Genomic DNA, 72,089 nt, shown 5'->3' on the forward strand with positions numbered 1-72,089 from the left:
AGGCAAATTCCAAGAATCAATAACAATGGTAGCACCAATAAGAGAAAGAGAATGACAAGAAAGGTTGCAGCATTGAGGAAGGATAAGGGCAAATGGTGAGAAAAAGATTCTTCAAAGTTATATTCTTGTGTCGAATAGCATTTCGCTATATACAGTGGCCTTCATTCAACAGTTCCTGAGACTTGATTTGGACCATTACAGCTCCTTGGACCAAACCGCATCTCTAAAAAGAAAGAGTAAAAAGTATGTGCTTCAGAGCCAACAGTTCTCATACTAATAAGAAAAATGGTGACAAGTTATAGATTTTGTCCTGCAGCAGTTTTGAGATGCTGAAAATGATCCATTTAGTAAGACGCTGAAATGAAGAAAGGACAAATCTCAAGTGCAAGTGCCAGACTACTGCTGGCCTGGCAGTGCAAACTCTGCCCTAAAATCATGAGTTTGTATAAAACCTTAATTGGTCTCAAAGGTTTTTTTTGCACATCATAGGGACTGAGTGATAATATTTTGATGAACATTTCCTTTGCCACACAGTATTTAGATCTTCCATCGAGACTATAATAACCTGTATTGTTGTGGTATCCCTAGGGTCAAACTCTGTTTAGATATCACTCTATCCCTGAATGAAAAACAGACGCCTGGAACAGCATAATGTGAGCTGAATTTTAAACAAACTCAAGTTTGTACAGCTTGAACACTGATACATACAAATTAATATCTTGCTGGCCACTCTCCTATTATGGTGCACATGGGTACTCAAGACTGATTTTGATTTTTTTTTTAGCACAGCTGGTTTGGAGGGTGAGGGGATAGTGAAACCAATGTGGGTTTCAAACCAATGAAGAGGATGGGAGGCAGGAGAGGAGTCAAGGGGAGGGAGGGAGGAAGGAGGTAAGGGGGGAAAGTAAGGGAGTGCTGAGAAAGTAGAGCTTGGTGTGGGTAGGGGGAATAAGAAATGGAAGAGCAAGTATTTGAGGAAAGAGAAGGACAGTGTGGGGAGAACATAAGAATGTGGTAAGGTCTTGTGGATGAGATATGCAATCGGGGGTCTTACTGTAAAAAGGAAATTGAAGTGAAATAGAAATAAAACAAACAATTAAGGAAAACTGTTGCCAGAAGGATGTTGTGGGGAACGAAGATTGTCAGCTAGTGGATGGGTTGGAATAGAAATGCAGCCAGCAAGAGGGTGGAAGGGGTTGAAATTTTACTCAAAGTGTGCTGAAGTCTTGTTCACTTGGGCAGGTTGGGGAGGGATGTGGTGGTCAGCGTTTTGCTCACTGTGGGAGAGGGGCACTGGAGACCAATGAGCTGCTCAGTGGGTGCAACATAGTTTTGGGCTCATGTTTAGCTGGTGGCTTGAAGTGGGGCTTTCAAGCTGAAAACTTGCTTAAGGAAGGGTTCTTGAGGGCCAATACCATCATTAGCTAGATGGGTATGCTGAGGCTACAATCTTGCCTCAGCAGAAAGGAGAAGTTAAGGTTAACAGCTGAAATTTTGCTAACTTGGAGAATGGGCTGAGAACCAAAATCATGCTAAAGGTGAAGTGGGTGTATGGTGGGGGAATCTCAGGGACATTTTCATCGTAACTACACTGAAGAAGGGAGCCAAGTCTAATTGCACTAATGGCAGAGGACTCTCCCTGCTGTCTGTCTAGGGAGAATTAACGCAAAGCTTCTTCTTAATCGCCTTTTCCCAGTGGCTGAAGAGCTCCTTCCAAAGTTGTAGTGCATTTTTCACCCTCTGAGAGGCACTACAATCACAATCTTAACTGTGCACCAAGACAAATGCAAGAACAGCACCAACCGCTGTACATGACCTTTTCCAACTTCAAGAAAGCCTCTAACCTTGTCAACTGTGAAGGTTTATGGAGTATCTTCCACAAATTTGGCTGCCCTCAGAAGTTTGTCACCATCCTCCGCCTACTCCACAATGACATGCAAGCTGTGATCCTCACAACAGAACAATCGCAAACCCTATCCCAATGAAGTCTTGGGTCAAGTAAGGTGATTTCATTGCTCCAACCCTCTTCTCCATTTTCCTCACTGTGCTGTACCTCAAGAAAATTACCCACAGGCATGGAGACAATTTACAGAACAGACAGAAAATTGTTCAATTGCCTTCAATCCAAAATCAATCCAAAACCAAAATCACTCCTCAGTCGTAGAGCTCCAGTGTCCAGATGACCTGTCTGTGTACATTCACTCAGAAACTGAGCTCCAGGTCATTGTCAATTCATTCTCCAAAGAGAAAATAGGCCTTTCATTAAACGCCAGGAAAATCACCTCACACAGCACAACACCTTCTCCAGCTGATTAAGATCAATGGTGAGATCTTGGAAAATGTGAACCATTTCTCATATCTTGATAGGCTCCTCTTGACAAAGGCAGACATAGGAGATAAGTTTCATCACCATCTCCAATATGCCTTCTCAGCTTTTGGTCAACTGAAGGAAAGAGTATTTGAGGACCAGGATCTCAAAACCAAGACTAACATCATGGTTTATCGAGCAGCAGTGATCCCCAAGCTCCAACTGCTTCAGAGACTTGGACACCTACAGTAGGTACCTCAAAGCACTGGAGAAGTACCATCAGTGGTGCTTTCACAAGATCCTTCAAATCAGGTGGCAACAAAGATGGCTCAATAGCAATGTCCTCACATAAGCCAACATTCCTAACATCAAGGTGATAATTTTTCAAAACCCTATTCTTATGCTGACACCATATTCCCTTAGCAACAGCTTTACTTGGAAGTCAATCACAGAAGGAGACTCCCAGGAGGATAGCAGATATGTTTTAATGATGTCCTGAAAGGATCCCTGAAGAAGTCAAACATACCCACTGACTTATAGCAGTCCTTGGCCTGTGACCACCCAAAATAGAGAGGGTTAATTCAAGAAGGCAACTAACATCGAGAGACTTTGTTAGGAACATGCAGGGGCAAGATCAAGGCATCATAGAGAGAGTATAAACTTCAAAACAATTCATCCACCCAACCCTTCCAGCACCACCTGCCCAGCAGCGCTGATTCTGCAGATCATACATTGGACTTACCAACCATCTTAGAACCCATCGAAGCAAAGTTGGAGCAAGTCATCCTCAATCCCGTGGGACTTCCCATGATGAAGGGGGGGGGTTGGAGGGTGCAAAATATTGCTCGTGGAGAAGAGGAGGGTTTAGCCTTTCTTAGTGGGAGATGGACAGTATCCAAACCAAGTGGTCATCGTACAAGCTGCATTTCCGATAGGGCTTCAGCAGGTAACATTAGGATTAACTCTATTGTAATCAATTGTTTATGTGATGCTATGTTTACAGTGCTAGTTGCAATGCTATCATTATCTTTAGAATACTTGCTGTTATTAGTGTATTAAATTTTTCTTGATATTTTGATCAGTCTCAAGGCAGCCCAATGGTAACAATGCTTGACAGTAACGACATTTGACTCTGGGTTGAAATTGTTCTCATGTCACAATTTATTTTGTGGTGATATTAGTGAAGGTAATGGCAGTGGTGATGGTGAAGGTGGTGATGGCATTGATGGTGATGTGGATATTGTGGTGGTTGATAATGATAGTTTTTTTGGGTGAGAAAACTGAACTGATTAAATACACCAATAAGTAGGACAACAGTGGAGTTATACTAATTATATTCACAGAGATATCCTAGAGAGGAAATGCCCCAATTATAACGCACAGCTCAATTTGGCTTGCCACTTTTCACTAAGAACGAAGGAGGGAGCAGCAGGAAGGCAAGGTATGGGGTTGAACTTTGGGTGGAATTCAGATATTTTCTTTGCTCATATAAAGTATCATTAAAAACCTGAGTTATTATCTCTGTACACTAAGACTTATCAACAAGGATATTAAATAAACTGCATTTGAAAAGAATGGATCTTCGTGTCCTGTTTCATTTTCAAAAATTCTGCAAAGTCCACTGATAAATAAGACTTTCCGATCCTAAATGTCATATTTAGTTAAAATGGATGGCATATGGGTTTAAATTGGTTGAATTGAGGAGGGAGAACACAGAACAAAAAGAATGATATAGAAAGCAGGATTGAATTTATGTCTTCTTTTTAACTCTGTTATCGTCTGGCAACTTACAACATATAAAGGAGGTCTTGAACTTCCTAATAGTGATATTATATGAAACAAGTCTTCCGTTACATATTTCTCACTCTAACACAAGTCCATCTACTGGAACCTACAGGAAGATGGGCCTGGATTTCACGTTGGCGTGCACACCAAGTCAGTGGGAGTGGAAGCAGATGTGGAATCCGCTCCTGGTCGTGGTTACATTGCAAGCATGATTTCATGTTGGATGGCCAGTTAAAGTTCACCCAGTGTGAAACACATCTTCCCAATGGCTGGTGAAGGGCTGGGCGGGGGCGGGGGTGGGAGCCTGTCAGGCACCAGGTCCAATGGCAACTTGGCGGGTGCCTTAAAACCGGCAGAGTCAGCTCCTGAAGGCTGCCAGGGGAGAATCTTTGGAGTCTGTCCAGGAAACCATTTCATTCGAACAATGGCCTCACCAGATGCTGTAGACGTCACGTGGGAGAGCAAGTCGGGTGGGTACTGTCCCCCCACAATCTCCCTTCCCATTTTTCAGACGTGTGCCTCGTGGTCCTTGTGGAGGAGGTCGGTGTCAGGCGGTGAACTCTAATACCCAGAGATGGCAGGAGGAGGCAGCAGCAAAGGTCAGTGGACACAATGTTGTGCGGTGCACATGGGTGCAGTGCCGCAAAAGTTTCAACAATCTGCTAGGCTCAGCAAGGGTGAGTATCAAGCTGGCATGGATCATTGTGGAGAAGAGTTAAGGGCTGGCTATCCCCCAGTGGAGCTCAGGGGTGTTAGAGTCTGAGTGCCAACTGTCACAGATACCGGCCCCAGCCAAGGGGGGTCAGCCCTGGCCGCTTGGCCTGAGTGCCTTGAGGGTTGAGGCCCATGACTCAGATGTGCCCTTCAAGGTGTCCCAGAGGGTGGGGGGGGGGTGGGTGTTTGCCAGGCTGCAATGGTGCTGCAGGTAGTGATTGGACTACCTTGTACCTCTGTCACTTAAGGAGAAGAGAAGCCATAACAGCAATGAAAGAACTAAGACAGGCAGAGGCCCCCTCAAACCTCCTCATTCTGCCAAGGTACAAGATGGATGCCTTGGAGCTGAAGAGCGGCCATATACCTCGGGCAGCCGGCCGTGGAGAACCAGGGGCCTCTGACAAAGGTAAGAGTGCAGTGCACAGAGGTGACAGTGTCAGATTGTGCAGGCATTCTTGTGTAGTCTCATCATTAATGGAAGCTTCAAACCTGGAGACCTCATTGATCAATGAAAGATGATAGCACCATGATGCAGATCTTCATTGTCTCACCAGGGCACTTGGCACCTGGCTTCCGCACACACAGTTGGAGCTGATCTCAGACCCAATCAAACGGCAGATGGAGGTCACAGTCTCCCTGGAGAGGCGGAGCCTCCTTCAGCATTGCACCTCAGACATGTGAGGTAGCTGCATCGCTGCCTATAAACACTGGCAGCAGGAAAGTAGCATCTTTACGGCCCCTTACATTTTGGACAACCTGCTGGCCCTGCAGCCCTTGTGCCTGCACTTCTCTTTCCATAGGTTGTTCCCCCGGAAGCTGCAAAAGGACACCTGGCCCCCTTCCTCTTCTGCCCTTCTCTCCCTCCTCATAGATGGTGCCACCAGCAGAGACCAGAATCCCCATTATCAGGGGTACAGAAGGCTGTCTGGTGCCTGGAAGGGTCCACACAGTCAAAATTCTCCAGGGGCCTTGGAGATACCAATGGGTCCTGAAATGAAGCCTGGAAATGCTAAGAATGAAACTCAGAACAGAGATGAAATTGTCAAGCTCAAATAGGCAACCAGCAGTAAACTATCTACTAAACTCCTCAATGCTGCTGACCCTTTTTATCCCACCCTTGGATGAGTTTTCATTAAAAGTGGGCTGCCCGCCTGCCCATTTTTCCCATGCAACAAGTGCAAAATCGCATTGGCAACGTAAAATCATCAATTGCATTTTTAATGGCCTTAAATGCCGCTTTAATTGTTGACGGCTGCTGCTCAGACACCCGCGTGTGCCCGGCGACCTGAATGTTGCTCGTGTGCACTCGCTCAATGTCACCTTGTGTTATTTCACGTCTGTTCGGATCGGTCATTCCCCCGCCTGCGAGGTGTAAAATCCTGGCCGCGGTCTTTGCTATCAGCATATCGGTTGTTGCTTGTTAATGATTGGCAACAATTTTTAGACTTGTTAATGAACTAAATTTAATAATTCAGTACAGTAACCTGAAAATTTGCTTGCAGGTGTATCAGCCTTCTTTTCAATGTTTATGAGAATTACTCAGAATCATACACTGAAACTTCTAAAATGTCACCAGTGCCTTACTACATCGCTCACGCTTATGTTTGCCTCTTGAGTCACAGCTCCTGTTAATCATTTGCTGTTGAAACTCTAAATTGGACAGGTATGAAATAAAAGTTCTTCAATTTGTCCTTTTTTTTAACCGTTCTAAAATGAACTGGGGCAGATGATCGCTTCCCTGCATAAAGTCAGTTAATCAGCTTATCACAGCCTTCATTACAACTGAGAGCTGTCCGACAGCCCTGCTTAGGAGAGTGCTGCCGAAGGCTATATGGAGAACGGACGCATTCTACATGCTAATTAGTCACTATGATGCGTGGCTCAGTACTTTCAAGTTGCTGAAAGACATGACCCAGGACACATTGGAACTTCACTCCGGATATTTTGTCATGTTGATGTGCATCATAGGTTAAGTGGGCTGGATACAGAGGGAGGTCAGGTGGTGTTACAGGGATTAAGTGTCACAATCTTTATTTAGCACCAACAAGCATAACACATATTCCCATGTAAAGCTGCAACCCTGCAGGGTCTACTTCATACTATTATAATTGGACATTCTGAGCCAAATTTCATTCAGCCAGGTTGTAATCAACCTCACAAAAATAACCCAGAAGGAAGAAATGATTCGGACCAGTAGTCTTATTTCCCATTTTTTACTGGTGTTCCATTTTCAGGCATACAAGGCCGTTTCAGACTAGTATTTTTATTTCCCACTTTTTACTGTTTTTTCGTTCTCGCACTAAATATTAACGTAACAAGAGGTCTAAAAGAACCATATTCCTCAGTTACATTTTTGCACCTAGTGTGTATCCATACATCAACTACCTTGCTAATTAATGATGAATGATTAAGGGCAAACAATAAATGTGTTTCAATATTTGTTTGGTTAATGCATTGCTATTAGTCTGTGTTGCATTATGAAAACATACCGATTGTATTTGGGAGCAGACTGAGTGATATGCTGGTGTAGACACTGGGAGATTGCCTGGACATCTAAGCAATGCAACTGAGGCCTAATTTTAAAATAATTTACTGAAAATTGGCAGATACTCCTATCACTGAAAGTTGGATGAGCTACTATGGAGAAAAAACTAGTGCAATGTATCTCAGCCAACTTTTTTTGATCAATCATGCATCCTATGGCAGGGAGCTTGAAGTGACCAGGTCCCTCTCACCGCTTCATCTTCCTGAACCACTTTGACTTTAGGAGACATCAAAAAGGCAACTAAAAGTATTGTCAGTCCACCGTTCCAGTTTCCCGCCTCTACGTGCAGTCATTGGGTTCTGTCAGGCATGTTTGCTTTTCAAACAACTTTTACAAACACAGAATATATATAAAATGTTAGCGGATTTTGTAAGGGTTGCCAACATTTTGATGCCATATGTAGCCAAGATGGAGTCAATGAATGAACATCAGTTGCTGTGGGTGCACTGGTGGGAAAAGAGCCAGGTCCAGATTGTACATGTGTAGTCACCCATATCACATTATGTGACATTAACCTTAATGTGCCCACATCCTTTGTAATGTATCCATAACTGATTATAAACAGCTCTTAATCCAGCACCCATTCTAAGTGAAGTAAGTATGCAAAGTAATGGCTGGGCTGGTGCTAACAATGAACCCAACAGAAAATCAATTAGAGTCACCTGCGAAACGCTGCTAATAAAAACCACAACCTGTCTTTATATAGTGCCTATAACATTCCAAAATGCTGCAAAGAAACATTACAAAACAAAATTTGACACCAAACTACTTTAGGAATTAAGGGCAGATAGCTTAAAGCTTGGTTGAAGATGTAGGTTTTTGGTGGTGAGTTAAAGAAGGAAGGAGAGGAATAAAGGTGGTGAGGTTTAGGGAAGGAATTCTGGAGCTCAGAGGCTTGACAGCTGAAGGCATATGCAGTTCCACCCAGCTGAGAGCTGTTGCAGGGTGCGGCAAATTGTGTTAAAAGCTGCTGGTAGGCCGAGAAGAATGAGATGGGAAAATTTATCTTTGTCACAACCACATAAGATGTCATTTGTAATTTGATAAGAGCCTTTCTGATACTGTGGCAGGGGTGGAAACCCGAATGGAGGGATTCAGACATGGAGTTCAGGAAAGACATCACAGATTTGGGAAGCAAGGGCTTTGGAGAAGAAAGGAAAGTTGGAGATTTGATGGTAGCTTGCAAAGATGGTAGGGTCAAGGGTTGGTTATTTGAAAAGATGAGTGGTGCTGGCAGATTTGAACCAGAGAGCGACCCGAGGAAAGGATTATTAACAAAATCAGCTAGCATTGAAGTTCAGGAAAGGAGGTTGGGTGATGAGCAGTTCAGTGGGAATATGATGGAGGGAGCAGGAGATGGGTCACATGGGGAAGATAAGCTCAGAGAGGGCATGAGGGGAGATAGGCAACAAACTACAGAATGATGAGAGCTCAGGGCTAGGACAAGGGGAACATTACAGTTAGTGTGTCTCGTGGGCTACAAAATGGAGCAACATGACAGAGGCAGCTGGACGGATCATTTGAGTCTTAGGCTGGGATTTTCCGGCCCCGCAGTGGTTGGCTCCCCCATGGCATGCGTGGCCAGCCATTCTAATGTCCATTAACTTCAGCGGGACCAGAAGATCCCACCAGCGGGAGCAGTTGGAAAATCCCGCCCTGAGTGTCAAAGAAGTCCATGAGATTGTCGCATTTGGTTGTTGCAGGTGAGAGTGGATGAGATAGGGGAAAGGAGTTTAATAAGATGACTTTAAGTAGAGAAAAGAAGCTGGGGTTATCTTTACATTTCAGGTTGAGCCTGGAATAGTGAACAACTTTGGCAGATGAGAGCAGGACCTGATAGTGCATTATGTAGTCTAGCCAGGCCTAGTGGTGAATGGTTAAACCAGTTGCCCATCGTATTTGTTAAAGTCTGTGACCCTGGGACTTAAGGAAGCAGTGATGAGGGCTGTAGTAGAGAGAACGACTAAGATGAGAGAGAGAAATAGTTTTATTCAGGTCGAGGGCATTGAGGTGGAGGCAAGGGTATAGTTGAGCTGACTGGCAGATGTTGAAGTACTTTGAAGTATTGTCGAAGGCTAGGCAGCTGGGAATTTAAAAGCACTGTTATAAAAGAACTGGGAGAGAGATTTTTTTCCTCATCACGAACACAGAAGGAAGCAAAGTTGGGAGAGAGCAAGTGGCTGTGGGTGGAGTACGATACAAAGATGTGATCAGAATGGCTTTACCTGAGATAGACTTGATGAAAATAGCAAGGCTACATGAGATGGCATGGTCAAGGAGGTAGTCATGAATGTGGGTTGGAGAGCTTATATGGAGGGAGAGATTAAGAGTAGGCAGGAGGGAAATGAACTCAGAGAACATGATGAATTGCAATGAATTTGAAATCACCAAAGATGTGAAGTGAAGATGAAGATACCTCGGTGAGAAAATCGATATGGTACTTGAGTGGGCGGTAGACAGTGAGGATTTTGAATGAGAGGGATGTAACAAGGTGAGTTACTCAAAGGAGCAGAAAGTTCCAGAGGAAATGGAGACCGACCCAGGTGTTATTTGGTGAATAGCACCATACTGCCACTGTGATTGTCTTGGCAAGTCAAGTGGCCAAGTTTCCCTCAAGGCCATGTTCAATCTGATTCATTGATGGTAGAAAGTGAAATAAAAGACTGGCATGCCCTACCACAATTAAAAACATTTAGCAACACCTAGGTCCATGTTAGGATACAGGCAGCAGAGTTTTGGATGAACTCACCTTTATAATGGGTGCTCGGAAACAAAGTGTTAACATCAGAAGCATGCATGATGCTGATGTAATAATGATGCCAAGTCACATGACTGGGAAGTAAGAGAGATCTGGAAGGATGAGAAGCTCAAACCTTGTGCAGGGGTCCAAATGTGTAAATACTTGCTGTAAATAAAGAGTAATGATTTTGAGAAACTACAGACTCGAGCAACATACTCTTGGAGAATAAACAATCCCCAAAATCCTCGTCTGGCCAGGAGAGTATTGGAATAGTCTTGTCTAGAGATACAAAGGTGTGGATGAGGGTTTCAAAAGCAGATGAATTGAGGAAAGGGCAGCGCTGGACAATATTATAGAAATTGAAGTGGACAGTTTTAGTGAGGGGAAGGATAAGGGGTGGAAATTCGGCTCAGTCAATCAGGGCACCTGTGAACAGTTTGGTTTGGCCTCATACAATGACCTGGGAAAGGAATCACTATCGTATTTTAAGAATCTAATTATTGAAAGGAATTGTGATGAATTTTAATAACCTTTTTCTTTCTTCCTGTGTTGGTTTCCTTCAATCATTTCAATTCAACAGTGAGTACTGACAACTGCATCAGGGGAACTGGTTGGGTCAGTTACTGAATCCAACATTGTGAAGGGGATATGTTAATATCAGTGGATATATCCAAGTGTGGGGAAAGCATCAGTAACCAATTGGATGTGTTTGTTAATCTATTTAAAAATAAAATTTCATTTCAGATTTCACTTAGCTCAATAGCTGTTGTCTTTGTTAATGCCAACACTTATTGTCTTAGTGAAGGTTATTCTAAAAACATAACAGAAAGAGACAAGTAAACTGAATAATATTGCATCTCCCCGTGACTGATTTTTAAAGATCCACTGATGATGACATTCACTCTTTTATCGTGTAGGCTGTTTCATAACATTTTGGTTAGATCCCAATGATGGATCTGGTAGGAATGGACTCCGCATCTGCGGACAGTAAGTTTTGTACTGTTACAGTGTAAAGTGGCATTCAATCACATGTTAATGTGCTAGTCGTGGCAACATTAGCATCAGAAAATGCTTCGTAATTTGTCCTGGAAAGACCTTTATGCAATAAGAGCCACTTGTTTATATGCTAAGTAGTTAGAGAGAGGTAAAAAGGAAGACAGATTCATTATGACTCATATTTAAATTGCATGTGAACGGATAGAGTACAGACAATGGTCTCATTTATGAGAATTTGATTTTAACCAAGCCGGAGTTGAAATAAAAATAGGAAGCAATAAAAGCTCAGAGTAATGAGGTGCACAAGCAAAGACAATATAGTTAGCCCGTTTGAGCTTCTTATGATGCATGCAAATACTGATTAAAAAGAAGTAAGTGAGGCACAAATATGCCAATATTATGGATGCTTACAAATCCTCAGTGGGATGTGTGGTAGGATTTCATAAATAAAGATGCAGCAAACGACATTTGTAGCATAATCAGAGGTAGTAATTAGTATTATATATTCATCATCCATTTGAATATGAGTTACTAAATTGCATTACTTTTATCACACCATGAACTTGAAGTTAGTTTTCTGAGCAGGATAATTCACTTAGTGCGAAGTGCCTGGAATATCATCCAGCTTTCAGCATGATTGATGAGTACGTGGGTATAAAAATGCAGCACTGTAGAAAAAAAGTACCAGCAGATTTCATAAAGAAGACATTGAGTGGTGTCTATTACAGTCAGTTTACTAGCTCAAATGATAATGGGTTGCAAAGGTCGCTAGCGGGCATTCGCTTAATGTGTGCAAAAAACAACAAGTGCGCAAAATGCCTCCCCAGTTGGTGGCTCACAGTGAGTGGTACTGCCAGCAGGGACCACTGGTTATAGTAATCTTGCAATCACAGCCTCTGGCTTTCCATCCAGCTAGCAGGCCGCTGACCTCCATATTTTCCAATCACGATTTCCCAAAACAGGTCGAGGTTGCTTGATTGGAATATCAGCCCTGTCAAGCCAATCCAAGAGACAGAAAGGTTAATATTTTGAGGGGCTGTAGAAGATATCATTGTAAAATCACGCCCAAAGCTTTGAACTTTTATCACCTTATTTTGGACACTTCCTGTCTTACACTTCCAGCCTTTTCTGTTTCTGTTTCAGACTTCCAATATCCAAAGATTTCTTTATTTCCCTGCTGAACAAGAATATCAATTTTCTGAAGATCGGAACAAATTTCATTCCTTATGAATTCTATATAAATTATAAATTTAAACAAAGGAGTTATTCTATGAAAATAATAATATACAAAAGTAATCTATCACTTAAATAATCTCAGCTGGCTTTTCTCAGCTCAATCATAGTCCTTGGTACTTTTATATTATGAGTACATCTCCTGGGACATCACTTGTAAATAACCTGAGACATGGATTTCAAGAATAGCAGCTCAATGATGAGTGGATCAATAGAGAAGGGGGTGGGTGGGGCAAATCCATCAACCATAGCTTATAACATAGACTAGAGAGTGAAGCAGTCAGGCAAAGATGGGGCGGGGGGGGGTGGGGGGGGCGGGTTGGAGTCCAAGATGAAGCAAGATCAAGATAACTTGGAACAGGGGAACATAGGACCTGAGGTTAATAGAGGTATTCCTAAAACTGAGGCCAAAAATGGAGGGATTCCTGGAATGGAGGGAAGGGCCACAGATACCTCAAGGAAAGAAAGCTCATTGGCGGAAGACTGGAACAGAATAGTCCTTAGATTGGGGCCAGGCATGGAATAACTTCAGACGCAATTCAAAAGTTAATGCATTTTTTTTGTTTTAGTAGAAAAAATGACTTCAGATTATATGAAAATGTACTATTTTCTACTGCCTTTTTCCATTTCTGAGAGGGGTGGGGAAAAGGGGTGAGCACATTTGATGGAAAATGAACTTACAAACAACAAGTTCTAGAAGGCACTGTGAATGTCCTGTATGCTTGTCAATCATACAAAACAAGTGGTTCTACTGTGTTATGTTCCCTTTCATTACTTTAAAAGGTATTCAGTAAACTCCAAAGGGAGGCAGCCTTACGTATGTTAATAGAAGTCTGCTCTCTGGTTGAGTCTCTTCATTCAGGAGAGTTTAAAACTAAGACACCAGGAGCAACAGGCCTCCTGAGGGGAATGTTGATGGAAAGATTTCAAGTACTGAAAAAGTATATGCATAGGTGTTGTAAGAACGTAGCGGTGAATTATATTTTATATAATTTATTTTGGTTTCTACCTTTAGGAAGGCAGTTGGGGTTTCAGGCAGACATGCAGCGCACTAAATTCTGGCCATCCAAGTGGTGGCCAGCACTCTCCGGGATGGGTTAAGGGGCCTTCAGACTTAACCAAGAGAGGTTCTTAGTATACCCAAGCTAATCCATGCATCCCTCTCTTTCATCCTGCTGGAGAAGTACGTCTGGATCATGGAGCCTGGTGAACTAGCTGTATGCCTTGCGGCTTACAGAGAGCCGAGACGATGGAGAAAAGAGCAATGGAGGTGCCTGGCTATGCAAAGGGAGGAGCAGCACCCTCAGGAAGAAGGGGCAGCTAGGGATCCCGCACACACCACTAAAAAGAGACAGCGTTGCTGCGCTTAACTCGATGCAGAGTCTACAGACACTGCCTTTCACTCCTGCAGATGACTGAGAACCAGTGTCACTGAAGACTACGCATGTCTCAGGAATTGGTCAGTCACATCTGCCAGCTAGTGCAGGATTTGGCGCCATGGGGACATGGAGGGCTTCCACTACCAGTGGTCATGAAAGTTACTGCAGCGCTCAATTTTTACACCGGGGCTCAAAGGTGACCTCTGTGGGATATCACCCACAAATGCATCCATGAGTTCACAGATGCCATCTTCGTGAAAGCACATAACTTTGTGCATTTCACCCAGGACCAAGAGTGCCAGGAAGCAAGAGCGATTGGATTTACCCAGATATTGGGTTTCCCACAGGTACAGGGTGCGATTGGTTGCACTCACGTGATGCTCAGATTTCCGTTGCAACAAAGGGTCAGCTATGTGAACTGCAAGGGCTTCCATTCGCTGAACATGCATCTAGTGTGCGACCACCACAAATGCATTCTGCAGGTCTGCGCATGGTATCCAGGGAGTGTCCACGACTCCAACATTTTCAGTCAGTCACAGATCCCTGACATCTTCCAGGGTGCACAGAGGCTGCAGGGTTGGCTCCTTGAGGACAAAGGCTACCCACAGAGGACATGGTTAATGACACCCTTGCAGTGCCCTCAGACTGCAGCAGTGTGAAGACATAATGAGGCTCATGCGGCAACTTTTAACTTGAGGGAGCGAACTATTGGCTTGCTGAAAATGAGGTTCCAGTGCCTGGATTGGAGGTTCCAGAGCTCTGCAATTCAGTCCACAGAGGGTATCACACATTGTTGTCGCCTGCTGTTCCCTTTACACCCTGCCACTGCAACAGGGAGAGGAGATGGCTAAGGAGGAGATGCAAGAGCTGGAGGTCTCCTCTGATGAGAAGGACGTCGACGGTGATGTGGGTGATGAGGTCCTCGAAGGTGATGATGATGGCGATGAGGCCCTCGCACTGGCCAGAGAAGTTAGGCATGTTTGAGGGTCCCTCATAGCTGATAGATTTGTGGAGGATGATGACAACATGCAGTGAGGAGACATCATGGATCCTCACATTGCATCCATGAGTGTTTGACTCCATTCTGACTTATGGCAGCGCATATATCCTCTGTGAAAATGCTCCTGACAGTGAAGGGCCGAGTAGTTGCTCAATTGCAGGAGGATGATGGCGACATGCAGTGAGTACGGTCCATAGATCTTCACATAGCCACTGAGAATGTCTGACACCTGTCTGTTTGAGGGCAGCTCACTTGAGATTTCCGCCCTTTGTTTCACAAGCCCACAGATCTCCATGGTGCATGGTCAAGCACAACCTCCTTAGGCGCTGGTCTTTGACGATCTGAATGTAGGCACGGTACCATCTGGAGTCCCTGGGTAGCTGGGCTTCCTGCTGACAGTCCCATACACCTGACTGTCCCTCCTCTCCCTCAGTCCTCCAGCAGTCGGTGCTGCTATACCAGGCTTCATCTCATCCTCCTTCAGAGAGATAACTAAGAGTGAAGAGCTCTGCAGAGGCACATTCTGGGCAGAATTTTACTGCGAGCGGGGCGGGGGGGGTGGGGGGTGGGGGGCATGCTCGCCGATGCGTAAAATGATGCGTGGTGACATTGGGGGGAACTCCCAATGCCACCACGCCCGATTTAAATTTTCAGGAAGGCGGGACCGCAGCAAAATCAGCTGTGCACCCGCCGACCTGTCAATGGCCAATTGGGACCATTGACAGGGTCAATTAAGTGATTAAAGGACCTGCCCGTCCAACCTTAAGATTGGTGGGTAGGCCAGGAGCTCCGGCGGGAACTAGAAAAAACATGAAACCTCATCCATGGGCGGGATGAGGGTTCATGTTGGCTTAAAAAATTTTAATAAAGATTTTGTAAAAATTATGGACATGTCCCAACTCATATGACTTTGTCACATGAGGGGACATGTAAAGGAAATTTTATTTTTCTATTTTTTTCTTTTTTACATGTAGAGGCGATCTCCCTGAGGCAGCACTTAGCCTCGTGGAGATGAGTGCGCTCTTTTGTACGCATGCGCAAAAGAGTGCACTCTCGATTTTGGTATTACCCCCCCGCCTGCACAGGGAGTGCACAGCGCTTTCCTACGGATATCACGCTGGACGGGCCTTAACTGGCCCGCCCATCTAAAATGGCGCCGTGCCTCCAATCGGGGGCGCCGATCGGAAGCGCGCCCACATGCACCCACCCATCAACTTCCTCCCCAGCCGGGGGAAAATTCAGCCCTCTGTGTTCTGTATAACTGAATACAATTATCAAATATATTATCATTTTCCCTCCAATAACTCATTTAACTGCATGTTTGAATACTTCTTCTGCTGATTCACTGACAATTAAATGTTTGTATTGCTTCAAACTGACATGTGTCTCCTCCTTTGTGATATAGGGCAGAATCGTCCCAGGTTTGCAATAGTGTGGTAGCGGCTGTGGTGATGGGTTTTCGTGCCATATTGCCCCGATATTATTTATGCATTCCTAGGAAACACGCTATTTCGATGGCGGGCGGGCTCTCATTCATTTATCTGCTGTCACCTCGCTGTTTCATCACGCCGGTCGCCATATTTAAAGTCCAGCTGCGCATACACATCCCAGTGCATCCAGACCATGACTATGGCAGAGAAGGTGTCCATGAAAGGTAAGAAGACTGCAGACCCCAAGTTTAGCAACATGTTAGGAATGCCTTTTAGATGCCATGGAGTCTCGCTTGGATGTCTTCTGCCCCTGCTCTGGCTGCAAGATGTGCAGCGAAGTGACCAACCAGGCTTGGGAGGCAGTGGCAGTGGTGGTCAGCGCCAATGGCCTTCAAAAGATGACAGCCACCCAATGTCACAAGGGGATGAATAACCTCCTCCGTTCTGCCAGGGTAAGTCACTCTTCTCACACTCTCAACTCACAAACTCACAAACCCATCACACATTCACAGAGATCTCATTCACTGCCAGTTCAAGGGACATCACCAATCACTCTCTCACACAGACCTTCATTGTCCTCAGCCCATCCATGGGACCATGCACCACCCAAACATGCCAGGTATACATATCATCTGACCTGGCAGGCATCCTGCTTATACTCTCTCCGTCTCTATTCATAAAGGACAAGCTGACATACAACAATAGGGAGAAGTCGCAGACTAGTGGAGGAATGCTTGAAATCAAGGTCCTCACGGACATTGAAAACAGAGCCGTCCAGCTGGCTGGTGAAGATCTGGATTGGTCCTGTGCTGATGGTGAGGCTGGCGCTGCTCTACCAATTGAGGATCCAGCAGTGCAACATCCATCAGACAGCCATGCTGTGAGTGATGTGTCCTCGATCACAGGTTACTGCCATGCACTAATTATCTCCCTTGCTTCCGCAGGCACATCTGGGAAACAGCCGACAGAGTCCATAACCCAGGGCCTCCAATCAAGCTCCGAAGAAACCTCTGAAGAGAAATCTGGAGACACCCTACTTGAAGACCTGTCACAGTGTTCACGCACACCCTCTACCAGCGCAGAGACAAACACCACGGTGGGACCCATCTTTCGAGTAGCTTTGGGATCACAACCCGGATCCACAGCAGATGGAGGCAGGGACTGCCTGGTGTCTGGCACTCGGAGGATTGCTGGAGGCCAGAAATTTGCTGAGTCCGAGTCAGATGATGAGCCTCTGGAATCGGCCATGTCAAAGTTGCTGGAGCTGCAAAGGTCAGAAAGGGATGCCTGCTGCACTCCTCAGATTGCAAGGCACAATGGAGAAGTGCCTTCACTCTGAGGTGATAGCACTGGCATGCCAACACACTGAAGACCACACTAGCAGGATGGCAGCCGCCATGGAGACTTTGGTCTAGGATGTCATCACTGCACTGCTGCGCAAGCTCAACCCTATTGCTGATGCCATAGTTGGCCTCCAACAGTCTGTATTTAAGAGGGGTGCAGGACAGCTCAACCTCACTCAGGCTACCCTTTCTTATTAAGGAGTCAGCCTGGGGCCCATGGGTACCCATAAGGAGGAGGATCAGCACATGCACAACCCTGGGCCATCCAACCATGTGACTCTGGGAGTGTCCGGCCCATCCGAATCCTTTCCTCCTTTGACCTCAGCAACAGCAGCTTCGCAGGCCGAGGAAGGCGCCACTGCCACACAGCAGGACCCCAAAAGCCTGCCAGGCGCCCCCAACTCTCGGCCCTCCTGAGGATGCCTGTCAAGATCATCACAGACAGAACATTGTGGTCAGCAGGCTGCCTCCACCTCACTGTGGATGTCCAAGGAACAACAAGACGTAGCAATTGGGTTAGCAAAGTTAAGAAGAATTAGTTGCACAGCCTGGGCACGGTTGTGAATCACTTGTACATACTGTTCACTATTGTGTTAGAGAATAGGGATATTTTAAGTAAGCTTCATTTGTCTTTATAGGTCTTAGCAATGAGTTTTAGCTTTAATGTTTAAGTTTGATTTGTATATCTGTATTTGTGTGTTAAGCAAAGTCAAATTGTGTTTTAGTTTCACTTAAAAAGCTACTTACATTACTAATGAGGTTTTTACAACTATTGCAGATAGGTTAAACAAACAAAAGTAGAAGAATTGGGCTGTTGCCTAGCAACAGGGGTCCAGAGAGGCAGGTTCCTCCCACAGATACACAGAGAAAGACTAAAGAAACAGCAGTTTTGAGTTCAGTTGTTTTGAAGACAGTTGTCAAACGGAAGTCACCGAGAAGGGACAGACTGCTGGTCCCAAGCTAAAGTTGGATGAAAGCAGCTGTGAAGAGAGACTGGAGCAAAAGGGATGGATAGCAAGTCCCAAGTTAAAGAAAATACCCCAAAATCCAGGGGAGTGGAACAGGGGAAAGTCCCAAGCAGACGTTCCAATCAAAGAAGAAAGGACGGGAAACTGGAAAAGTTCCTGTTAATGAAGCTAAGAGCGAGGGGCAGAGAGGAAGGCTCCAAGCTTCAGATTTAACGAGACAAAAGTGGCAGAAAGCATATTTAAAAGTGAGAACAGCTTGCAAGAGTCAAGAAGATCCAAAAGGACAAATGAAGGGGTGGAATTTTCCGAGCCCTCTGGCAGCCAGTGTGAAAGCTGATGTGCACAGAAAATGTAGTATGACCTGCTTCACGACGGTGTGAAGGAAGGTCGCGATCATCCGCTCAGCCAACCAATGGCAGGCCGTGTTTCCCGCCATCAGTTGGTAGGGAACTAATTGTAATACATTAGCATATAAATAAAAGGCCATCCTTTTTAGGGTCTTGGAACCCTGCTGTATTGTCCATCCTCATCAGTGAGAAAGCACGCTGACGTGTTACACACGTCACTTGGCAGCCTTCACTTTGTGGGAACTGAGGTGAGTGAGCAGCATTCTCAACAGCTCACCCATTGTTTACAGGCCTCAGGGGCGCCAGGGGGCAGGGGCAATTGATGCTTGGCCCCAGAGGCGACTGCTGTTGAGGGGTGGGCAGCGGGTGGCTTTCCGGGGACAAGTGCTGGCGAGCCGTGGAGGCGACTGCTTTGGTGCAGGGGGAGGTATCCGGGGGCATGCTGACCATCCTCAGAGGTGATTGCTAAGGGAGGGGGCAAGTGCTGGCCAATCTTGGAGGCAGCCATTATCATTTGGGGGTCACGTGTTGCCCTGGTGCTGCATCTTGCACACAGGCAATCGAGGTGGGTGTTAGGGTAAGCGAGGGAAGTGGCCATATATTAGGAGCACCTGTACAAATTGACTGTGCCTCTGCAGTGATATGATTGGGGTCGGGATCCTAGCCTGCTCGCCCATGCAAGCACTGCAGAGGCACCAAAGGGCCACCAAGCACTCCATACCTTACCCCAACACCATCCCTCCAGCCCCCGCCATTACGCCCCCACCTCTCCACCCATTCGGCACAGACTTCAGGTCTGCCATCACATTATTGGACCACAGAGCAGTTGGACTGCAAACATTGTACAATTCTCATCGTAATGCTGGCCATGTAGCAGTCACTGCTGGAGGCACTCACAGCCCCTTGTAATTTTAGCATCCTGGTTAGTTGTTTCAAGTTGACAGGGCAGCCATGCAGCGTACTCCTCTTTGGCCTTCCGAGGGGTGACCAGCACTCTCTGGGAAGTGTTAAGGGCAGTCACACAGGGCCAGCAAAGTCCAGCCATGTTAACCACATCTGTCTCTCTTTCATGCTGTAGGAGGACCACGTCAGGATCATGGATCCTGGTGACCTAGCTGTATGCCTGATGGCCTACAGAGGCCGTAGAAGATGGAGGAGAGAGCGACAGAGGCTCCTGGCTGCACAAAGTCAGGAGCAGCAACCTCATGCAGAAAGGGTAGCAGGGACTCCCACACATGCTACCCAGGAGCAACAGTGAGCCGTGGCTGGTCAGCACCTAGTGACAGCCAGGGTCTATAGACACCGCCTATCATTCCTGCAGATGACTGAGACCAGTGTGCATGTCTAGAAAACTGGTGGCCTACATCTGCCACTTACTGAAGGACTTAGTGCTAAGGGGACATGGAGGGCATCTGCCAATGGCTGTGAACGTGACCACAGCGCTCAATTTCTGTGCCAGTGGCTCCTTTCAGGGCTCAGCAGGTGACCTCTGTGGGATTTCACAATCCGCCACCCACAAATGCATCCATGAGGTCACGGATGCCACCTTCTCCATGGCACACACAACTTTGTGTATTTCGCCCAGGACAGGGACAGCCAGGATGCAAGGGCCATTAGGTTTGCCCTGATCTCGGGATTCCCACAGGTGCAGGGTGCGATTGACTGCACTCATGTGGCGCTCAGGTCTCCATCGCTACACTCAGTGACTTCATCAACCGCAAGGGCTTACACTCACTGAACGTGCAGCTGGTGTGTGACCACCAGAAACGCATCCTGCAAGTATGGGCAGAGTTTCCAGGGAGTGTGCATGATGCCTACATCCTGAGTCACTCAAAGATTCCTGCAGTCTTCCAGGGTCCACAGAGGCTGCAGGGTTAGCTCCTTGGGGGCAAGGGCCACCCGCAAAGGCCGTGGCTGATGACACCCGTGCGGCGGCCTCAGACTGCAGTAGAGCGACGCTTACAATGAGGCTCATGCAGCAGCTCACTACTTGATGGAGCAGACCATCGGGATGCTGAAGATGCAATTCTGGTATCTGGACTGATCTGGTTGAGCCCTGCAATACAGTCCACAGAGGGTATCACGCATCATCATCATTTGCTGCACCCTTTACAACCTGGTACTCCAACTAGGTGCCAAGCTGGATAAGGAGGAGATGGAGCAGCTGCACATCTCCTTCAATGAGGAGGACACCAGCGGGGATGAGGGTGAGGGGGCTCTCGGTGGTGATGATTACGGGGATGAGGTTCTCACACTGGCTAGACAAGGCAGGCACACCAGGAGGCCCTCATAGCTGCTAGATTTGTGGAGGATGGTGACAACATGCAGTGAGCTGTTCCCATAGATCCTCACATCGCAGCTGTGAACGTTTGACTCCAGTCTGGCTTATGGCACCGTGAGTACCCTCTGTGAGAATGCTCCTGTCATGGAGATGCATTGGAGGCCCTAATAGTCACTTGAGCGCAGAAGAATGATGGCAACATGCAGTGAGGACACTCCAAAGATCTTCACATAGCCTCTGAGAATGTCTGGCTCCTGTCTGGCCGAGGGCAGCTTGCTTGCATTCCATGATCAGGGCCATCTCAGAGACATAGCCATGAAACGTTAGATGCATCTGATGCTGTGTCTGCCTTCAGCACCTCAGCCCTTCAGGAGCTGGTGCACAGCATCACTGATCACAGATGCTGGTGTGAAGGGGATCAGCCCCACCTTAAAGGTACTGAGAGCACACAGAGAGTATGAAAGAACTCTCCACTACATTCTGGCAGCAATGACCAGCACTGCCGAGGTGCAGGCAACAGCAGGGAGTGTGAGGCTGGACCATCACTGTGGTCTGAAGGCTGCACAGAGCACAAGGAAGAGGCCCTGGACTGAGACACCTGCCTTTTATCTTGTTCGGAAAGGTTCACATCTGAGTGGCAAGAACACTACTCATCAGAACAAGGAGCCACAGGCAGGGAGACAATCTTAAGAATTTATTGACAATAGTGAACAGTATGTACAAGTGATTTACACCCATTCCCAAGCTATGCAAATACTTTTACTTAATGTTCCTAGCCCTGCTGCTACATCTTGGTGCTCCCCAGACATCCGCAGCAGAGGTGGAGGTAGCCTGCTGACTGTGACGCCCTGTCTGTGATGATATTGGCAGGCGTCGTCTGGAGGGCTGAGACTTGGTGAGCCCTGGCAGGCTTTCAGGGTCCTGCTGTGTGGCAGTGGCACCCTCCTCAGCCTGTGAAGCTGGATCTGCGGAGGTCACAGAAAGAGGGGAGTCAGATGGGCTGGTCACTCTCAGAGTCACTGCGTGGATGGCCCCAGAACGTTCACCTGCTGATCCTCCTTCCTATGGGTGCCCGAGGGCCCCTGGCTGACTCTGTAAGTGGAAGGTATAGCTGGAGTGAGATCGAGCTGCCCAGTACCCTTCTCGCATACAGACTGTTGGAGGCCAACTTTGGCATCGGCGATGGAGTTAAGTCTGTGCGGCAGTGCAGGAGTGACATCTTGGACCAAGATCTCCATGGCGGCCACCATCCTGCCAGTGTTGACCTCGGTGTGTTGCAACGCCAGCGCTATCACTTCAGCCTGAAGACAGCCGGACTCCTCCATCGTGCCTTGCAATCTGAGGAGTGCAGCAGACATCCCTTCCTGATGTTCTGGAGCTTGCCTTTGCAGCTCCAGCAACTGTGACATGACCGTGTCCAGAGGTTCATCATCTGACTCGGACTCAGCAACGTTCTGGCCTCCAGCAGTCCTTTGTCTGCCGGGGACCTGGAAAGTCCCTGCTGTGGATCAGAAAGTGTAATATGCTCACCAGATTGTGATCTCAGGGCTATTCTAAAGCTAGGTCCCACCGAGGTGTGTGTCTGTACGTTGGTGGAGGGTTTGGGTGAGCGCTGTGACAGGACTTTAGGGAGAGTGCCTTCATATTCCTCTTAAAGGTTTCTTCGGGGCTTGACTGGAGGGGCTGGATCATGGACTGTCAGTTGTTTCCCAGATGTGCCTGTGGAAGCAAGGGGAGATAATTAGTCCATGGCGGTGGCCTGTGAAAGAGGACAAATTACTCATGGCATGCTTGTCTGATGGATGTTGCACTGCTGGATCCTCACTTGGTAGAGCAGAGCCAACCTCACTGTCAGTGCAGGGCTGGTCCCAACCATCATCGGCCAGCAGGATGGCTGTTTTTGAATTCTGACAGAATTTTGATCTCTGACATCCCTCCACCTGTCGGTGACCTTTCCCTCCTGTTGTGAGCCAGTTTGTCCTGCATGGATAGAGATGGGGAAAGTGTATCAGTATGCCTGCCAGAAATAAGTATGTCTGGTCTGTGTGGATGGTGAGTGGTCCCATGGATGGGATGAGGAAAATGTTGGTTTGTGTGAGAGAGTGAATGATGATGTTCCTGGCACTGGCAGTGAGTGAGGGCCCTGTGAATGTGTGATGAGTTTGTGAGTATGTGAGTTGGGGATGATGAACAGAGTGAATTACCCTGGTGGAACAGAGGAGATCATTCATCCTTTTGCGGCACTGGGTGGCTGTCCTCTTCTGCAGGGTGTTTGCACTGACCACCGCTGCCACCACCTCCTAAGCCGGGTTGGTGACTTTGCTGCCCATCCTGCGGCCAGAGCGTATGTAGAGCACATTCTAACGGGCCTCCACGGCGTCCAGCAGTCACTCGATGGACCCATTATTGAAGTGGGGGGGGGGGGTGCTGCAGTCTTTTTTCATTTGCAGGCCATGTCTCCCAGCACTGCTGCTGAGCTGGGGGCAATGAGCACTTTGCTGGCAGCTGCCTTTTAAAGATGGAGGCAGGCGTGCTGCAACAGCGGGGTGATTGCTGGTGGATGAATGAGAGCCTGCCTGCCATGGAAACAGCGTGTTTCACTGGAGTGAATAGATAATGATACAGGCTCAGAACGATGCGGCGTGAAAATACGTCATTTTCGTCAGCGGGTAGGACACCATTTTACCCGCCCGCTACCGCACTTTGTGCAATTCTGGGAAAATTCCCCCCGAGGTCTGTAACTCTTTGCTATGAAGCAGTGGTACCATTGATGGCTGAGTCAGTGAGAGAGAGAGAGTGCTTGGAAGACAGCTTGAATGCATGTGGTAGTCCAGGAGAGAGGACCATCGGAAGGAGAGTTCAAAACCTTGGGGGTGGACCCTTGCGGGAGGCATCTGAGAGAAAGCGTTGGTTCGGGAGAAGATTACAAAGCGGGCTCTTGGGGAGTGGAGGTTGGAAACCCTCACATGAAGGATGGAGTTCAGTGAGACCGGTTGGCTCATGGTGGGACAAGCGTCTGGCGGGAGTCAAGGAGTGATCCATCTGGTTGAGGTGGCATCTCTCACTTGGTTTCAGAGTATGGTGTGTCTGACCACAGGGTGCCTGCTGGTTTACATGGACTGTGTAATTACTGTGAACATTAGAGTATAAGATCATTTTTGTAACTTGTGTTATCCTTACAAATCTATATATCTGTGAAGGTATATTTGTGGGTGAAGGAGTATTGTAATATAATTTATCTTTTTTTGTTGAATAAATGTTTTATTCTTTTGTTAAAAATTCATTAGCTGACTCTTGTTACAATGTTCAGTAGCAACTCAGCCACCCTTACAATATCCACCAAGTTGCAAGTTGCAGCATGAGCCTCATTACACCATTGCTCTGCTGCAGTCTGAGGCTGCCACATGGGTGTCATCAGCCACGGCCTCTGTGCGTAGGCCTTGTCCCCGGGGAGCTGCCCCTGCAGCTTCTGTAGACTCTGGAAGACTCTAGTGATCTGTGACCGACTGAGAATGTATGGGTTGTGCACACTCCCTGGAAACTGTGCGCACACCTGCAGGATGTATTTCTGGTGGTCGCACACTAGCTGCACATTCAGCGAGTGAAACCCCTTGCAGTTGTAGTTCACCACGTGTTGCGCCAGAGATCTGAGCACGAGGTGAGTGCAGTCGATTGCACCCTGCACCTGTGGAAAACCAATGATCTGGAATGATCCAATCACTCTTGTATCTCGGCTGTCCTGGTCCCAGGTGATATGCACAAAGTTGTTTGCCCTCACAAAGATGGCATCCAGGACCTCCTAGATGCATTTGTGGGTGGAGGTTTGTGAGGTCCCACAGAGGCCTGAAAAGAGACACTGTATTAGAAATTGAGCGTTATGGTCACTTTTACAACCAGTGTCTATGGGCGCCCTCCATGTCCCCGTGGCACCAAATCCTGCAGTAGCTGGCAGATGTGACTGACCAGTTCCCTAGACATGCACGGTCTTCGGTGACACTAGTTCAGGGTCATCTGCAGGAATGAAAGGTGGCGTCTATAGACCCTGGGTGTCACTCAGCACTGACCAGCGATGGTTCGCTGTGGCTCTTGGATAGCTTGTGCAGGATCCCAAGCCCCCCTTCCCCTTCTTCCTGAGGTTGCTGCTCCAACCTCTGCACAGCCAGGAGCCTCAGTCACTCTTTCCTCTCTTGCCTTCAAGCTCTATAGGTCATGAGGCATACAGCTAGTTCACTACAGTCCATGATCCTGATGTAGTCCTCCTGCAGGATGAAAGAGAGAGACAAGTGGTTAACATGGGTGTAGTAAGTGTGAAGGCCCCTTAATGCCTCCTGGAGAGTGCTGGCCACCACTTAAATGGCCAGAGATTTGTGCTCTGCATGGCTGCCCGAAACCCCACCCACCTCCGTCCCACTCCACCCGACCAATTGGTGGCAGCTTTGCCCATTGGACTGCATGCTGTGCTCTGAGCTCAGGTGCAGGCATTCTCCTAACCCATGCTGCAAGGCTGCACTGTTAGTTTGAACCATCAGGGAGACTAGTCCAAACTGGGATGATGATACAGCAAGGAGCAGTGAGCACCTGCACCAGTGACTGCTCCATGGCCAGCATTAACAAGGAGGTCATTCAACGCGTGCAGTGGCCCAACTGTTCTGTAGTCCACTTAGACGCTTATGAGTCTGCAGTCTGCGTCCGAGGGGTGAAAAGATCTGGAGCACTTGGTGGCACTTTGATGTCTCTGTGTTGCTTGAGTGGGCAGGTAAGCTAGAAGACCAACTCCAATCATGTCAATGTGGTGGCACCTGAACTGTCTCAGCTGAAGAGGAACAGTTACTTCATACAGGTTTCCCTAATGTGTGGCCGCTTCCCTCGCCCACCTTAATCCCCCCACCCCGAATGCTTGTGCATGATATTCAACAGCAAGGCTGCCCTTTCACACAATCCCCCTACTCCTAATGCTCCTCAAGCTTGAAGATCAACGGGCGACCCTGGCGAGCACTGCACATTATCACTCTGTACTCACCTCTCGTGTTCCCCACAGAGTGCAGCCCACCAAGTGCATGCCTTTTATGTGCTGTTGTGAAACGGACAATACAGCTGGGGTGTGGGGACAATTCCAGCAGGCTGGCTTAACAACGATATGCAGATGTATTACACTGAGGTTCTCGACATCTGATGGCGGGAAATGCGACCCACCGTTGGGGGGCTGTGCAGATGATTAAGAACTGGTTTCACACGATCGCGTAGTATTGTCCGCACATACTACTGAACACACCCGATGCCAGCCAGCACGGACAAGCTTGGCCATAGGAGCTTTCTTTGCTCCATTCTAGTTGATTTTTAAAAAAATATTCTTCATGTTATATGGGTGTTAGGCCAGCATTTATTGCCCATCCATAATTTCCCTTGAGAAGTTGGTGACGAGCTGCCTTCTTGAATCACTGCATTCCATGTGTTGTAGGTACACGGACAGTGCTGTTCTGAGGGGAGTTCCAGGATTTTGACCCAGCGACAATGAATGAATGGTGATATAGTTTCAAGCTAGGATGGTGTGAGGCTTGGAGGAGAACTTGCAGGTGGTGGGTGTTCCCATGCATCTGTTGCCCTTGTCCTTCTAGGTGGTTGAGCTTGTAGGTTTGGGAGGTTCTGACAATACAGCCTTGGTAATATCCAAATTTTAGGCCTATAGTTTTGAGAAAACATATTCTGCCTGCAATAGTCTCATGCAAGGTTGGAGAATCATATTATCCAAATTTAATTGCTTAATTTGTGCCAGAATAACATCACAATGTGTAATTCATTAGGATCTCTGTGCTTGATGAAAATTACCAGAGGTAAGACTCAAAGTGTAGGACCATAGCTTTCTTCAAATATACCATCAACATCCAAATCTTTTAACTTTGCTTTAACTTTGTTACATAGAGGAAATGATTGATTTGTCAATATCTAGTTTAACCTACATGCCCTTCAGTTCATCTGGATTATGGAATACTTGAGAGAATTCACAGCAAATAGTATCCTCTGATGTTGATATATTGGTGATACATGCTGCCGAATGTAGTTTAATGATTTGTAGTGTTAGAGCTGTATTTAGGCCAAGTGGATAACCAAGAAACCAACAAACACATTGGGCAGAGTTTTGCCCTTGATGGGCAGGCAGGCCCCACCGGTTCGGCGGCGGGCGGGCAGCCGATCGCCGCCGCCGAAACGGACCTGCCGCGATTTTGAGTTGGCCCACCCAACGGGAAGCAGTATGCGCTTCCTGTGCGGGGGAGGGGTTGGGGGGAGGGATTCCCCAAGTGTCAAAGCACACTTTTTCGCAAATGCGCACATCTCCCTGAGACTAGGTGCTGTCTCAGGGAGAGCACTGAAAGTTTTATAAACTTCAAAAATAGAAAAATAAAAAAAATATTAATATGTCCCCCTCATGTGACAAACTTTATTAAGTGTTTTAAAGCAGACATGAATCCTCATCCCACTGGTGGATGAGGTTTCATGTTTTTTTCAGAAGCCCGCTGGGGCTCCTGGCCTGCCCGCCAGCCTTAAGGTTGGATGGGCAGGTCCTTTAATTGGCTTAATTATCCTGTCAATGGCCTCAATTGGCCATTGACAGGTCGGCGGGTGGACAGCTGATTTTGCTGTTAACCCCGCCTTCCTGAATATTTAAATAGAGTGGGATGACATCCGGGGGTTCCTCCCAATGTCATCCCGCGCCATTTTCGCATTGGTGAGCGGGCCCCGCCCCCATTGCCGATGGAAAAATTCTGGCCATTGAGACTGCTTGCTTGCTAACTTGACTGAAAGGTGTCTTCGCACCCAATGGAAGTAATTGGGTCTGCATGTGGTGAAGGTTCACTTGAATTTCAGAATCAGTAACAATAGATTGGTACCTAGGTCCAATTATGATATTTAGTGGACACCTTGAATCAATAATAACTGGAATTGGATGTTTTAAAAACACAGCATTGTTGCTGATTACTGAACTGTTGCTGTGCTATTCTGATAAGCATACACCATAATCTCCAGAGCTGAATACCTTGAGATCTTTTTCAAAAACCTGCTACACCTGTATCTGTTTTGACAGCTATATAGCCATGGCTATGTAGCAGGATAACCTTTTTTCATTAGATGTTTATGTAGAAGCCTACAGTTGGATGACTGACAGCACTAGGATATATGATTTTGTTTTTCATATGCTCAATATTCTTTTCTTTTTGCAAAATCATCACAATGCTAGTAAATTCCACTCCAGTAGGAACAGGGATGACTAGAGTTGATTTGGTTTGACTGTAGTTTCTCCTTAGTGTGATGTGGTTTGCACTTGACATTCAGCTAGCTGATAGTGACTTGTTGCTCAGTTTTCACGGAAACTGAATGACTTTCTCTGCATCAATTGCTCTGGCTAATTTTAATAGCTACATCTAAGGTATACTTTTTTTCACCACATGGCAGTGTAAGATTCCAGGAAAAAGCTTCCTTTACTTTGATTTCATGACCTGTAGCAGTGAAGCTACATCTCATTGACTTAAACTTAGGCAAAAAAAAAAGATCTGCAGATTAATTCCTGTGCATTTTATCCCATTGAAAAATGATTGGCTCATATGTTATGTTCTGCTTGGAAGTGAAATGACAAGGAAGGTCTTTTTTAGACCTGTTATAGTTTGCACCATTTCTAGTAGCCAGCATGTTGAATATTCTGAATTCAATGAGCTGCTTTCTGTGTGGTATTGATGGTATTAAAACCAGTCCTGACATAGTTCAACTGTTTCTTGAATTTCATGATTTTATTGCTAAGCGAGGTTCATAACCCACTGGAGTTTATTAATTATATACTTCCTAAACTCATCCTTAATCCCTCCTTAATTTTTCACAAACCCATTGTTAATTTTATTCAAAGGTTCTTATTGTCAATATGCCATGTTTGGTTATAATAAACGTTACTTTTATGCAGGATAATCCCCTGATTAAAAGAGAAAACCCTCACTTCCCCTCTAGAATATGCTGTTGTTTCCTTTCTCCTTGACCATTGTATTACAATTTCCTTCCCTGCTGGCTATGCGGCTGCTATTTCCCAGCTGCTGTTTAATGTGCTGCCATTTCCCTCCCTATTATCCACGTTCGTGACACCACTTCCCCCTTCTTTCACATGTTGTTGCCATAACTTCACTAGCTGCCAATGTCACAAAATGTATCTATCACCCAGTGGTTAATCCATCATCTAACAGTCACCATTTTGTCAAAACAAACCCTCTTCCTTCACTGAAATAAAGTTATCTCTCAACATCCTGAACCATGGGCTAAGCATATCCTTAAACCTAATGCTAAAAAGATGCTGGGGGCTTTTTCTCAGAAGCAAAATCTTTGGAAGTTTTCATTGCGAACTAGGGAGGCCAGTCCTCCTTGTTAACCAACGATATTGAGCTCAAGAAGCCTAGGAGAAAAATAATTGGATATGAAAGAAAAGGAAGAACTTGCATTTACATAGCTTCCAGAACCTCAAAACATCCCAAAGCCAATGAAGAAAAGAAAACAGAGTTAACGTTTCAATTCCTTATGACTTTTCTTCATTTTCTTTTTTGTTTCAGATTTCCAGCATCCGCAGTATTTTGCTTTTAACTTACAGCCAATGAAGTAATTTTAAATTAGAGTCACAGCTATAATGTGGGTAAAAGGTAAGAATGCTTACTGACTAGAGATCAAAAATATGCCATCATAAACGAAGGTATGGCAGTCAGACCAATAAAAATCACAATAATAATAGATAAAAAGTCATACTTCTTTTGACAGATATTATTACAATAACAATTTATCAGGGAAATATAAGTGAAAACAACTAATATGGTAATATTTGCCTTGGTGGTGAATTACTTACAGAATGATTAATCCATGATAATATACAGCCTTTTAGAGCTATTATTTTTTCTTTATTCTTTCATAGGATGTGGGCATCACTGGCAAGGTCAGCGTTTGTTGCTATTCCCTCATTGCCCTTGAAGTGAGTGACTCGCTCAACCGTTTCTGATGGAAATTAAGAGTCAACAACATTGCTGTGGATCTGGAGACACATGTATAGGCCAAGCTATGTAAGGATGGCAGACTTTCCTTCCATAAAGGACACTAGTGAACCAGATGGGTTCTTACAACAGTTGATGATAGTTGTCATGGTCACCATTACTGAGGCCAGTTTAATACTCCAGATTTATTAATTGAATTTCAATTCCACTAGCTGCCTAGGTGGGATTTGAACCTATATCCCCAGAGCATTAACCTGGGCCTGTAGATTATTAATCCAGTGGCATTACCACTCCGCTACCATCTCCCCATGAAGCTATAAACAAAGGACCAATTGCATCTGTTTCCAACAGTGAATAATTCATATTGCTGGTTTATTTCTTATAAGCAGCAAATGTGATTTTAAATTCTGATAAATGATTAAGTATAATTGTTTTGTTTATTGACATTAAGCTTTCTGCATTGCTTGAGCTGCACAAATGCTCACTTAAGAGAGTCTCAACAACAGTTGCACTTTAATGCTGGAGATCGGCAACAACAATTTTAATGTAATAAAACATCCCAGGATGCTTCACTGGATCATTATAAACAAGAAGGAGATATTAGGGCAGATGACCAAAAGCTTGGTCAAAGAGGTAGTTTTAGAGAGCATCCTGAAAGAGGAAAGAGAGGTAGAGGAAGGAAATTCAGAGTTTAGGGCCTTGGCAGCTGAATGCCAGCCACTGATGGTGGAACTATTAAAATTGGGGATGCTCAATGTCCCCAAATTAGAGAAGTGTCAATATCTCAGAGGGTTGTGCAGCTATAGGAGATTACAGAAACAGGGAGGAGTGAGACTACAAAGGGATCTGAAAATAAGGATGAGAGTTTTAAAATTGAGGCGTTGCTTAACTGGAGCCAATACAGGTCAGTGAACACAGAGGTGGTGGGTGACTGGGACTTAGAGCGAGTTAAGTCACGGAGAGCAAAATTTTGGATGACATTAAGTTTACAGAGGCGACAACATAAGAGGACGGCCAAGAATGAACTGGAATAGTCAAGTATAAAGGTAAAAAAGGCATGAGTAAGGGTTTCAGCAGCATTTGTACAGAGCCAGGGTGTATTCGAGCAATGTTACAGAGGTGGAAATAGGTGTTCTTAGTCATGGCGCTGATTAGTGATTGCAGGCTCATCTCAGTGTCAAATATGACACCAAAGTTGTGAATAGTCTGTCTCTGCCATAGACAGTTACCAGGGAAAGGGGTGGAGTTGGTGGTTAGGCAATGGAATTTGTTAAGGGGGTTAAAAGACAGTTGCCAGGATTTTCCTCTCGGCGCTTTGGGGGCAGGGCCCGGTTGTCGAGGGGAAAGTGATACGGGATGACATTGAGAGGAATCCCCGATGTCATCCCCGTCCATTTAAATCTTTAGGAAGGCAGGCGGACAGCGAAATCAGCTGTCTGCCCGCTGACCTGTCAATGGCCAAGTGAGGCCATTGACAGGCTAGTTAAAGTAATTAAAGACCTGCCCGTCCAACCTTAAGGCTGGCGGGCAGGCCAGGAGCCCCAGTGGGGGCTCCAGGTTATTGATGAAACTTCATCCACTGGCAGGATGAAGTTTCATGTCCGTATTATAAAAAATTAATAAAGTGTATGTGTTCTTTATTAACATGCCCTATCTCATGTGACATTGTCACATGAGGGAGACATGTTAATAATTTGTTAATGTTTCTATTTTTAATGTTTTTGACACTATCAGTAATCTCCCTAAGACAGGACTTTGCCTCAGGGAGAAGTGCGCTCTTTTGCGCACATGCATGAAAGAGCGCACTTTGACAGCTGGGAAATCCCTACCCACAACCCCCCCCCCCCCCCCCCCCCCCCCACCACACACACACACACACACACACACACACACACACACACACAGGAAGCGCATAGCGCTTCCCATCAGGGATGCCGCTGGGCGGGCCACTTAATATGGTGGCAGGCCCCGTTTCAGTGGCGGGGGTCGGCTGCCTGCCCGCTGCCAAGCCGGTGGGGCCCGCACACCATCCAAGGGCAAAATTCTGCCCAGTGACTTCAGTCTTCCCAATATTTAATTGGTGGAAATTTCTGCTCATTGAATGTCAGACAAGCAGCTTGATAATTTTGAGACGGTGGTATTAATTTTATGTTATTTATATTTTCAGAATACACAGTTGAAGAGTTGTTATGACACAGCAGTTAGTAAAGGCTGAGTTGTTTAAACTCCAAAGGGAAACTTGAATAACTGTCATAACTTATATTTTTAATTGGTATGTTTGAGATGCAGCTCTGAATTCAAGAATAAAACCACTGAGCCTCAAGAGGTTTTCTTTAGATAAAGCTAAATTAAACATCATTAATTTAATAACAAAGTAAACACATGGGCCTGAATTTTTCCCATGTCGGGCACACTTGGCAGGAGCGGGCAGGGGTGGTGGGGGAGCTGACCGCAACCTGATTGGCTCCACACAGCGATTGCACGCGAGCAGGCCAGTTAAAGCCCGCCCTGTGTGGATCACGAGCGGCAGCACTGAGCACTGCTTGTGCGGACGGGGGAAGGGGGGAGAGTCGGGTCTAGCGCGCAGTTCACGCATGCGCATGAAAGCGCGCTTCAATCTCCCTGGGGCAAAATTAATAATGACATTAAACATTTAATGAAATGCGTCCCATCACGAGATGGGACATGTTTTTAATGGTAAAATAAAGGTTTTATTCAATTTGTATTAGCTTTTGGAAACCTCATCCCGCTCATGGATGAGGTTTCCTAAAAAATGTAAGGGCCACTTGGCCTTTTTGCCTGCCCCCCTTCTCCCCACAAACATAGTTGGATGTGGGGCATAGAATTCAACTTAATTACCTTGTTAATGGCCTTAATACACCTTTCAATTATCGGTGGGTGCACAGCCGACTCCGGCACGTGCCCACCAAACAAAATATCGTGTGAGCTCACAATGAAGTTGGGATACACGCCCGACGTCAAGGCACACCACTTTATGTTCCGGCATGTTGTGCGTGCACCCGCACGCCAAAGGTAAAATTCTGGCCATCTACAAATTACTACCATAATAACTTTTAAACACATGCCCAAATTAATCACTCCCAGGTAAATCTCCACCAATGCAACGGTAACCCATAGACTTTAAAGAGGCACCAGGCAAAGCACATTTGGCCTTACAAATTCAAAATGAGGTTCCTTGCAATTTGGTTCCTTTGGAGACACAGATGTAGGCTTACAAGCTGGTTAGATCTTAAATGCCCCTGACTTATGCACGTAGGGTAGAATTTCCAGATCAGAAGCGTGCAGGCGCGCTTCTGATCAGCGCCCCCAATGGCATGGTGCCATTTTACGTGGGCAGGCCAATTGAGGCCCGCCCAGCATGACGTCCGCAAAGAACTGCTATGCGCTCCTTGTGCGGGTGGGGGGGGCAATCACTAAAATCGAGAGTGCACTCTTTCACTGCCTCAGGGAGATCGCCTCTACTGTCAACAATATTAAAAATAGAAAAGAAAATGCCCTGACATGTCCCCTCATGTGATAATGTCACATGAGTTGGGACATGTTCATAATGACCATAACAAGTTTAATAACATTTTAAAAACCCTACATGAAACTTCATCCTGCCTGTGGATGAGGTTTCATGTTTTTTCTAGTTGTCGCTGGGGCTCCTGGCCAGCCCATCAACCTTAAGGTTGGACGGGCAGGTCCACCAAGCACTTTAATTGATCTGTCAATGGTCTCATTTGGCCATTGACAGGCGGCGGGCGTGCAGCTGATTTTGCTGTGCCTCCGCCTTCCCGAAAATTTAAATGGGGCGGGGTGACGTCGGGAGTTCCCTCCAATGTCATCCCACGTCATTTTACACATCGGCGAGTGGGCCCCGCCCCCACTCACTCACAGCAAAATCCTGCCCATAGTCTCCTTTCTGTTTATACCTAGCTTTTCCTTTGAATGCAATTTTTTTTATAGTATCACTAGGCATATCTTCTAACAATAACATTTTCAACCTACTAATTTTATTAGTGACATAAACACATTGCTTGGCATCTCCCAGCTAGGTGCAAGATTTTACTCCTACTCTTGAATGCTTTATTCAACAAAGCACACTTTACCTTTTAACTTCCTTACTGTTTATCAAATCAACACCTCAAAACTACTTTACATCAAAGCACCCAGACTAGCTGGCTTTAATCCAATTGAGACGCACACAGTCAAACATATAGACACAGACCCCACAACAGTTCCATTTAAAATCATTTCCAATTACATTATATACATTAATATTGATTCATGATAAGGGCATTGTTTAATTAAATATTTGTAGCACATATGAATAAGGGATGGTGTCTTTAGAGAGGGAGCACTCTGTGTCCACTGGCAAGTTTGAAGCCTTTCTGACCAGTGGGTGCTGTGGGAGCTGGAGTGCTTCCGCAACCCTCAAAATTAAATTTTAGTTTGACTTAATAAGGTCCCTTTAACAATTTTCTCCTCTCTTACATTTCCCCTTTAAGAGGGTATCATTTTAAGTTAATTTGATCTGTTTACTTAATTTGATCTGTTTACTTGTTAATTTGCCAAATTAGCTACAGGTATACTCAAAAGTGTATAAATAGGGGATGATGTCTCTGGAGACAGAACATGTGGTTTTCACTGGTATGCTTGAGATCTTCTGTGACCAGTAGACAATGCAGAAGCTGGCGTGCATCATCAGCACCGGAAATGATATTTTGATTTAATTTGTTAAGATTCCACTGAGTTTTGCCTTTTTGTTACAGTGTCCCTTAAGGACCCATTTTATTGTTTTAAAAGAATATAAATAGGGGATAGCTGGGACATTGTGTGTGTACGTGTGTGAGGAGAGCTGTGAGATTGAACAAGGTCAATAAACTAACCATATAAAGAAAAGCTCTGCGTTTAGGTTTTGAATTTACCTAGCAGGTTGGATTCTATTCACAAGTGGAGGGGTCAAGAGATTTGGTTGTGAGGAGGATCTGTTGCCATCAGTATACTTAGGAAAACTGATGCTCTGTTTTTAGATGATGTGACTGAGGGGCAGCATGTAGATAAGGAATATGAGAGGATCAAGGACCAATCATTGGGGACAACAGAGATAACGGAGTGGGGTGCAGGAAAAGAAACCATTGTAAGTGATTCCCTGGCTATGATTAGATAAGAATGAAACTGGGTTGTCCCACCCAGCAGGATGACAGTGGAGAAGCATAGGAGAAGGATGGTGCAGTCAACTTCATCAAAGAGTGCAGACAGGCTGAGAAGGACAGGGAAGAATCACTTACTTTTGTCACATTCACACAGGCAGCCATTTGTGATTTTGATAACAGCCATTTTGGTGCTGTGACAGGCGTGGAAACCTGATCTGGAGGAACTCAAACATGGAGTTCAGGGAAAGATGAGCATGGATTTAAGAGGTGATAACATGTCCAAGGACTTAAGAAATGGGGTGGTAATTTGATGAAACAATAGGGTTGAGGATTGGTTTTTGAGGAGAGTGCTGATGGCAGGTTTGAAGGAATCGGGGAACAGCACCTGAAGAGAGAGAACAGCCTCAGTTGATATGGGAGCCAGGAAGGGAATATGAGTCATCATCAGTTTAGTGGAAATAGGGTGAAAAGAGCAGGAGGTGGGTCTCATAGACAAGATAACCTGGAAGCAGGCATGAGGCGAGATAGGAGAGAAACTAGAGAAAGATAAGTGTTCAGGGTTAGGGCAAGGGGGGAGCTTTAGAGGATGTCTAGCCTGGTGGGCTAGCTGGGCTAGTGCTGAATTAGTTCACTAACCCACCCAACAAGTGTCAGTATGAATGTAATTTTTAAGTACAAGTGGGGAATACAAAGAAACGTTTCATTCCTCAGAATGGTGCTGATTGACATAGTGATACTGAGCGCAGTAGCTATCACATAAACTATGAGTTTCAAAGAGCATGATGGACAATAACCAGACTTTGACAATTTACAGCTGAGCAGGATTGAGCTGTAAGGGGCTTCATCCTTAAGTTCACCATTTGCTCTGATAAAGATTAGAATTGCAAGACCAGCATCTATAGAGATTCCCCACTTCAGACTTCGATGGTTTGTGTTGAGATAAAAAAAGTAACAAAATTTTAGCTTTCATTTAGTTGGAATTTACTGCATATGTTGACAATTTGACATTATCTTTATGTATCTCTTTACATATTTCTTCAGTCTTTGATCAATCTGCCTTTTTAACTACTTGCTTCTCTGTGTCTTCAGTTCTTCTCTTTCAATATGCTTTTGACTATGTATGTGTGTTTTAGTGCTGTTAAAAATATGACAGATAGCAGTGCTCAGAAAAAATAGATATTTCATTCATTGGTCTCTTTCCCCCTAGTTTTTTCAGTGATGTTGTTGTATCAGTTCTAATTTAAGCAGCTTCCTGACATTTCCACTGGGAACTGGATGGAGGATGCTGTTCATTTTACTTAAAGGAAGAATGAGCTTGTATTAAATAGCACATTTCACAACCTCAGGGCATGCCAAAGAACTTTACAACAATGAAGGACTTTTGAAGTGTAGTCACTGCTGTAATTTAGAAAGCATGGCAGCCAATCTGTGCACATCAAACTCCAGGTAGCAGCAATGTCACAATGACCAGATAATCTCTTTTTGTTTCTCGGTTGGAGAATATTGGCTGTGACATGGGGTGATGTGGAGGTAAACAACCATGGTCTTCTTCAGCAAGTGCCATGGAATCTTTTACATCCACTTGAGTGGCCTGACACACCTGAAAGGCTGCAAACCCAATAATGCAGCATCCCAACAGTACTGTGCTCACGTGTCAGCCTAGATTATGTGTTCAAGGAGCGGGACTCAAACTCACAACCTTCTGACTTAGAGACAAGAGGCAGAATTTTACGCCCCACAGGCGGGTGCATGCCTGAACCAATTGGACGTAAAATCACGTGAGATGATGTCGGGCGAGCGTCCTGCCGCCTTCACGCAATACTTCATTTGGCTAGCGTGCGCAAAAGTCGGAAGGGCGCCCGCCAACAATTAACAGGACAATTAAGCCCATTAACGGCACAATTGACTCTGATTTTTCATGGCGTGTCCACCCTTACTGTTAGTGGATGAGCAAATCGGCCAGGCGGCCTTTGCATTTTTCATCAAACCTCATCTAAGGGTTAGATGGAATCTCAGTTATGAAATAAAATTAAAATAAATATCTATGGACAGCATTTTTATGAGGTATATTTTCAAGTGCTTGATTGTAATGCATGGACATTTCTTTGCAGCTCTTTAAACTATATTTAATCATTTGAAGGTCTGCAGCTCCTTGAGGCAATTGTCTGCCTTCAGGGAGCTCTCTCCCAGCACCCACCCTCACTCTCGGTGACATCACCACCCGTCCTCCTCCCCCCACTCCCCCACCCCCACCCCCACCCTGGCAGTGCTGAGCTTTTCACCCTGGCTTGCTGTTAATTGGCCAGCCAGTGTGAAATAGCAGTTGGGAGCTGATAGTGGTTGGAGTCTGTTTCCCGGCCGCTCCCAGGCCTGCCAATCGCACACGCCTGCCAAGGCTAAAATTCAGGCTAAGGGGATTTACCTGGGTTGGTTTTAAAATGCGGTCTTGTCCACTCCCATTTCTTCCCACTTCTTTGTATTGATTTCCTTTTCCTCTGCTGCCTTTTAATAGCTGACACTTTCTGTTAAGGATAAAGGAAATGGGGTGTTGGTGAGGTCCAAAATTTGATACCCCTGAAAATGGGTGCGGGGATCAAGATGCACAAATAACTCGTGCAAGTTCCTTCTGATGCAGGCAGCATGCCAATTTTGTGCTGCCTAGTAATTTAAATGATGGTGCTATGCAGTCCATGATTAAAGATATAAGGCTGCATACCTCAGGTGGAGGCACAATTTGTCCGAAGTTAGCACCCCTTAAAACTAGTCGGCGCTACTTAAAGTAAGCCTCTCAAAGGGCAGGTATGTTCTAGCTGGAAGAGGAGATGGAAGTGGCCCTGGAAGGCAGTCTGAGCTGCAAGAAGACTAATTAATGATGCAACAGGGTAAAACACCTGCTCCAAGGTCTCAGATGCAGGACTCAAGGCCTTGCTGCAGGAGGTGGACAGGAGGAGAGATATCCTCCAGCCACAGGGATTCAGGAGGACATCCATGGGTCTGAGAAGGCATTGGGAGCAGCTATCATCACAGTCAATGTACACTCAAGGGCCTGGATGTAGTGACCTCACATGAGTGGTCAATTCCTCATCGATTACCATATCCCACCAACAGAATCACTACCCTCAGATATTGGTCAATACACCATCCCTCCTTCACCTAACATCAGTCTATCAATCATGAATTATATCTTACATTCATAGCTCACCTCACCCTCACATACTTAGCACTCTGCAAGCTGCACACCCACATCTAACCACTTCACATACTGTCAGCTATTGAACTATAACAGGCATACCATCCAAACAGATTGCGCCACACTTACTGGCACACTTCCAGCAGGGTGAGGTGGTCAACAGCTGGAGGCAACAGCACATCACTGATGGGGAATAGGTACAACTGCAAATCCTTCCTCCACACCCCCACCCTACCCTGCCCCATTGTGGGATCTTGATCTCTATCTTTGGAACAGCCATGACTGAGGCCATGATCAGCAGTCGGGCTGAAAACATTAAGGATGATGGTATTCTCAAATCTAATCCTCGTTCTCACATCCAACCTCCTCCTCATCCCTAATTCTAATTCCCAAGCTGCAAATGAGGCAAGTATCCCTTCTTCACCACATCCCTACCCCTTTTAACTTTTTCCTTTCAGGCACTCAAGAACTACCACCTGACTAGGCAGTGGTGAAGAGCAAGAGAGAGATACATAGGAAATTTAAGCACAGAAAAAGGCCATTTGGCACACATAAATGCTTGGTGCAGTGTCAGACCTGCTGGAAAGCATGTGGTCAATGTCAAGGAGCATGGAGAAGTCTATCACTAAATTGGCACAAGGCTTTGCACAGAGCTCGGAACACCCCCCCCCCCCCCCCCCCCCCCCCCCCACCCCCCCCCCAACCACCATCCCACCCCCTCGAGTATGTAAGTAGTGGCCAGCTCCAGGAGGAAACTTGTGGACCCATCCATGAATTGGTGTGTGATATGTTTCGGCTTTCATTGCAGAAGCCACCCAATATTGGATGTGGCATCGGAAGCCTAGACTGCTACCATGCAAGGACAGACTTCTTTCATCAAAGCTGTTGATGTCAGTGTTCAAAGGGCATATTCAGGGTATCACAGAAATAAAGTACTCTGTTCTTCAGCACATTGTTACATCACCTTGTGGGAGTGGCAATGGCACTGTGGAACACAAGTCTGCACTCTTAGGATGAAAGTGTTCCTGCTCCCTCACCCTCTGCCAGTGTTCCTGCTGCTGCCTGTCTGCCCAGAGTCCTGCTGCCATGTTGGATGGTGCAGCCTTCTAGGGCCAGATCTGCACCAAGTCATCCTGCAAAGTCATCTGCAGTCTCCCCCCACTGAAAGCCAATAGTCTTCCACCAGCCATGCTGCAACCACAGGGGTAGCACTGCATAGGAGCACAAGTACAGACAAGGGTATATGGAAGACAGGCAATAAGGGAAAGAACTAGGATAATCAATTGATTTTTAATTGGAATTGAACAGTTTCATTTATAACATTTCTTTGAAATGTTTGTTCTGTGGTGACGTTTGCTTCAACATTGTGGCCAAAAGAATGCTGTGAGGGTCAGTAAGCTATGGACTGTTGGTGAATGGGGAATTGGAGTTGCACTCAATGGTACCTCACAGACACAGCCTGGCCAGAAAGGAGATGTGTTGGTTGCCTCCACACTCTTCCTCCACTTCCTCATGTTCCCCTTCCTCCTTTACCTCATAGTTTTCCTCTTCCTCCTCAGCTGATCACCATATATCTGTAGCAAAGGTTGTGTCCTCTTGATAGCAAGATTATACAGCATCAGCAGATCATGACAAATCTGTACTGCAGGATTCCTTGAGAATGGTCCAGACAGCATTTAACATGTGAACTGTCATGAAGATTCAGACTTGAATAGAATAAATAATGATGGCGGCAAAGGAACATGGTTAAAAAATTCTCAAACCAATTTTATTGAACTATGCTTCAAAGTTACAAGGTTATGAAGAGCACACTGATAAATGATGAACAGATGAATTACTTCATGCAGGACCTATCAATGGCAAACAAACTCACAAACTGATCTCTTTCAATTCAGTTGTGTCCTCATTTTACAAACACCCCAAAGAAGCTGAATCCTCCCAATCCATAGGACAACTGAGCTGTCTTATTTTAAACTATGTTTAAACAGTTGTCTGGATTATATCTGAAAAGCTAAATCTTCCACACAATCCCCAGAACTGTCCTTCAATTTCTTTACTTTAACCCACTGAAAAACCAGTATCTTTCACCTAGGCATTCTGTCTTTAACTTAACCACAGAAATACTAACACTTCCCTTCCAGCTCTCTGCTTTATCTCAACTAGCAGATTAAAGCGTTAAACATTCCCTGAACAATACTCATTAGCTTTTCTCTTACCCAGCCCTGCTAGTCCCTTCTAGTCTCTGTTCACACTAGGAGCACTGATCAGATGCCCAGGGGAAAATAAGTAACTTCTGAGATATTGGCCAACATTTGGTTAAAAAACAAGGGACAAAGAAGGGTACACCTTTCTTGTACCCCTCTGTGCATGTGGTCAGCTCTGTGAGTGTTAAAAGAGCAATGTCACCCTCATAGTCAAAGTCCCTATGAATTGTTTCAAAATGCCCTTTTTGACTATTATAAGACTCCCAAAGAGAGCTAGCATTCAATATGTTTGAGGAATCACCCATGTGTATCCTTCACACTGCTTCAAGGTTCCTCACTTCCTTGACCACAATGATAACCATGGGAGTTACAAAAAAGTTACAAGATCCCCTTAACCCGATTCTCCCTGCCAGAATTTTGATGATGTTAGGTATTTGCACCAATAGAATTTTTGCACTAAGAACAGACCCTAATCCTTATTATAATTACAGGCTTTTGGTCATGTTGTTACCTATACCCTGTCTTAGGAATGCAGGTGAATTGACCAGGATTTCCTTGCTATATTTTCATTCCCTTAAGTCTTGTGTTCCTACAAAGGTGAAGCTAGCAAACTTAACAGTAGCCAATCCGACTTAATATATCATGCCTTATGTACATTCACAAAACATAACAGGCATAACTGTAGTCATGGTATGCAGCCGAAAATTGATCAATTACATTGTCATTTCAATTATTTCAGTCCATATTTACAAGCTGATGCATTGTTTAAGCACTCCAATAGTCTGCTCGAACACATTTTGTGTGACGGCATGTCTTTTGTTATATGCGTTGTTGGAATTCAGAACACAGGGCATCAATTAACCCTTTAATCCCTAATTCCCAAGTTCCAAAATGATTCAAAGTAATAATAATTATTGGTGAAAGTTATTATTTTTTATTCAGTATAAGAATCAATACATGCTAATATTTGAGGAATAGTATCACAGCACGACAGCATTACCATTACTGTCTGGGCAGAGGCGCAATCTCCATATAATACTCCTTGTCATTCCCCAGGTAATGTCGCGTTCAGTCAACCCAATATGCAAACCCTCTACAAACCTCTGTGCTCAGGGAATCTCTTTCTATACATTCTTTACACAACAAAGTCTATGGGGAATGACTTAACCCAATTATTGTCCATCATTTGAATGGACCAATTAAAATTGAGCCATCTGTCTCTACCTAATCTAGGCCAAACTATCAAGATTTTGGTTGCCCACATTCTGTTTCCCATCAGCTCAGCAACATTCCAATGCCAAGCAGTGAAAACATGGGAGACCTTGGCACCCAGGTGTCTTGTCTCGGATTCAAAGATTCTTTGCCCTCTCTCTGGGTCTCAGAGTGTTGTTTATCTCCCTGTTTCCACAAGCAAGTTGTTTGTTCTTGCACTTAACTAGATTTCTGCTGAAGATTTTATCTTTACTTTCTGGCCATTTCACTTCTTTTGGACCTTCTGGGCCAACAAAACATTTGGTCAGTGAAAGACAAACGACAATTTCCATCAAGTCACCTCTCAGCTGCTTTTACCTAGAGTGTATCACAATGAAACAAAGAAATGTACAGTCAGTCTGAAAATTTAAGTTAGTTTTTGTTAATCAGCAGGAAAATCCAATGTAGGAATTTCACAGGTTTCATGCTGTCTAATTGTGTATGGGTCACACAGCCAATTGTTGAGCCACATCGTCAGTAGAAAGCCCGTTTGTGGGTCAGTAGGCACCTTCTGATTTGTCCTGGTGCCTCAAATTTGAATAGGTCAGCAGACTGCCACAGAAATAAGGCATCATGACTGCTGTCAGGATACTGAGCAATTGACCTGGAAGCTGCACTTCATATGGTCATGTACCAGCTGGAGGTTGAGGGAGCGGAATTCCTTCTCATTGTGGTACATCTGAAAATTTAAATATGACTGACACAAAGTGACATGTGTGCCTTGCTCAATGGTAGACCAGCAAACTAGGAGATGTTGCAAATATCTTCAGCTTCAGCAAACGATCCCAACGCATAAAAATTCATAACCTTCATCTTCACAACCACTGGCAATGCATCCTCTTTCCCTGAAAAACCTGGGTGGACATGGCCTACCTCTGAAACAAAAACAGAAAATGCTGGAAAAGCTCAGCAGTTCTGACAGCACCTGTGGAGAGAGAAACAAAATTTGCGTTTTGAGTCTGTATGACCATCTGAAGGGTCATATGGACTTGAAATGTTAACTCTGTTTCTCTCTCCACAGATGCTGTTAAACCTGCTGAGTATTTCCAACATTTTCTGCTTTTGTTTCTTATTTCCAGCATCCACAGTATTTATCCCTGGCCTATCTCTGTCTGAGCACCTTTCTCTCCCTCCTCCCACTGCCTCTTTAAGCAGCATGTTGCCTATTGTGTCATCTCTGCTCTTTCTCCCCTGTCATGATGCAGGCCAAGAAGTTAACAAAGTACTGCACTCAGTCTGGAAGCAAAAAGTCTGAACAGAACCCTTGAAGTCAGCAACATGTCCTTCAGTACATGCCACACCACTCAGCAGCTTTAGATATTGGTACAAAGCACCAAACATTTTGACAAATGCAACAATAGCCAATAGTGGAAAAAAAAATCAGCAGCTAACTTGAAAGTAGTTGATGATCCATTTAATTGCATGTTCAGCTGTATGAGACGAAGACAAGCTTGTCAGCTGAAGCATTGAGGTTGAAAATTGCATCACTGACATGAAATCAGCATTACACACAGGACGACGGCACAATCTGCCAACTGTACAATACTTCTGGCACATGGTCCCTGCACACATGCTAATGCTGTCATCAAAATGACACCCAGAGCATCCAACATCAGAATTGTGCTCATGTGCCAAGGGTGCTGTGGTAATCTGAGGTGCAATACACCTTTAAGACAATGTGAGCAGGTTGACCACTTGACTGTGTTACCCAACAGCTGTGAAGCACGGGCTACAATGTTAATCAATGTTTTAGAATAGGGTCTGGTTGGAGAAGCACACATTGTGTTAGTGCTCCGCTACTTGTGTAAATAAACAGCATGTGCTTCATCTCATATTGGTCTCTGCATCTCCAGTATATTGTTCGCCAGTTCACCAACCGATAGATAGGTATGCAACCGTGATCGCGGAAAAAGCGATTCGATAGAAGGAACATAACAACTGGCAACAAGGCAAAACACAAGCAGTCGACAACACCAAGGAAAACCATGAAATTGCACTGATGTGAATCAGCCATGCCTTGCAGGCCAATTGTAAGTACAGCCCTCACCACAGTCGTCAAAGTTATCTCCCTCCTGTATGCCACAGTTTGGCCGTATCGAACCGTTTGATCAGACCACCGGTGACTGGTCACATTATATTGAACGCCTCGCATTCTTCTTTTTGGCCAATGGCATATTGGGGGAGGAGAGGAGGTGGGCGATCCTCTTATCAACATGTGCCAGTAAAACACACAGCCTAATTCATAGCCTAACAGCACCCAGGGCCCCAGATTCCAAGAGTTTTGATGAGTTGGTAAATCTTGTGAAAAATCACTTTCAGCCGAAACCCTCAGTAACAACGCAGTGGTTTAACTTTAATTTGAGGTGTCATACCCCTGGAGGGACAGTCACTTGTTATGTAGCAACCTTAAAACAACTGACAGAGCATTGTGGAGTTTGGGATGTCGATTAACGACATGTTAAGAAAACGAGTAGCATGTGGGATTAACGAAGGCGCCATTCAAAAAAGGTTGTTGTCAAAAATAAATTTAGACTTCAGCAAGATGCTGGATTGACACTCGCAATGGAAAGCACAGTCAGGGATTCAGAAGCAATCAAGAGAGCACAAAATGGTGCCATCCTTCACATCGGGAGGGAAGCACCATTTAGAAATGGCACAGAAGCACAAGGTTCCAAGGAGAGGCAGGAAACAACCACCATTAACAGATCAGCAAAAAACAACGGTTTAACAGAGAAAACCCACATTAATAACAGCAGAAATGGAATCAGACAGCCTACAGATGAACAGCGATTTAAAAGAATCAAGTGTTTCTACTGCCATCGTAATGGGCACATTTGCGATATTGTAAAAACAGGTTGAGACAAAATTTTAAACAAAAAGGTAGAAATCGTGAAATTCACATGTAAGAGGAACCAGAAAAAACAGAGTCAGATACTTGCTCGCTACACAACTTAAAAATGAATAAAACAGAGCCAGTCTACTTGACAGTGGAAGTCAATGAAAAACCCATATGAATGGAAGTGAATACAGAGGCATTCATGACAGTGATAGAGGGACATATATTCAAATATCTGAATGGAGGAGGCCACTCACTTAATCTGGAAAATTCAGATGCTAACTTAAAGATGTATACTGGTGAAGACATACGAGTAAGAGGAATGCGCAAGGTTCCAGTACCGTGTGGAAATCAGTCTGTTAATTTATCCCTGATAGTGATAGCAGGGGAGGGTCCAAGTCTACTTGGTTGGAACTGGCTTAAGGAAATAAAGTTGGAGTGGACTGAGATTTTTCAACTCAGAATGAAAGGCCTGCAAGAATTATTACAGAAATATGCCTCTGTTTGCAGGGAAGAGCTCAGGAAGATTCAGCGGCTGCAAACTAATATCCACATGGATCCTGGGGCAACCCCCAGATATTTGAAGGCGAGACCAGTCCCCTTTGCATTACGAGAGAAAGTTGATGTTGAATTAGACAGGCTGGAAAGGCCGGGAGTCTTACAACCTGTACAATTTTCCTACTGGGCAGTGCCCATAGTTCCAGTACTAAAGCCTGACCAGAGTGTGCGAACATGTGGGGACTACAAGTTGACCATTAACAAAGTAGCCAGACTTGACAGGCATCCTATACCGATAACTGATGAATTGTACTCCAAGATGGCAGACGGAACCACACTTACGAAGCTCGACATGAGCCACACTTACCAGCAAGTCGAGCTAGAAAAGGCGTCTTGGGATTTTGTGACTATCAACACACATAAGGGTTTATACCAGTATACCAATTACCCTTTGGCTTGCGCCATCTTCCAGTGGACTATGGAAAATTTAGTTCAAGGTCTACACTATTTTGTGGTTTATCTCGATGATGTCCTCATAACAGGACTAACTGTTGAAGAACACCTGGCTGACCTAGAAAAGGTATTGGAGGATTTCTCACAAGCCGGAGTGCATTTGAAAAGAGAAAAATGTACCTTTCCAGCAAAATAATTGGTTTACCTGGGTCATAGGGCCAACTTGCAGGGTCTTCACCCAGTAAAAGGCAAGGTGAGAGCTATTCATGAGGCACCAGCACTGAAAAACACCATAGAACTCAAGACCTTCTTGGGAATAATTAACGACTATGGTCACATTCTCACAAATTTGTCAACAGTACAGGCTAAAATATATGATTTACTCAAGAAAAAAACACAGGTGGACTTGGCAAGCTCCACAACAACAGGCTTTTATGACAGTAGAGCAGTTGTTACATTTATCGGCCCTTTTGGTACATTTAAACCCAAAGAGAAAATTAATTTTAACCTGCGATGTATCCCCTTATGGAGTAGGGGCAGTACTCTCCCATCAGACGGTCTCAAGAAAACTCAGTGTTGAAGAACAAAGATACTCACAAATGGAGAAAGAAGGCTTATCCATCGTATTTGGCATTAAGAAGTTCCACCAATACATCCATGGTCACCACTTCACCATTGTATCCAATCACAAGCCATTACTAGGCTTGTTTGAGGCAACACCCCCACACACATCCAAAGGTGGGCACTGACTCTAGCTGCTTACAAATATTCTTTTATCCAACGACTGAGAAGCCAGATTGCAAATGCCGGTGCACTGAGCCGATTATCTCTAAAAAATAGCAATGTGAACATCCCCATTCCTCAAGAACTTGTCTTGTTATTAAACTTTCTGGATTCATCACCAGTACATGCCAAACAAATAAGAGACTGCGATCCAGTTTTGTTTCACGTGAGGGAACGAGTCTTACAATGATGGTCTAATGTGCCAAAGTCGGACCAAATGAAGCCCTATTTTAATAGGAGATACAAGCTCACTTGCCAGAATGGCACCTTGCTGTGGAGAGCAAGAGTCATTGTGCCTCCGAGAGGAAGAAAGCTATTATTGACCTAATTGCATTGTGCTCACCCTGGCACCTCTTGAATGAAAATGTTTGTGCGCCGCTACTTATAGTGGCCAGGGATGGATACAGAATTCAAAAACTTAACCAATAGCTGCATACGGTGTTAACAGGTACAGTAATTTTCCCCTTCTGCTCCACTGCATCCCTGGGAATGGCCAGGGAAGCCATGGGTCTGCCTCCACATTGGCTACATAGGCCTTTTTGGGGTGCAATGGTCTTCTTGATCATAAACGCTCCCTTGAAGTGGATGGATGTATACCAGGTGTGATCATCCACATCTGCTGCCACCATAGACAGATTGAGTCAGAATTTTGCAATACACAGTTTACCAGAGATAATAGTGTCTGATAATGGAACGGCATTCACCAACGGAGAATTCCAAAGATTTACAAGTCTCAATGGCATAACACATGTTAAGACCTCGCCCATATCACCCTGCATCCAATGGCTTAGTTGAGGGGGTAGTCCAGACCTTCAAGTCCAGAATGAAAAACTGGATGGTGACTCTCTTGCAACTAAATTACCATTTTCCCTATTTAGCTATAGGATTAATGCCGCACACGAACACTGGTATTGCCCCCGCAGAGTTATTGATGAAGAGACGTCTCAGGACAAATTTGAGTCTCATAAGGCAGAGTTTGGGGGGGAGGGTAGAGAGGAGTCAGGAGGCCCAGAAAAATGGACATAATTACCACAATTGTGAAAGAAACTTCACTGTTGGTGACACAGTTTTTGCAAACAACTTTGGAGATGGGCCCAAATGGCTATCAGGTGAAGTTAGTGCAGTGACAGGGCCCCTGTCCTATCACATGTCAGTCGAAGGTTGGATAATTAGTAGACATGTAGATCACCTCAGGAAAAGGGAAACAGATCTACAAGAAAGGATACGCCAAGCATTCCCGTTGGAGTCTACACCACATGTAAAAGGAACTCCTCTTGGTTTGAAACTACCTGTAGGATCCATTGAGCCTGAGAGTCGAAGAGACAAAACTCACAGGTTCCTACTGAAGACCTAGTAGACTCCTGAAATGCCTCGGATAAACTATCTTAAGTCAGAGAACTACGATGTGCAATACGTTTGAAGAAGCCTCCAGAGAGACTGAATTTGTAAATAGCTTATTTATGTAAATAGTTGATATTTTGTAAAGATTTTAAAGTGTACTTTTGAGTAAAGGGGGAGGGATATGGTAATCTGAATTTAAGAGAACATGAGCAGATTGACCTCATGACTGTATTACTCAATTGCTGTGTAGCGTGGGCTACAATGATAATCAATAGTTTAGAATAGAGTCTGGTTTGAGAAGCACACATTGTGTTAATGGTCTGTTACTTGTGTTAATAAACAGCATGTGCTTCATCTTATACTGGTCTCTGCGCCTGCAGTATCTTGTTTGCCAGCTCACCCACCAGTAGAAATGCATGTAACCATGTTCGCTGCAAAGCAACTCAACAGAAAGAACATAACAACTGGGAGGTTTAGAAGGCATCAGGTGACAGCCTCCAGCTCTCCCATCTCCTTTTATTGTCTCAGGTTACAAGGGGCTGGTTGGAACTGCCCCCAATCCAGCACGTAATGAATCCCTTCAAGTCTTTATCCACTGGATAGAGACTGACAGTACTTTAGTTCCAGTTTGTTTCATTTCATTACAATAAGTCTTTTGTACCAACTTTAAAGTTACAACTAAAACTATTCTAACACAATGTTATTTCAATATAAATATTAATTGCATTAATATTGACGGCATGCATTAAACAATGTTCTTACTACCCCACATACACTCCTCAAGTCCTTGACATCACAGATTCAGGTGTCTCGTGGCCCTGAACCGATCAGGAGAGTGATAGGCTCTAGAGGTTCCTGCTGTTGCTGGTGGTCTGGAGATCATACTGGGAGATAGGAGAGGGTTCATTTGTTTCTTCCATTGACAGATGGGGCCTTTTTCCTGATCAGTCTGGATGGTTTGGTGGTGTAGCTAGTCATGAAAATTTCTTTCTGGATGGACAAGACTGGCATTCGTCAGGTTGTTGGTGTTTTTTCTTCTTCTTTCACCTTTTAGGGCATCTGGAAGGTCTTTCTGGAAGTTGAGGGAGAGCATTTCTGTGTAGAGAAGAAGGCTGGGTAGGTAGCTCACCTTTATTTAGCTGTATAGGTTGTGTGAGGCTGCTGTCTTGTTGCAGGAGGTTTTGGCACACTGGCTGGAGTCTGTCGGGTTTGTGCAGTGTGTGGCATAACTACTATTGCGGGTGGAGGTAGAGGCTTCTCTGAAGGTCATTCTGGCTCTGGCGTCACTTCCACCAGGGGTGCTGTGGTAACCTCGTACTTGGTAGGTTGGCCTGGCCCTTTGGAAGGTTCGGGGACCTGGAATGGATATGAATAGAGCTGCTCCATGAAAAGAGAAGTGAGGCTACAAATGAAGTCAAATGAAGTCCACGTTTGAATGCTGTTTTTTTGGTTGAAACGTTGGGGGTACACCATTTCAGCTGGGCAGGGACCATGGTTGTCTTCACCTCTTCTGCTGGCTGGAGAAGATAGAGAACAATGCAAGAATCCCTGCTGAGGAGAGACAAGGGCTGATTTCGCATGATGTGCACCAGCTCTGTGATCTGTTTATTGCCATACCTCAAAGGTTCCTGTATCATGCCAATGACTAAGAGTCACAGTTCCCCTCTGCCAAAAAAATGGTGTGTCGTTCGGACCCAGAGGCCTTGGAATCATGGTTCCTTATGGGGTAGGATTTTCACTCCAGCACCTGAATCTAACTTAAAATTGGTTAGATGGCTGATCACCATGATGTCTGCATTGAAGAGCCGCATTGTCTGATGTTGCCCATGAAGAGAGGCTGTGTGTCTTCTGGGCTGCTGGCCCTGACCTCATGGATGGCTTTCAGGTTATCCATGGGTTGCTGGGGTCTCGACTTGCACAGCTTTCTGTGGCAGTGGAAGCACTGGGCAGTACTCATAGGGTATTGGTCTTTCCAGTGAAGGTGCTTTGCACCCCAGTGCTGGCAAGGCTGTTCAGCAGGATGGTTCAGGAATGGCTTACCCTGACTTGGGTAGTCCCTGTGATTCTGTTATTGATATGGTGGACTGAGGTGTGGCTTCTGCCCAATGAAGTGTTCTCTCCTCTGTAAAGGGTTTTGGTCACACAGCTCAGAGAGTCTAACCAGCTGGACAGCCATGTCGAGAGTAAGATCACCTTTGTCTCTGCAGGAGGTCAGAGAGTGAATCATCCACTACACCCACCATGTTTCTACTTCCAATGAGTTCAGATTTTAAATCGCCATATTCGCACCTTTCTGATATGTGGTAGAGATCATTGATGAAGGAACCAACAGGTCCCCCAGGCTTCTGGGTTCTTCTGTTAAACTTGGCATGTTCCAGGATTTTATTGGATCTCAGGTTGAAGAAAAGGTCGAAATATTTTAAAACATGGTCAAATTTAGCAGATGACTCATCTATAGCTTGCCTTGCAATGACGCTGTCTGCATTTGGCCCAATGGAATGAAGTAGTGTACTGGCTTGTTCTGGCTCCGATTATTTATTTAATCTTGCAGAAGTGCTATACCTAAAAAAATGTTTTCTCCAATATCACCAATTCTGGGACTGATCAGAGCCATAGGTGAAGCCCATTGGAGATGGGAGCGAAGAATTGTGATCCATCTTTAAAATTCTTAAAGTGTAGGTGTAGCTTTAACAGAGAAGAGGGTTTCAAGATGGTGTCGCCAGTTATCAGTGAAGGAGGGATTTTCGCATGCTTCCCAGGTTTTGGTGCGAATTTCAAAATGGTGGCAGCACACTGATGAAGAAGGAGAACCCAAATGGCTGCGGGGTTGGAAGGCTGCCAAGGGGCTTCTCGTTGTGTGATGGCCTGCTGTGAGTCGGGAGGATGGAATTCTCACTGGCCAAGTGTCCAAAGAATCACAAGATATTTGACTTTTTGAAAATAAAGTTTTCTCCATCTTCTCGCTTTTTTTCTTTGTTTTGTTCCGAACTCAGGCACCGCGTGCTGAGGATGCCAAGTCGGGGTTTGGGCTCCCAATTGAAATTAACGATAGCATTTCTGCCTGGCTCAATTAAAGAGAGGATTCACAGGACTGGCTAGCCTGGAAATTTAAAAGAATTTTCTCTTATCCTACGGGATGCTAGCTCTGCTTGGTTGAAGCTGAACTTCCATGGGGGATACAGTGGAGTCTTTTGCCTGAGTTCAAACTTCTACCTTTTTCCTGCTTCCAGGCTTTCAGGTCTTTGGATCTTCTCTGCTAAGTTTTCTCAGCATTTTAGCTTCAGGAGTAAGGTTGCTTCAGGGTAGAGAGCATTGAAAGGATTCTTTTCTTTAGCTCTGCAGCATTGTAGGGGTGCCCCTTTTCCCTCAGGTACCCTCCCCACACTCAAGTTCATGAAACCAGACTTACAAGTGTAGGGCTTGAACAGAATGACCAGTGAGACAAGTTTCTTCTGATAATTCACATTTGCTTTATTGGATCACCCATAACCCCACAGTACAAAACCCAAAATTTAAAACAATCTATTCCCAGTACCCAACACAAAGTCACTATGATTCAGTTAAAACTCACAAAAACACCATGTCCTGTCCTGAAGCCTTAAGGAAAAATCCCTCAAACCAATATCACCAAGATACGGCTGAAACAGGTTACAGGGTAACAGCAAAAAACACCAAGATTTCGCTCCAAGCCTTCACAAAACCCTCAGACCAATATCACTACGATTTGGTTGAAACTTACAACTCCCAACGCAACTGGTCTGTCCTGGGTTGACTGTCAACCTGAGTCAAGGTGACCAAACTTGACCCTTCTTCCGACTGCAGTCCAAAACCTTCAGGCCAGTATTATTACGAAATGGCTGAAAACACCTACAATCCCCAACGTGGCTGGTTTTTCCAATGAGAACTGTACGTGCGCGAGCCAGGTTCACCCGTCCTGACCCTCCTTCTTGACTGCAGTTTATCTTTTAGAAATTTATATTTCCAACCATGAGGCCAAAACATGTCCGCGGGTTTGAAATTATATTCCATAAATTTCCTAGTTGGAGGGGATTTTGATCCTACAGCATTGTAGTGAAGGTATGGATTTTTTTATCCCTAGCTGCTACCATGATTAATTCTACTGCTGTTACCATGATGTATTCCGTTGTTACTACATTTGAAAAAATATTGCTTGGACACCACGAAGCAATCTTGTATAAGTTACCAGAAGTCATTAAGAACAATACTTAACTATATGCATATTTACAGTAGGTATCGAGAGGACTCCACAGTAGGTTCTTATACCTTACTTGTTATCTCTAGACTGGCCCATGTTTAAAGCCATGTGCCTTCTCACATCACTGTGTGAGCAGTACTGTACTTAGTCTCATGTTAACCCTTTAGGTACCAGTTCCTTCTACCACAACACCCAGCAGAGATCAATATGGCTGTTTCTTCAGGGAAAAGTCATTGTCGGATCCTGCTCCCTTTTCACTGCCCCAATTCTATCAGAATCCACATTAACCCAAGGAAATTCATAACAAAGAAGACAAATCAAAAATCAGAAAAAACAAAATAAATCTGGGTAGAGAACAATGGACCACCAAAGTAAATAGACAGGCACTATAATTAAAGTCAGAAAGATGCGTGAGATGATGCCACACGTCCTTTTCTGCCACCAACACTTTCAGGACCTGTGAAAAATGAAGCTTAACCACTTGCCATGTATGTAGAGGAGTGGGGGTGGGTCACTTCAAGATCTGACGTGTATTGTAAACTGGTGATATCAGTTCAGTAGCTAGTTACACATCTCTCCTGGTTTTCCTTTCTATTCAAGTCAATGAAGAAAGATATCAGTCGAGGTGTGGGATGGGCCCATCTGATATCATCCATTTCACACCACTGCTTAAAATTAAAACTATCCCCAGAAAACAATAATAAATGAGCAAGTTATCAATCTGTTCACCAACAGTACCATTTACTTAACAGAATGTGTTCATCATAGTTCGTATGAAGGCTGTCACTTCTTGATGCAGGATGATACTCCAATGCTCATTCCTTGCACACATTAGGATGTGGAACTTGAATTCTACACCTTCTTCCAGCATGAATGAATGAGCAGTTAAAATTTCAGAAATTAATTAATCCACAGGGAACTCTGCAATCAGGAATTGAACTGTGCCATTGCCCAAGATTCAATATGCACTCACTGGAATAGGAGGCGAGGGAGGACCCTTAGCAGACAACCCTGCCGGTAAAACGTTGGCAGATTGGCCTCAGAACCTGATTGACAAGACTGTAAGAACAATTGAAGGGAGTACTCATCTTAAACATTCGGATCTGTGTTCTTCTGTGATCACTGAGTTGCCATTCAGAGCTTGGAGATTGCTTCTTTTTGATTTGGTTGTCTTACTCACCCAAGATATCTTATTTTATCTTATTATGATTGCTATTTAAATATTTAAAGGGAAACGAGATCATTACATGAGGGAGAAAGAAGTAGAGGACATGTTGATAGGCTGAGATGAAGTAAATGCAGAGTGAGGAGGCTTGCATGGGCTTAAACATCAGTTTGAACCGTGTGGACTAAATGGTTAGTTTCTGTGCTTTGAATTCTATGTAATTCCAAGTCACTTTCAATGCTTTACTTTGTATTAAGGAGGGGCTAGAGTAAGAGCAGCAGCCTGGAAAAGCAATAGCTAAAACTGTGAGACCATAACAGTAATGGGGGCTGTTCAAAGAGAGCTTTACCCAGGCCACAATGTCTATAAGCTGAGAGTCACTTTTCTGGTTCTCTCACATGTTGAAGTCTGTCAGGAATCTGCCCCATGGGTAAGCTGTGCAAATCTGATCAGCCTCCTACAGCAGGACCTGCTGCCTGCTGGGTGGCCACATCCATCCTGAGCTTTTTTGCCTCGGGCTGCCTACAGGCTGCTACAGGGGACATGACATGTACCTCCCAGTCTGCAGTGCAGAGCTGCATTAAGCAGGTCACCAGAACCAATCAGGACATTATCTTTGTAATGGATGCCAACAGCTGAGCTGAAAGAGCTCAGAGATTTGCAGCGGTGACTGGCTTCTATTGCATGCAGGACATCACTGCGCACATGTTGCTGTCAAGTCACTGGGGCATGAGTTAATACATTCATTAGTAGAAATGGATACCACTCCATCAATGTCCAGATGGTGGCTGATCACAGGAGCATCAGCGTGTGGGGCTGTGTGAGATACCTAAGGGATTTTCATGGTGCATTTATTCTGAAAGAGTCTATCACCCCCCGGTATTCACCCCTGTGCCATATCTGATAGGATGAATACTGGGGAACAAGGGACGGCTTCTATAGATGTGGCTAATAATGCCGCTTCACCCAAACAGTACTGATATAATAGAAGGCAGGAGGCACCCGTGGTCAGCATTGAACACACCACAGTGATTCTGAACCAGTGACTCACTTGTCTGGACTGATGTGCAGGGGGGTTGAGGTTGGGATTCCCCTGTTGCAATGTGCAGCATGCTGCATAACCTTGTGTTTCGGGTGAGCAAACAATAGCAGCAAATGAGGAAGACTGCAGCGTAGGGAAAGAGTTTGTAGTAAGAAAAGTTTCTTTTAAATCATCAAATTGTTCTTCAATTCTACTGAGCTCCCCATTCCCTTCTGCTGAATACTCACACAAAACCCACCCCAGTTACCTGACTTTGTTATAGTCTTCATCACTTTCATCATCCAGCGCTAAAGAACATTGAAACAATCCAAGCAACTTCTATATCAATGAAATTATGACAATACAGACTCAGGAGTCACTACTAAACCACACTCTAGACAAAAATATCAAAGGGTAATTACGTTAATATGATAATCGTGATTCATTTAGTAACGGACATAATAACTGTCTCCATTCATTTCTCACCTATCAACCCATAGTGTTTTCTTTAAAGAAGGTTTCTAACTCTCTCATTTCGCGTTGTCCTAGCAGAGCAGGTGGAAGACTGCTGTCGCTCATGTTAGGGCCTTTGGCATACTTAGAGCTTGTACCTTCTGGTTGTTTGAAAGCCTGGCTGCAGATTGTTGCACCTCGGCTGCTGCTGACATATACTGACATCCTTAGAGAGTCCAATATGTTCCACTCCTATTGCTCCATCCCAGACCCTCAGCCACTGTGCTAAAACTCCTTGTCTGAGATCTTTCAGTGCCCTTTTGAACAGCTTGTGAGACACCAGTGCTTCTATTTTTCTGAACTGAGCTTGTGAAATCCTAATCTTTCCTCTCATCAGAGCTGGGAGAGGATCTCATCTTCCAGTGAGCTTGCTCCTGAGAGATGTCCGTGCCTGCAAGCTGGTTGCCTCCCTGGTTGCAAATCCTATGGCTCACTACCTAGACCATGCAGCATGCCAATGACTGAGCAGGTGCTTGGGAGGGAAAGAGCAAGTCATTCTCCTTCAAGGTTTCTTGCCTTTCAGGAGCCTCTTGCTGCCCAAAACAGCTTAGAAGAATGCGGAAAGGTCAAACATTAGGCTGACAGAGGAAAGGTAAACACTTTCAGGGATAGCCTTCAGAATTGATCTTGGATTTACAGAGTTTGCTGCATATTTGCTTTGGGCCAGGATTTTACCTATGGTGGGTGGGCTGGGCAGGAGTGGGTGCGGAGCTGGTCACCGACTGCGATCAGTTCCACGCCGCTATTTTACATGGGTGGCTCAATTAAGGCCTGCCCAGCGTAAATCATGGCTGCCGAGATCAGTGGGAAGGGGCGGGTGGCAGTGGGAGGCCAATCACTGCTGGGTCCAATGGCGACCCGGCGGCCTATTCAAAAATGGCTGTCCTGAGGCTGCCATTGATGTTGGATGGGAGGATGTTGAATAGTGTTTTCAGAGAGCAGGCCAGGCAGGAGGGCAGGTTAGCGGGGCAGTCGGCCCTGAGGTTGTCAGGTAAGTGCTTTGCTGCCCTCCTCGAGGAGATGGTAGCATGCCGTGAGATCCTTGTGCCAAGGGACAGGAGGAGGAGGCCCCCACACATAACAAAACATGCCTGGGAGGAGGTGGCAGAACGAGTCAGTTCCCACGATGTGGTGAGACGCATCGGGGTGTAGTGCCGCAAGCGGTTTAATGATTTCTTGCAATCGGTAAGGGTGAGTACTGTGTTGGCATGGGTCACTTAGCACAGCTAGGTTGGCCTACTCCACCCACTTTCCCCCCCCTCCCCCCCACAAATCAGAATTTTGTTTTGTATTCATTCGTTCATGGGATGTGGCCTTCGCTGGGTGGGCCAGCATTTATTGCCCATTCCTAGTTGCCCCTGAGAGTTTGGTGCTGAACTGCCTTCTGTATCCGCTGCATGTAGTGCAGGAACACCCACAGTGGTATTTGGAGGCGAGTTCCAGGATTTTCACCGAGTGACAGTGTTGGAGCACCGAACCATTTCAATGTCAGGATGCTGAGTGACTTGGAGGGGAACTTCCAGGTTGTGGTGTAGCCATCTATCTGCTGCCCTTGTCCTTCTAGGTGGTTGTGCTCATGGGTTTGGAAGGTCTTAGAGTGTGAGTGGCAAATGTGATGAAGGCAGAATCTGGGCAAGGGGGTCAGCCCTGGTTGCTTGGAATGAGTGTAAGATGGCTCCAGGATCAAGAATCGGATGAGACCTGTGATGTTTCACTCAGGTGGGGGTGGCAAGGCTGCAGTGGCAATGCAGGTACAGGGTGGGCTAATCAATATTCCTCTCTACTTTCAACAGAAGACGGCACACAATAATGCAGAGCAGTTACAGACTGGAAGAGTCCGGTATCCAGATCTGACTGGATGAGTGATGATGTTGCAGATTCCTCCCATCTTATTCCTGTATTTCACAATATGTGCAATCTTGATATGTTGAAAGGGAAGGTTAGCATTAGGGATTGACTGTTGAAAGGCAATCAAAACGATGTTGGCCTTTGCACATAGTGCACGAAGTGAGAGGTGGAGATGAAGCAAGATAGAATGAGAATGGAGAGTTGATGATTGCAAAGAGACATGTATATAATGTGTTTTGAGGAAGAAGCCATGGAAGGACTTGGTTGTTGTACAAGCAATAGTATGTAAGAGGAAAATGGTGGGTGCTTGGGTACGATGTGAAGAGAGGAAAGGAAACACATGATGTGTTATTGTGTGCCTTTATACGCTGAAGCATGTGATGTAGGGGAAGGAATTGCCGAGAGTGGTAACAAGACTGTTGTAAGAATTGAGGTAGATATTCTGATCTTAACTACTCCTTGACCCAACCGATACATGCACTGAATATTTAAGCAGCAGCATGAGGTTATTAAGCTCAATTAATATACACAACTTGATACTTAACAATGGCAGTAGTTGTAACAGCGACCTGTGGCCCTTTATCTGGCACATCGTCTTCTGGGTTATGTTCTGTTGATGTGGCCTCATCTTCGCTTGAGGTGTGCCAACATTGTCTAAGATTCTCTCCCTTTTATCCCTTCCAGAGACCCCTCATATACCATATTAGACTTTAGTTGTCTCTGGTCAGCACAATTAAGCCAAAATCACCTCATTAGTTGTCGATAGCCATGGTCTGTACCAACATAAGCCCCAAAAGATGTTTCCTATTTTTCCCCATCAGCAGGTTCACGTCTGCTGACATCAGTCACTTTCCGCAATTTCACATTTTTTCCATCTCTATTAACAACACTAGTTTAAATATAGAAAAGGAAAACATGTTCCAACACTTGCTCAGTCAAAGATCAAGGCTCCTTCTGGTGCTATATATTAACAGGTTGTACATCTTGTCTTGCTTGTATATTCTAATGTTTAGCTAAGCTTCCTCAGTCTGCCTTGCAGTTACACCAATATTTTTATTAACACAGAAAATCAAATACTAAAAGTGTTAACAGTTGACCTTTGCCTCACATGCAATCCAGGCTAGAAAACTCCAACTCAGTCGTCTGATCTCACTTCCCCTTCTGCAACTGCTGAGCTGAGTAACGGCGCTATAGCATGAGTAATGTTATAATCTTAGCATGCTGTGAGAAATCTTAACCATCATGCTTTGCTGCTTAGCTTTTAAACAAGATTTGTGTAGTTATTGATCAAATCTGATTATCAACAACCAATGGATCCTGAAGTGTTGTCAGGTACTGTTGAGAGTGATGGAAAGATAAAGAGCTGCATTCACCCTTGTTGCTCTTGCAAAGCCATTAAACTTAACCCCAGGTCTTAGAGGTGATGCTGGTCCTTTTAGCCACCTCTGATCAGGTCAGTTCCATTGTGCGCTTGGGAATATTTCTATGGTCTCTTGGGATCAGTCACTACCCCACTGCCCTCTTTTCCCACTAGGACCATCATGGAGGCATCATAAAAGCCAATGGATTGGGGGTGGAGTGGAGGCAAAATATGTTCAAGCAGTATCCAATGAAAATCTCAGCAGGGGATGCAACTGCACCCTCAGCTTAACTGGTTCTTGGGAGTTGTGCCGGAAAGTTTGTGCGTCAAGAGGGTAGGTTGCCCAATTTACAATGGAATTGGAAGGGCAGCCTGTCAGTGATATAAAGATGAGGCCCTGGAGTTATAATTAACTATATTCATGCCAAAAGCAGTATAAGCTTTTTAACCTGCCTTACCAATGCCCCATCCCACAAACCCCCTTCAAGGCCCAAGTTAAAATTGAGGCTCTGCTGTATGTAGATTTGACTAGTTATTTTTCTGACCTTCTGAAGTTATTGAACATTTCAGTATTTCACTGTGACTCTTTCCGAATAATAAAAGTTAGTATTTTTCAATGCTTAGGCAAGTTTAAAAAAATTATAACCAACTTTTATGAAATTTTAGACTGCTGCCAGGGTTTAATGGCGGGGAAGCAGCTACCTCATTATGTCTGAGGTGCAGTGCCAAAGGAGGCTCCATCTCTCAAGGGAGACAGTCAGCTATATCTGTCAGATGATTGGGTCTGAGATCCCCACTAACTGTATGGGTAGACACCCCATGCCAGTGGCTCTGACGGTCACTGCTGCCCTCAACTTCTATGCCTCTGCCTCCTTCCAGGGGTCGGTAGCTAAACTTTGTGTCAAGCAGGTTACAGGTGCTCTGTTCAGGCGTGCAATGACCTTCATCCACTACCAGTGGGATCAGGCAAGCCAGACACAGCGAGCCAGAGGCTACGTGGCCATTGCTGGCTTCCCCCGTGTCCAGGGTACTATAGACTGTACACATGTGGCCATCAAGGTGCCAGCAGGTGAGCCCAGTGCCTTCGTCAACAGGAAGGGCTTCCACTCAATGAACGTGCAGATAGTGTGTGATCACAGGATGCAGATTCTGCAAGTCTGTGCAAGGCACCAGGCAGCTCCCACGACGCCAACATCCTCAAACACCCCCAGGTGCCGAGGATCTTCAGTGCTCCAGCCCAGCTAGATGGATGGCTGCTGGGTGACAAGGGCTATCCGCTCAGAAGGTGGCTCATGACATCCCTCCTCCATCCAAGAACAGAAGCTGAGCAGCGGTACAATAGGAGCCACGCCTCTATGAGGGCTGTGGTGGAGAGAACCATCAGCCTTCTCAAGATGCACTTTCGATGCTTGAACCGCTCAGGGGGCGCACTCCAGTAACCCCCAGATTGTGTCTCAGTGATAGTGGTTGCATGCTGCGCTCTCCACAATCTTGCGTTGGAAAGGGGGGACGCACTGGACGATGAAGATGTAGACGCAGTGGCTGTGGGTGCACACAATGAGCCCAGCAGTGAGTCTGTGGATGAGCATGCGCAGGGAAATGCTGAGGGGGTAGACGCTGACTCGGGCATACTCCAGGGAGGCAGGGACACCTGGGAGGCTTTACTCCAGTAAATCTTCAACTAGCACACCACATATGGACCACCTGGGCTATAGGCTCGATACTCGACACCTAAGTGCAAAATCTGCCAGGTTAGGAACAGGTAACTAAGGGCCTTGCTAATAAAGCTGAATGTCCAACAAAGTACTCATTACGGTTTTGGAAATCATAAACATACAGAAGAAAAGAGGCACCCTCAGCCGTGGTGACATATCTGAATTTATTATGTCAAGCAAACAAACTTGTTCCAAAAAAAAGAGAATAGTGTTACAAAACAAAGCAAAACATAAGGACCTCATCTCGGGCCAACACAAAACACCAATGAAAAGACCGTGCTGTGACCAAGGTGCCTTATGCTTTTGTTTCCAGGTACTACATCTTGGTGCTGCCCCATCGCTCAGAGTGGCATCTGAGACAGCCTGCTAACTCTGCTGTCCTGTTGGCCTCGGTGACCTTGACGGTCGTCCTTCAGCCCGTGGAGCCTGTGCTGGCCCCGCCTGGGAGGGATCTGTCAGTTCCACAACTGGCATCTCCCCAGTCGTCGCAGCCTCACCGGATGCTACGGTCACTGGGGGAGGGGCAGAGGAGATGCTGCCCTCATCCAGAGCATCCTGAGAGGTGCCCACAGAGACACCAGGCAGCTGCTGCACCGATGTGAGGTCGCTTTGGACCTCCCCGCTCACCGTGGATGGATGGGCACAGAGCTGGGAAAGTTGATGGCCAAGCCATCTCCCACACTGCACTGATCAGCTGAGGGCTTGCTGGTCAGAGCCCATACCCAGGGAGTCCTGATGGGTCTCCTGGAATAGCCTCTCCACGAGAGTTGCCATTCCCTCCATGGAGGACGCATGGCGCTCGGCCATGTAGCTCATTGCTTCGGCGATCATTTGCATAGACTCCTCCACCACAGACGTCAAGCCAAGCATAGCCTCATGTATCTCCCCCAGATGCTCCCGCACACCCGGCCACATTTCCTGCCCCTGCTGCGTCGCAGATGACTCATTAGGCACAACATCAGGCACCGACTGTACATGTGCCTGGTCCCCTGCAGTTCTCCGATTGAAGTGCCCTCACCGCTGTGCCCCAGGACAATAGCCATTGTTCTAATTCCGACCAAGGAGCTAGTATCTGCGCTGGTGCCTGCCATGCAGAGATGGTGTGATGCTGGTGAGACTTCAGGGCCCTCAGGTGTGAGAGGGGGCCCTTGCTGCTCCTCCTCCCCGCCCTGCTCCGATGATGCTGAAAGGAAGAACAAGGACAGTGGATCAGTTAACATGGAGGCAATGACAAAGTCCATCCCTGTTCCCCAGATCGTTATGCACTCATCCTTCCATAACCAATGGTCAAGCCATGTTGCAAACTTCAATCAATTAACATTCAGCACTGCCATGGCTGTTGGGAGAACAATGCTGACCTCACTGTTGGGCATAAGTACCTGGCCGTGGCACCCCAGCCTCACTGACACCAGTGGACCTGGGTGCATGGTGCCTCTCTAAATCCAAGGCCTCCTGCTCGAAGTGGCTAAGAATGGCAATCTGTGCCTGGCCACCGCCAGTCCTGGCATGCTCTGCCACGTTATGAGCAGTCTTCTCCTGAAAATGAGAGATGAGCATTCATTTGTGAAAATTGCACATGGGTTCTCTTCGCGCACGGCCCACCCCAACCAGAGTGGGACATATCAGGGCTCCAGAGCCCCCACACCCCGCTGCTGCCGAACACTCACACAAAGATGCTAGGCCTGCTCCACGCCCCCCTTGGACACATGCTGCCTATATCACATTAAGCATCACATGGTATATTCTTCCATAGCAAGGAGGCGCAAGCATGTGGAGCACAGAGGGCAGCAGATGGTTTGTTGCCACGCCACCTTGAAGCTCCCCTCCCAGCCTGTCATCACCCTGACTTGGACATGTCCTGGAGTTCCAGCACAGCACTCAGGTGCAGCTCCTCCAGGTTGCCCCCAAACCAGTCATATGGGACTCAGTGTAACACATGCAGCAGGGCCAAAGCACATCTCTTCATCACCCTCTCAGGCTGACCTCAACATGGGCTATATCTGCTGGCCCACCCAGCAAAGGACAAATGCCGTCAATGATTCAGTGCAGTCATGTCACTCAGACTTGTCGGGGGGGGTAAGGGAGCAGGGGGGGTAAGCCGACCTGCTGGGTTAAATGACCAATGCCAACTCACCCTGGTACTAACCCTGCCAGAGTGCAACAAGTTGTTGAAGCGCTTGCGACACTGGTGCCATGTCGCAGGAGCTCACCACCTTCACCACCTCCTCCCAGGCACATTTCATCATGTGGGAGGGCCTCCACCTCCCATCCTGGGGAACCAGCACCTACCACTATGCTGCCACCTCCTCGAGGAGGGCAGCAAGGCAGTCACCCTACCCTCCAGCCTGGCCTGCCCCGCTGGCCTACCCTCCGGACTGGCCTGCTCACCAGAAGCCCTCTGGTGAACCCTTCCACTTGACATTGTGAGCAGCCTTTCAAAGGCTACCAGCGCTTCTGATAAACAGGCTTCTGGGTCGCCCTTGTACCCGGCGGACAATGCACTCCCGCCACTGCCTGCCCTCTCCCACTGTTTTCGGGAGTCGTGCGTTTCGCTGGGCGAGCCTTAATTGGCCCGCCCATGTTAAATGGTGGTGAGGATCCGATCGCAGGCGGCGATCGGGTCCACGCCCGCTCCTGCTCCCGCCAAACAGACAATTCAGTCCAGGATCCTGCAGGAAGCTCATGACCTGAATTGAAATAAAATATCCTGCCAGACCTGTGCAACCACTGCCAACACATCCACCTTCACCAATATGGTGGGCAATGCATTTGTGGTGCACTTCCTGTCTATCATTTGGCGATGTCAGTTGACTGTCTGACACATGAAAAATTGGTAGTGAGCAACTGAATATCTGCGCCACTATATTTACAATAGATATTGTGCTAGCCACTGCCTTGAATGAAAACAATAAACGTTCACATTAATTCTCATTATCATTTTATAGGTAGCCCATATGTACAAGGTATACAAGGTGTACTAGGTACATGTACTATAATTTCCTGTAATCTTTCCAACTGTGGGAGCTAACTGGTCTATCCTATCCCTCTCTGAAAATTCCAGCTAATTCAATAATTTGAACAGTTGTCCTTCAGTAAGAACACATTGAACCTGAAAGAAGCCAACATTTTTTGAAAAAGCTGCAACAAAAAAGCTGTTTGTGATGAAGAACTTTCGGAAATTGGCCAAACCCTGCCTCCCAGCAGTGTACACAACCTTGAAAACTTGATATAGACACAATAAGTGACTTTTTCAATATATTAGTCAAGGGACGGCTAACAAAGCCATTAGGCCACACAATGGTTATGTGTCTATTCAGCTAAATGATTTCTCTCAACCTTTGAGCTTCTGTGGCCAAAACCAAAGAACTGTAAATAATGGCTATAGGCTAACGGGCTTTGTGGGGGGACTGTCTGAATGTGCCCCCACATTCCTTGGAAATATTAACTCCAGAGAGCTTTTTTATTCGAAGGAGAGCTGCCTGACATGGTATCCTGGACCTTCCCCGTGGAAAGCACCTTTGTATCTTAATGGACGACTCATGAACCAGGATATGGGATTGTTACAATGTGTGAGATGGCACAGATTTAAGGAGGGGTTTGCGGCAAACATTGTCACGGATGGTTTTGTTTTTTGGTAGTTTTAAGAAATGTGTGTTTAGTAGTAATAATCATGCTAGTTTTTTTTATTCATTTATGGGATGTGGGCATCACTGGCTAGGCCAGCATTTATTGCCCATCCCTAATTGTCCTTGTTCAGAGAGCATTTAAGAGTCAGTCACAGCAGAGAACAGTAATAGCAAAGCAGACAACAGTAAAAGCAACAGCAGACAGCAGTGTCAGTGCTCCACAGCATAGATCTTCTCGAAAAGTAAGTTTAATCAGGGAACTAAATGAACTAAAATGGGGCAGCTAAGCTCAAGGAACAACAGGAACTTTTTCCGAAGCAGCAATTCAGGGGTTAACAGCATGAGTACAGCTCAGAAGTTACAGAAACAGTACTTGTATGATACTGGGTTAACTTAAAAGGGGAGCAGGGGACTGATGTTCGTAAGTTATCAATGGTAAACAGTATTTGTAAGTACCAACCTAACTAAGGGGAGCAGGGTACTGAAGTTTGTAAGCTTATCGATGTTACAATAAACTATTAAAAAGAGTTGTGTACATTGACCATTTTCTCCACCCGGACAGATTCAAACCAAATTTTAGATTAGGAGAATAAGAGGGGGAGGGCGTCCCACCTCCCAAAATTGACAGCCAATCAAATGGCTGGCAGGCCTCTAGTCCCAGCAGTGTCACAAGGAGTGGTAGCCCCTGCTGGGAGTGAAACAAGTCTTGAAGAAGGCGTGCCACCAGGCAAGTAAGGTAAGTCCAGGGTCTCACCAGGGTCAGGCAGGCAGGCCCTGATGAGGGCAATGTGGGAGGTGAGGGCTTGGTGTGGACAGGACAGGTATGTGGGGCAACTTGGGATGGGAAGACCTTGTTGGAAGGGTCTCTGAGTGGCATGGGGGCCCATTAAGGATGTACCTCCCACAAAATGACCGGCCACCTGCCTAAGCAGTGAAACCTGCCGGGCTGCAGGCGTGGGCCTATCACACCTTGGGTAAAATCCTGGTTGTGATAGGAGGACGCCCTTAAATGGCCATTAATAGGCTACTAAGGTCTTCAATTGACCCACAGGCCTCTTACATCTCCCACATTGTTAGTAAAATTGTTGTGGGCACGGGGATGGATGGGTAGGTGCTGGAAATGGCAGCCATGGCATGGCATTCAATTTTACAACTCCCCACCACCCACCCCCGCCCCCCCGCCCCACCCCCTGCCCCGCCACCCAATACCTTGCCCTGCCTGCCAACACACCCCTAGCATGGGCTGCAAAATTTCAGCTAACCATTTACAGCCTTTGTATCATGTAAGACTGCAACTTTTTTTAAACTCCTTTGTTTCTGAATATGTCACTCAAATTGCAGGCAGTATTTGGTTGGATTGGGGCCTAGTACCTCATTTAACCATCCATTCTCCATCCGAGTTTCAGATGCAGATTAACTGCAATTATCTCTACACTTGTAAACACAACAGCTTTTCACTACAAAGGAAAATACAAGAATACAAGGGGTAAACAGAAAGGCTGGCCACCTTTAATTTAATGTTGTTGGTACTTAAATGTATTTGTTCACCTGGGGATATTTTCTACACTCAACTAATAATAAAAAAAATTTAAAAAGCAAGTGATGCTGCCCATATTTCTCACCAATAGGATAATGAAACATTGTGCGAAATTTGTTATGTGCGGATTAGTAGGAGTTGTTTCCTAATTAATTCTATTTTCAATTAAATGTTATAGCTATAAATGTTTGAAGAGTCAGGCTGTTTTATGTTTTGTTTTAATTAAAATGAAGGGCAGATCTATAAAATTATGAATGACTTGCACAGAGTGAATGCAAAGAAAGCCTTTCCACTTGTGGGAAGATCCAATATGCGGATTCTAAATACAAGATAGCTCCTTAGATGCTTTCAAAGGGAAACTAGATGAAAATATGAGAGATAAAGGTTACAGCTCTCATGTGCATCAAGGAATACTTTTTATCAGAATTTTTATTTTAGAAAATTATGTTCCGAAGTTCTATCCAATTGTTCAGCTTCATGAAAGGGTATTGTGTGATATAACAACAGCTCACATTTTTAACACGTTATTAAGTTAGTCCTAGTGTGAAATAAAACGACATTAAGCCGACGTGCCACTGTTTTCTTGTGCAGTATTTAATGAAAGTGACGGGGAACTTGCCTGCCATATGGAGAGCCATCGGGACCCCAGCATTACCTCTTTTAGGGAAGCCCGCCAAATTAAGTGCCACTCAGGCACCTAGTTGGACAGTGGCAAGACTTCCTCAGGATTAAGGAACTGGGGGTGGAAACCCAACCCATGGGAACTACCAGTCAATCAGAGGCCAGCAGTTCAATTAAACAGCAGCAACGCCGGGGAGGCAGTGGCTGCTGCCAATGCAACACCCACCAAGGCCGGATATTGTTGCTGGATCCCAAGTCACAGATGACTGATGGCAGGAGGGAGGTCACAGGGTGGGGGGTCACGGGGAGGGGTGATGAAGGGGTCGGCAGCAAGGACAGGGTTTGGTTCTCTGTGGGTCCCCGCCCTGCCTGATGCTGGGTCCCTTTGCGAGTCCCCCACCTACCGTTGGATTAATACCAGCAGCAGCAGGATGAAGCCCTTAGGTGGGCACTTAATGCCCACTTAAGGGCCTCAATTGGCAGCAAGATGAGAAGGGGGTTCACAAGCCTTTCCACTATGGAATTAATCGGGGTGGAAGTGGGAAGGCAGCGGGGTCTCCACCTGTCTGAGTAAATGCTCCATTGCAACCAAACTCACCATGAGGGAGGGCATTAAATTCCATCCCTAGATTTTGAGCTTGTTTAACAATTCTGGACATGATTATCCTGGAGAAATCCAATATAAATTTAACCTATCAGCAAGGGCCAGCCTAACAGCACATCCCGCCCATCTCATGTATCCTGTCATTTCCCATATAGCCCTAATTATAATCTCCTTCGCTCAGACGTGCAAGTGGCCAATCTGGTTTCTATTGAGCTCAGCTGCTGGGGAGAACTGCAGGCATTTTCAGAAGAATCTAACATTGTCATAATGGGCAGCAGTCAGTGGGAGTAATATCTTCCCCATACATCGGAAGTTTTTAACTGGATGGAAATGGAGAGATGTTTGAAGGAAATTGTTTAAGCACCAAATTCCTTTCTCTCCAATCAGAATGCACTGTATCCAGAATGGGACAGATTTCCTATGCCCTCACAGCTACATTATCTTACATATCAGAAGAGACTTAAGCAGAAATTTGATTAGAAGAACTCATCAGATGGGCAGCAGGTAGAGTGAGCCTCGTGTCTGTCAAAGGAAACTTGTCAAAGACCCATGCCATTGTCATGATCAGCCCTCATTTAAATAGAAGTGGCAAGCCGCCAGTGCTAAACAAGCATTGACAGGTGCTACCACCATCTTTCTGCCTGGCACAGTCAGGGAACATCTGCACTCAGAGAAAATGGCTGCAGAATAATAGAGTACATCAAATGATTAACCAGATGTGAAGTAAGGAAATATATTCAAGTGAATAACTCAACCAATACCATATACATTTTATATAATTATTATGCTTAATTACATTTTAATTAAAGTCCCATATTTGACAATTACAACCCTTGAATCTATTCCATTAGTTCTGTTCCACAATTATTTTATCCATCTCCAGTTAAACTAATTAATTATGATGATAAAACTTTGTCCCAATTATATCGTTATCAGAACAAAGATCCAGATAATGACACAATTTATGAAGCAGGGCCATTGAAATCAGGGGAGCAACATAAATTTGATAATGCGGTTACGATGTCCTTTCAGAATTTACATTTTTTGAACCTTTGAGTTTTAATAATTATTCTGTTAAGAATTTATAAAGATTGCTATTAATTATTTAGGTTGGTGATTCATTTTAACAAGGCTTCGCTCCCTAATAATTGACCTGATTTCTTTTGATGTCAGCTGCACTTTTTATCAAAATAAACAAATATTAAAACAAACATACTTTGTAACATAAGCAAATAAAAATACTTCTGGAGAAATTTTATGGCACTCAAGTTTTGTTTTGTTTAAATAAATATTGATTTGCGTATTACCTCTGCAAAGATTAAACATTAAATGATTAAATTAGGATGAGAAATGTTTGGGTTTCTTTTATGCTTAGATTGTCCATTGAGTAAGAAGGAAAAAAAATGTTATTTAGCTATCTTAAATGGCAGAACTCTCATCCACCATGAGACTTGACCGTATGATATAGGCTGGCACTTAGTGCAACACTGAGGACTGCTGCATTGTTGCAGCAGAGGTCTTTTAGATGAGATGATAAAGCGAGGTTGATGCAAAGGTTCTGCAGCCATTATTCAGAGTTGAGCAAAGATATCTGTGTTTCTTGGCCAAAATTTATCCTTCATTCTTTAGGGAACCCTTGCAATGCACAATTGATCGATGTATGTAACAGTAGCATCACCTCAAAAGTAATTAATTGCTTTTAAAGCGCTTTCTTCCAGTCTCTGCCAGGACTTGATGGCCAAGAAAGGTGCGTTCATAATGTGGTCAAAGAGATTGAGTTTCTACTTGCAAATCCTTCCAACACACACCAATGGCAGATGGTAAGAGCAGGAGATATTCCTGGTCAGCTGCATGATGGAAAGAGTGTTGGAGCCTCTACCATTACGATCCATAGCTGCAGACTACAACAAGCATGTGAAAGTGCATGTTGTCACAGCAACTCAGACTCCCTGTGATTTGTAACATAAACACAAAGTGCTTTGAGGCCATGATACAGCTTATGTGGTGAAACATATATAGTGGCAATTCTGTTTTGATTTGGTTTTCTTGTTTTGATTTATATGACAAAGGGAATACAATCTCTCCACTCTGGAATTTCCAAAATGAAATCTATATCATTATGTTTATCATGTCTGCCATAGGTCCAATGTTTACAGGTGGAGGTTCAGAGGTGTCATACCTGAGGATGCCACACCTCCAAAACATCACGCATCCATAGGGCAAAAAAATTATAATTAGCTCAAATTACCACATACCTGTTAGAATAGTGGGATCTCATTACACAGAAAGACGCCATTCAACACATTTATGCCTGTGCTAGTTCTTTGCCAAAGCTATGCAATTCATCCTACCCCCCTGCTCTTTCACAATAGCCCAACATTTCTTTTCCTTCGCAAATATATTTCCAGTTCCTTTACTGTTGAATCCGCTTTCATCACCCTTCAGGCAGTACCTTCCTGATAATAACAACTCCTTACTTAAATTAAATTCTGCTTATCTCCTCCTTAATCCAGTTGCCAATTATTTTAAACCTGGGTCCTCTGTTTACCTTCTGCTGGCGGATATAGCTTCTTCCTATCTATTCTGTCAAAACCACCAGTAATTTTGAACAGTTCTATTAAATCTCCACATAAACTTCTCAGCTCTAAAGAGGACAATTCCAACTTCTCCAGTCTCTCTGTATAATTGAAGCTGCGCATCCCTCACGCCATTGTAGTAAACCTTGTTTGTAAACTTTCCAATGTCCTGACATTCTTCCTAAAGTGTGGCACCCAGATTTAGACTCAGTACCCCAGCTGAGGTCTAACCAGGGATGTATTAAAGTTTAACATAAATTCCTTGCCTTTCTACTGGATGGCTTCAATATCTACAAGGTAACAAGGAAGCAGGGTGACCAGTTGAGGAAGCCAGAAAATCAGTTTTCTTGGCGGTCCTTCCAAATTTAATGGTAGAACCTTATTTAAATCTTTTGACTCCATTCCTGGATTACTGTCAGACAGATTGATAGGTTGACTTTCAGGCAGAAAAATCTGCCCAACAGGTCCACAACTAAGAAGCAGAGAGGACAGCGGGATCCTGGGTCAAGGAGATATTATGGGGTAGCAGACAGGACATTGGGGAGGGGAGGGAGGTGCAGAGTAAATCATGGGTTGGGAAGAAATCAGGGATGGGATATTGGATCATGCAGGGGGTGGGGAGTAAATACAATCGAGGAGTGGGTGATAGTTTATTGCAGGATTTGAGGCAGGCTAGTTTGAGGAACTCAGGTGAAGAATTCCCATGTCTCTTGACCCACAAGTAAATGCTGGAAAAGCACTTATTTTCTGGATCCCATCATTCCTACCACTCCTCAGCTGTTAGGTTTGCCAAACATTGGGAAACATGGCACCAAACAATTACATTTAAATCTGTCTTAAAGTATGAGGTCTACAGCCTTTGGATTGTCAGTTAGTCATGCACTTGCCCCCACCCCCACTCAACCAAAGTCCACCTCCATTAATACCACAAGTGCGTGTGTGGGACGATGAGGGTGGGATTTCCCATTCTTGAATTTTTGAACCACCCTGTGCAGTCCTCTCATGCCTGTTGTGGGGGTTAGAATTCCGTCCTTGCCTCTATAAAACCTAGAGTCCCCTATGCATTTTTAACATCCTCATCAACTTGTCCTGTCACCTTCAAAAAAATGTATATTTATATCCCCAGGCTCCTGTTTCTGCAACCCTTTTAATGTATCGCTTAATTTACATTGACACCCCACTCGGTTCCTTCCAAAATGTATGACTAATTAACTTACCAATCAAATATCTGATGGAAAAATTGTTGACAAACCTAACAGTACCAATGTTGAATGCAAAACCAACAGAACACTGAGAAGTAAAGTGTCACAATATTTTTCTCAAAGATATATTCACAAACCTGAAGGTGCTTCAAAATCAACCAACCAAATTGTTTAAGTGAGTCCTGCACATTGTCATTATATTTAAGATGCTGTCTATTGGATGCAATCCAATCCCAAACTATTCATAATCAAGTAGCATGTTTGTAAAAACAAATTCATAATACACTTATGTCTTGTGGCAATGCATCTGATATTATGCTTTTCTTTATTTAGGTATCAAAGTTAATATAAGACATGGCATTAGCCTACGCTTTAATGTTGTTCTTATCTTGATTACTCAATCACCTCACACAAGTCTTCCATTGCTTGTTGTAATTCCAGTAAAACCCAATACCTAAGTCATAACTTCATGCAGGTTTATAATCTTTTGACCTGATTATTACACCAGCATAGTTGTTATTTTGCTCTTCAGTTGGTCAGTGTGCAAGTCATGTTTGCAAATATTCTGCCAATCCTATAGGAAAAAACCAAGCCAAGTCAATAGATCCAACCTAAACCACCTCTTATCAACTAGAAAATGAACAATTGCTATAGAAAATATATTATGTACATATTCAAGCATTAAATATGCAAGGCAGCAATTAATTCTATAAATTCTAAGTCCTTGTATCTCTTTAACCATTTGTATTCTGTATATACCCCATCACAGTTACAATTTACAGAGTTTATTATGCTACATATGAAATTGGGCTACATGGTGCCTTCTCGTTGGAACTCTGATTTTCAATTTGGAGATATCAAAACAAACATGACACTAAATTTGTCCATTTAATATTGGCTGTGAAAGATCAGAAATATTATTGCCTTTTTTTTAGCTGGGCATGTAAAATGGGTGAACAACCCATTTACTTGAGACCCTTCTCAAAAGTTAATTTGTATGCTGCCAGATGGAACAGGAGTGTTCCTCCCAGCAATACAAAAATGCTGCAGGCAACTGCCAGCCTCTCCCTGTTGTATTCTAATAATGATATAAGTCCTTGAGCTAATTGCTGTATAAGACTCAAGGAACCAAGCACTCCTAAGGGATTGGGTTAACGCATTGTAGGTTCATTTGTTAAGACTAGGCGCATGAGAACATGATAGATTGGTGCACTAGGAGCTGTATTGTCTGCTCTGCTGCTTAAAGCAAAGGTGAAACTAAAACCGGAAAACACAATACATTCACTATTTCTCTTCTAGTAACGTATACTGATGTTTGTTCAATCCTCTTATAAGTATTCTACAACACTCTCTAAACCCCACCCCCTCCACCAACAACCACCACCCTCCTCTTAGACCCCCTATAATTGATTTGGGCCTCAAATAGAACTATCCAGTATGTGCAGCAAACCATTTGGGTGCATGTCACATTTCTCCTCCATAGTTTCTGTGTGGAAATCTCCCCCAGGTCTTTTATCATTTTGTACATTTTCTGTAGACACTCTTGTGTTACAGTAAACAATCACTCCAGTCATCTCCTGCCAGGCTTTCCAGATAACTGCATTCTAGAGATGGTTTTCTTGATTGTAAAGCCTTCTTTTGCTTCATCACAAGCAGCAGGATGTCAAGGACACCATCTGTGAATATGCTTCTGCTTTCAGTCATCCACCAATGACGAGAAATGTTATGCAGCTTTAAATCGCTTTGCTTTCTTTCATAGAAAACAGAATTTCATTCAAAGTAGTCTGTTACTTGATTTTCTATGTTTCCTTCTTTTTAAATCAATGTATGTCTTGGGGTAAAACTGTAATTGATATTTTTTTCCCACCAGGTTGCTTATCATTGCCTTTGCAGCCCATTGGTTTAACTTGCTTATAAATTTCAGCCATTCTAAAAATTCATTCCAAAAATAATTCTTTTTAGTGCAAAATGTTCCATTCTTCACTAACACAAACCCATCCACACGATAACATTCCCTGGTGGCACAGGCTTGAGGCCCTGAAGAGCCTATTCCTGTTCTATGTTCCTTTGTTCTTCTGTTCCCAGCATAGAAGCATTGTGCTGAGGGATCAAAATATGTGGAAATTAAAACAAGGTCTGCCAGTATTTGATTTTCCATGTGAACTTAAAGGATTATTCATAAAATGATTCCTGCTACACACTAAAAAGTGCGTTAATAGCAGCTACACAGCATGATAAATTATAAGGATGAAAAGATAGATAAATGCAAGCAGAGAACTTGTCTGCATTA

This window comes from Carcharodon carcharias, chromosome 6 (assembly GCF_017639515.1).
Source record: "Carcharodon carcharias isolate sCarCar2 chromosome 6, sCarCar2.pri, whole genome shotgun sequence".
NCBI classification, from domain to species: Eukaryota; Metazoa; Chordata; class Chondrichthyes; order Lamniformes; family Lamnidae; genus Carcharodon; species Carcharodon carcharias.